General features: G+C 41.6%; 4 protein-coding genes across 7 annotated transcripts in view; 1 reads left to right on the forward strand and 3 right to left on the reverse strand.

The window, feature by feature from the left end:
• Positions 1-4,959: 4,959 nt before the first annotated feature.
• LOC138981283 (ADP-ribosylation factor 1-like 2) lies at positions 4,960-28,491 on the reverse strand. Its single transcript, XM_070354141.1, has 5 exons — positions 28,390-28,491; positions 12,399-12,566; positions 8,864-8,974; positions 7,115-7,239; positions 4,960-6,658 (listed from the first exon to the last, which is right to left on the reverse strand). The coding sequence occupies exons 2-5, from the start codon at positions 12,553-12,555 to the stop codon at positions 6,488-6,490; spliced, it is 564 nt and encodes a 187-aa protein (XP_070210242.1). The 5' UTR covers positions 12,556-12,566; positions 28,390-28,491; the 3' UTR covers positions 4,960-6,487.
• Positions 14,371-28,428, reverse strand: LOC138981285 (ADP-ribosylation factor-like). Of its 2 annotated transcripts, none has more exons than XM_070354142.1 (5): positions 28,291-28,428; positions 21,788-21,957; positions 21,351-21,461; positions 19,671-19,795; positions 14,371-18,661 (listed from the first exon to the last, which is right to left on the reverse strand). In XM_070354142.1, the coding sequence occupies exons 2-5, from the start codon at positions 21,930-21,932 to the stop codon at positions 18,494-18,496; spliced, it is 549 nt and encodes a 182-aa protein (XP_070210243.1). In that variant the 5' UTR covers positions 21,933-21,957; positions 28,291-28,428; the 3' UTR covers positions 14,371-18,493. The 2 variants fall into 2 exon arrangements, with proteins under 2 accessions (XP_070210243.1, XP_070210244.1); XM_070354143.1 differs by lacking the exon at positions 28,291-28,428 and adding an exon at positions 24,094-24,229.
• Positions 28,492-28,534: 43 nt separating the features above from the next.
• LOC138981282 (kelch-like protein 18) lies at positions 28,535-48,193 on the forward strand. The gene is made up of 9 exons (XM_070354140.1): positions 28,535-29,224; positions 31,447-32,020; positions 32,473-32,664; positions 33,877-34,000; positions 35,535-35,716; positions 36,920-37,100; positions 37,520-37,635; positions 41,816-41,925; positions 43,453-48,193. Exons 2-9 carry the CDS (start codon positions 31,475-31,477, stop codon positions 43,685-43,687), a joined length of 1,686 nt encoding a protein of 561 aa, XP_070210241.1. The 5' UTR covers positions 28,535-29,224; positions 31,447-31,474; the 3' UTR covers positions 43,688-48,193.
• A 14,587-nt stretch (positions 48,194-62,780) lies between these two features.
• Positions 62,781-72,089, reverse strand: part of LOC138981290 (RING finger protein nhl-1-like) — an 11,655-nt gene continuing 2,346 nt past the window's right edge. For all 3 annotated transcript variants that reach the window (XM_070354151.1, XM_070354152.1, XM_070354153.1), the window contains 3 exons: positions 70,821-70,958; positions 68,760-70,310; positions 62,781-68,035 (listed from right to left, as the gene is read on the reverse strand). In XM_070354151.1, the coding sequence (XP_070210252.1) occupies positions 66,659-68,035; positions 68,760-70,001 (2,619 nt within the window). In that variant the 5' untranslated portion in view covers positions 70,002-70,310; positions 70,821-70,958 and the 3' untranslated portion in view covers positions 62,781-66,658. The remainder of the gene's footprint in view (positions 68,036-68,759; positions 70,311-70,820; positions 70,959-72,089) is intronic.

Genomic DNA, 72,089 nt, shown 5'->3' on the forward strand with positions numbered 1-72,089 from the left:
CAGTTAAAAACAACAATTATAGTAAAAGCTATGTTACAGCGCGATCAACGTTTGCCCATTTACGAACTCGCGATGAGATTTGTTTCTTCTGGTCACCAAGCCTACCGTTTACAAACGCATGCGCACTAATTGGGATTCCCCCAATTTTCTCGACCTTGACCTCAGAACTCTCGAAGCCACTACTTCGGCGTTCAATTTAGCTCGTGCATACCGAGTAGCTGGCAACTTTGCTTTCGAAGTTCCCACTTCCAATGTCAAGGGCCTCTCGCTTGACATAATTATACGACGATATCGCATCTCAAGGGTCCTTACCCATCCAAAAGAAACCTCCAGCGCATACTACAATTGCAGGACATTCCGTTTTTAAAGGCAGCTCATTGGGAAATTATCTCAGACACAATATCGAAGACGTGAAATGCGTCAATCGAGCAACTGTCGTAACTTGGCTACAATGAGACGGTCTCCTACCTTGCACCATAGACACGGACTGTGACATTCTTGTTTAATTTAGGTGAAATGCTTAAAACAGAGTGACTCAAAAGCGACAGTTCGATCAGTTACTGACCGAAAAAAACGTGCTCGAGTCATTCGGCGAAGGTGGCGAGCTTTCAAACCAGCACGACTGAATAACTCAGAATGCCTTTTTTCATCATGCCTCTTTTCTACACGAGTAACATTGTGCAGTGGTAACGGTTGCGGACTCTCGTTCATTTGCTCCGGGTTCAAGTTCCGCCGGGAGCTATATATTTTTTATTAATCTTTTTCTTTTTAAGCCTCCGCAATTGCATTCCGGCTGCAAAAACCGGGTTTTGCCTCTGTGTTAATTTTATTCATTTGCAAAAGAAACCTTCCTATGCTTTGAAAAAATCATATCATGTCTTGACTTTCAACTGTACGCGCGTGTGTATATGTGTGTCACTACGGTGGGTATGTGTGTGTGTGTATGTGTGTGTGTGGGCCGTGTGTGTGTGTGTCACTGTGTGTGTGTGACGTGTCACTTGTGTCATCATAGTTTCAGTGTGTGTACTGATGAGTGTAGATTGAGAGAGAATGAGAGAAAGTGAGAGAGAGTGAGTGTGTGGTTATTTGTTTGTGACTGTGTGCGTGCGTGTATGGGTGCGTGTGTGTGTGTATATGTGTGCGCGCGAGCGCGCGCGTGTGTGTGTGTGCAGTGTGTCACGGTGGTGTGTGTGTGTGTTTATCAGTGTGTGCCGTCAGTGTCACTTGTGTCATAGTGTCAGTATGTGCATGAGTGTACGTTTGTCTGTGTGTGCGTGTGTCGTAAGAGAGAGAGAGAGAGAGAGAGAGAGAGAGAGAGAGAGAGAGAGAGAGAGAGAGAGAGAGAGAGAGAGCGACACTTCTTTGGCAATTTTGGACCAGACAGCGTCTTTATGTTTAACAGTTAGACTGTTCTGAAATTTGGACAGAATAACCGTTCTTTCGTAAAACACTTCTGTCAAGAGTACAGCAATTTCACCATCTGAAAAAGGCGCAGAACGCCCCTCTGTGTCTACTTTCTTTTTGAGCGGCACACGTGCCTTGCCATTTTCGTTGACTGAAATGTTGATAGAAACGTGCGCATGCGTATTAGTAGGGATTCCCCCAATTTCCCCGACCTTGACCTTAATACTCTCGCTGTCACTACATTGGCGTTCAAGTCAGTTCATGCATTGTGAACAGCTAGAAAGTTGACTTCGGGAGTTCCCACTTCGAAAAGAGGCCTCTACTTCCAGTGTTTCTTACTTCTAGTTCATACCAGCACAGATTGGACTCCACAACGCCTAGGAGCGGAAATCAGAACAAGCATTCCAGGCGTCACCTCCAAACAGAACCAAAGTGACGCCGCTCTGAGAGCCCTGGCGCTGGACGAAATCCACCAACGCTATCCAGCCAGCAAGTGGACTCTTGCCTACACTGATGGCTCAGCAGAGGATGCAACGAGGAATGGAGGTAGCGGAGCATACATCTTGCAGCCCAAGAAGCCCCCAACAACACTGTCAGCTCCAAGCGGAGCCCTCAGCTCCAATTTCAAAGCTGAGGTCAACGCGCTCTCCCTTGCAGCAAGCTTCCTCAACTCAGTGGAAGAAACACCAAAGAACACTGTCTTCCTGACCGACTCAGTCTCTGCACTACAAGCCCTCGAATCCAGCAACACAGACCAGAGCTTGGAAGAGCTGAAGCACCAGATCAGCACCCTCGCCAGGAAGTCCACAGTCGTCCTTCAGTGGATACCAGCACACTGCGGAATCTCTGGTAACGAGAAGGCAGACGAGCTCGCCAAGAATGGCAGCAAGATGGAACAGCCAAACCACTGCCAGTCATATCGAGAGGCAAAGACACAGATGGAAAGAGAAATTTACCAACAAAACATCTGGCTACAAGCCACACCAAGACCCCCTCCATCTCCTAAGCCGTGCTGAGCAGGCTATCATCTTCCGCCTCCGCACTGGACACTGCTGCCTCAAAGCACACCTAAGGAGGATAGGTGTAGCAGAGTCTGCCACATGTGACTGTGGAGAGGGAGATCAGACTCCAGAACATGTTCTCCAAGCATGTCCCCTCCTCGACCAACTGCGGATCCAGACATGGCCTGACCCAACAGATCTGAGGACCAAAATGTGGGGAGCACTGGAGGACCTGGAAAGAACGTCCATGTTCATGGCATCCTCCAGATTCCGAGTCTGACACAACCGTCGTACGAAGAAGAAGAAGACTTCTAGTTCATGCATACGGGCCCAGGTGTCTGCGTGTTTAGGTGTATTCAGCCACCTGCACTTATGGCAGAATGACCAAGGTCTTTTACGTGCCATTGTGATGACACGGGGGTGGGACATGGCTTCCGTCTCTGGGTCTGCACATAAAGTTGACCCGTGTCCGTTCCTGCGCTAATACTGGCTTGTCACTGAATACGATCAGTGAGCCAGGCGCGGGTAATCGGCAACGCTAGTGTCATTGAATGCCGCAATGCGTTCAGTTTTATTCCGTGTGTTTGACAGATTGACTTAATGTTTTAATTTCGTTTCACGCGACTGTTTTTACATTGTCAATACTAACTTTGAATGAATAATTTAACGAGGGCAGACGGCTGGGTGAGGCCGGCTCGTCTCCCGACTGAACGTTTATAAAATGTTCACTCAAAACTGATTAGCTGATTTGTTCGATTTCTTCAAAATCAATATTTGAACCACAAAGGTGACATCATTGTATTCTTCATTCCCTTCTGTATCCGAAAATATATAGGCCTACTTTACGGTTGACAGGGGCGGAGCAGTTAAGCCCGAGGGGGGGGGGGGGGGGGGGGGGGGGGGTCCAGGGGTCGGTAGAGGTGGGGTACCGTGGCAATGCCCCGTTGGGGGGGAAGACTAAAATTTAGCTATCTTATAAACAATTTGTGGCTTATCCTTTATTTTAAACATGATCAAATGGTGTCAGCAGCCACCCATTATTTCTTTTAAAGTTAGTATTAAATAATGGCAATTTATCTTCCATGATATCTGCTCCCGACATCATACAGTATGGTTAGAGGGAAGACAATTCATGTCGCATAGGAGATGCAGTTATGATACTGATTAAACAATTAACTCTTCCCCGGCTTTACAGACAGAAACAACAACATAATTCACATAGTTTTAGCTTTTGTTTTGTTTTGACAGCCATTGGGAGGGGGGTGATTCCGGAACCCTTGTAACCACCTGGTTGGGGTGCGAAATTTGTAGCAATAACTGAGTTTTTTGTAAAGTTTACTTGGGAGATCCAGAGCGCTCATAATGTTAGTGTATAGTAGTTGGGCACGTATCAGTGTGTGTGTGTGTGTGCGCGCGTGCTAGCATGATCGTTTGTTAGCGTGCGTGTGAAGTGTTTGTTTTTGGCTCCGTGCAAAACAAATACTGAAACTGATTCTGTTGTACATCATGACGATAAAAATAGTTAGTGCTTTAATACGTCCATTACCTATCTAAGTGTACCATCTGACTTTGCAAGGCTAAAATTGTATGATGGCTTTAGAGTATTTTTTGTGAGTGCGTGTGCCTGTGACGGACGCCAGGTGAGATTATACAGTGATTATGTTGTCAAATAAAAACAAGAAGGGCAAAGCCCATACGACTCACATGCTTGACCTTGACCTTTAGGGTCAAGGTCAAATAACTAAACCTAGCAATGACATCATACACTAAGAACTGCTTTACACATTTTTCCTACCAAAATACATGTGACCTTGACCCAAGGTCAAGGTCATCCAAGGTCATGCAACACAAAGCTGTTAATTCAAGACATAGGAAGTACAATGGTGCTTATTGGCTCTTTCTACCATGAGATATGGTCACTTTTAGTGGTTCACTACCTTATTTTGGTCACATTTCATAAGGGTCAAAGTGACCTTGACCATATGTGACCAAATGTGTCTCATGATGAAAGCATAACATGTGCCCCACATAATTTTTAAGTTTGAAACAGTTATCTTCCATAGTTCAGGGTCAAGGTCACTTCAAAATATGTATACAATCCAACTTTGAAGAGCTCCTGTGACCTTGACCTTGAAGCAAGGTAAACCAAACTGGTATCAAAAGATGGGGCTTACTTTGCCCTATATATCATATATAGGTGAGGTATTCAATCTCAAAAACTTCAGAGAAAATGGGAAAAATAGCTGTTTTTTAGACAACATTTATGGCCCCTGCGACCTTGACCTTGAAGCAAGGTCAAGATGCTATGTATGTTTTTTGGGGCCTTATCATACACCATCTTGCCAAATTTGGTACTGATAGACTGAATAGTGTCCAAGAAATATCCAACGTTAAAGTTTTCCGGCCGGCCGGCCTAGACTCACTTTTGCTTCGCATGTGAGTCAAAAAGCAAGGGCCACCTTCCGTACTTTGTGCTGGAACAGACTTACAGAAAACCAAATCATACGCATCTCTTTGAACCCAGACCTTTTGCAGTGAGAAACTCAACGCCCAGTTGACAAAATGACATGTTTTATTACAAAGACAAAATCCACATGCCAGTTTCAAGGGAACATCCCCAGCAACATGTCCCGAGTCTGGTGCCCCGAATCTCTCGCACTTCTTTCTCACTCACATGTATCCCCACGCACAGTCCGTGCCCGCAAGGTTAAAGGCAGAGCCACCAGCACGCAGACACGCCACAGGAACAGCCTACTTCATACACCGCTACGGATTGTGCTGACTCAACTGGGACAAGGACACAGGTATAGATAGACCACTCAAGAGAACTTCCTGGACAACAAAAGAGGGATTAAGCCTACCTTCAAAAAAAAGAAAAAGTCTGACCATATTAGCCAGCTTTTGTATATTAATTGTAGAGGGAAAGCAATGCAACTGGATGGAGAGAAGAAATCAAATGAACTACAGCGTAATGTGGAATGTGATTCAATTAAAAAAAAAATACATGTACATTTGTAGGATGTTTTTTTGATCCAACGTGACTGAAAATGTCAGCATATAAAGCTAGGTCTTGTTTTGTCAGTCAAGCTATCTTGACCAATTCTCTCTGGACTACTTGTAACGGTTTTTAATTCACAACTTCAAAACTTCGATCACAGATTTGTAGCACTAAAACACAACTTTGTGACTCGCAACTCAAAACCATTTTCTCTTTCACCTTCATATATTCTTAGGATATTTTCTGTGTACAGATATATTGCAAATGGTGTGAAAAATCATAAACGACTAACTAAAAGAAAAAAAATGATTGTATGAAACTGGAAGTATGATAAATAACATTACGAGACACAGTAACTATAAAATTAAGTGCAACAACAACCATCAAAGGAACCTCATTTATTCTTCCATCATACAGATACATTATACCGTATTCATTCAATCTTTCGCATCAGTCCGCACAAGACAATAAATTCAGGTTGTAAACCATGGACACACAAAAATAAAAAATAAACCACAGTTTATGGAGAACTCAATACTACATCTTAATTTTGTTCACCCATCGTGCCTTACTGAGAAAGACGGATAAAAACATGAAAACATTTCTTTCTGCTTCTTTTCAGTGAATGAAGTGGGTACACTTTGAATCATATGTAACTGAGAAACTGAAAAGCAAAGCATGCATTGAGTATACCAATTTAAAGGTACAAAGTACAGACACCACCATCACAGCCACTCTCACTCTGATTAGAAAAGGAAAAAGCAGTAATCGTTTGAATTCCAGGAATGGAGAAGGAAAAAAAAAAGAGAAAATATTGATAGTGGGAATAATGGCTGTCAGAAAGAGAGAAAATGTGTTTTGAGTGAGGTCTGTAATGGTGGTCCTGACCGAGTGACAGACTGACGCTTGCAGTATATAGCCCCAACCCCTCATCCCTCCCATTCTCCACAAACACCCCTCACAGAATATACAGCATGACCAATGTACAGTCTCCGAGACTCGCGGCTCAGGTGCGTCCTTTTCATCATCCAGCTATTCTGCTATCATCAGATACCCCTATGTATGATACCAGCGGCCGACACCCCTAGCTGCTGCTGGTCTTGTTCTTGAGCGAATTAGAAAGCCAGTCCAGTCCCTCGTACAGGCCATCACCGCTGGTGGCGCAAGTTGACTGGATGAACCAGGTGCGGTTACGCAGGCTGTGAAGTCCTAGCTTGTCCGTTATCTCAGCAGCGTTCATGGCATTGGGTAGATCCTGTACATCAGAGGGACATAACAATCAATGAATCATTCAGTTCCCAGACAAGCGCTTTTTCAAAAGAAAAGAGCTAGCAACTCTGCATTTATGCAAGTACACTGCCAGGCCCAAGCACTCACAGGCATATAATGACATCCAGAAACCAATTCCTGTGCCTGTAAATCTGCCTGTCAATGGCAGAGGTAGCAAGCTGTCATCTACTTCCTTTTAGGTTTAGGTGACCAGGAAAACACAACAGCAACACCCTCCTTGCATTGCTTCATCATTTCAAAGTTACTAGTTTTGAAACTTTTCTATTCTATTTACAATTCCTCCAAATGGATTTTGAATGCCTTACTGGCAGGGACAAAAATCCATACCGAAAAAAAAGCTGCCCATAACATCCCGAGACAAACGGATTTAGCTTTTAGACGCAAATAAAGGCACTAGGACTGTAATTGGGTGAGCACGCACCTGTTTGTTGGCAAAGACTAGAAGAACGGCGTCTCTCAACTCATCCTCGCTCAACATGCGAGTCAGCTCGTCCCTGGCTTCACCGACTCGCTCCCTGTCATTACTGTCCACCACAAAGATCAAACCTGCACACAACAAAACAGGAATGAGTTCACACAGAACGTACAGGTCTCATTGCAAGGATTAGGCCACACATTAAAATAGAGGGGTCACAGTAACCCAACCTACCCTATTTTTCACCTAGCCGACACTACACCTTTTACATTTACAACTTCTTTAATTTTAGTTTATGAATTTATAATTGCAGGAGGTACATTCTCAAATAATTGTTGAACCATAGCTTGAACCAAATGAGAAACAAGTTTCAAGTCAGTTTGTTTCAATTGAACACATTCAAAAGGGCTAACTGCTCAGGTTAAAAGGAAGAAGGTTTAGACAAAAAAAGAAACCTCCAGAGTTATATCCCTTGCCATGCACAATCTTCTGATGCTGCTTTTTACATTTAGTCAAGTTATGACTAAATGTTTTAACATCGAGGGGGGAATCGAGACGAGGGTCATGGTGTATGTGTGTGTGTCTGTGCGTGTGTGTGTGTGTGTGTAGAGCGATTCAGACTAAACTACTGGACCGATCTTTATGAAATTTGACATGAGAGTTCCTGGGTATGAAATCCCCGAACGTTTTTTTCATTTTTTTGATAAATGTCTTTGATGACGTCATATCCGGCTTTTCGTGAAAGTTGAGGCGGCACTGTCACGCCCTCATTTTTCAACCAAATTGATTGAAATTTTGGTCAAGCAATCTTCGACGAAGCCCGGACTTCGGTATTGCATTTCAGCTTGGTGGCTTAAAAATTAATTAATGACTTTGGTCATTAAAAATCTGAAAATTGTAAAAAAAAAATAAAAATTTATAAAACGATCCAAATTTACGTTCATCTTATTCTCCATCATTTTCTGATTCCAAAAACATATAAATATGTTATATTTGGATTAAAAACAAGCTCTGAAAATTAAATATATAAAAATTATTATCAAAATTAAATTGTCGAAATCAATTTAAAAACACTTTCATCTTATTCCTTGTCGGTTCTTGATTCCAAAAACATATAGATATGATATGTTTGGATTAAAAACACGCTCAGAAAGTTAAAACAAAGAGAGGTACAGAAAAGCGTGCTATCCTTCTTAGCGCAACTACTACCCCGCTCTTCTTGTCAATTTCACTGCCTTTGCCATGAGCGGTGGACTGACGATGCTACGAGTATACGGTCTTGCTGAAAAATGGCATTGCGTTCAGTTTCATTCTGTGAGTTCGACAGCTACTTGACTAAATGTTGTATTTTCGCCTTACGCGACTTGTTAATACATCATTTTAAGAGTTAAATTCTCAAATAATTGTTGAATCATAGCTTGAATTAAAAGAGAAATATGTTTCAAGTAAGTTTGTTTCATTTGCTAACTCTCTAAAGGACTCAATGCATCTAAAGCAAAATACTACTGGTTCATAGGTCAGGATCTCTACCAGCGAAGGTCTCTGAATCCCTGGAAGTGGGGTATGTAAAGAAGTGGCTGTCTTGACAATGCCACATTCCCGAGTAAGACATGACATTGGAATTCCGTATATTACGGAAGGAAAATCACCCATGAGCTGTCTTCTGGTGGTCCCTTGGGTGGTTGTATTTGACAATTTTGACTGTATCCAACATATGGGGTAATACAAATGTGAATAAATGTTGAGAAACATTACCTTGCGTATTTTGGAAGTAGTGTCTCCACAGCGGCCGGATCTTGTCCTGACCGCCCACATCCCACACTGTGAAGCTGATGTTCTTGTATTCCACCGTCTCCACGTTGAATCCTGAACACACAAGGTTTCAAGCATCAATACATATTGTTTCCTCACATGGAGAACAACAGATAAATAAACAGTACAAAAGCTAATATGTAACATTTAACAATGGCAACATTATTTTCAATATTTTTTTTTTACCAATTCTTTTGTACACACAATCTTAACCCCTTCACTGCCACAGTACACTCTTCAAAAAAAGTTAAGGATCGGTTGAAAAAACGGATCTAATTATAAAAAACTGCCAAAAAATTAATCATCGACATAATAATTAAAAGATTAATGTGTTTGAATTAACAAATGAACAATGAGTCTTGACCTAGAATTTTGTTTGGCAGGCAGAGTTATTTCCCTTTGTGGGACTTCTCAAAAGCTTCTGCATTTTGGAAGAAAAAGGGTGTTTTTTATAGCCCCATGAAATTTGCGGAACGCATGCCAGGGCAAAAGGTTGTGATGCACGTGCTACAACAGGGTCCTGGCTATGAACATCGCTCACCAGCTTGTGTTTAAAGGTTGACACGCTGACACAATTATGCACAGCAGCAACATGCCCCCACGAAGAAAACTGAGCGATTTGGATAGAGAAAGGGCAATAGGATGGCTACAAGACGGTGTTGCTGCCAGGCAAGTGGCCCAGAGGCTTGCAGTGGCTCCCTCTGTCATCATCAGACTAAAACAGACATTCCACGCAACTGGAAGAGTGCAGGAGCGACAACGTTCTGGTTGGCCCAGAGTCACCACACAAAGAGAGGATCGCTTCATTCAGAGGCAGGCCATGCAACAAAGAATGGCTACGGCAAACAACATAAGGCAACGCCTACAAGCTACCACCTTCCCCTTCTTCTTCTGCGTTTGTGGGCTGAAACTCCCATGTACACTCGTGTTTTTTGCACGAGTGGAATTTTACGTGTATGACCGTTTTTTACCCCGCCATTTAGGCAGCCATACGCTGTTTTCGGAGGAAGCATGCTGGGTATTTTCGTGTTTCTATAACCCACCGAATTTTTTCGTGCGCACTTGGTCTTGTGCTTGCGTGTACACACGGGGGTGTTCGGACACCAAGGAGAGTCTGCACACAAAGTTGACTCTGAGAAATAAATCTCTCGCCGAACGTGGGGACGAACTCACGCTGACAGCGGCCAACTGGATACAAATCCAGCGCGCTACCGACTGAGCTACATCCCCGCCCACAAGCTACCACCAACACTGTTGTTAGTGGTCAGACGATCCGAAACCGCTTACACATCATTGGCTTGCGTGCAAGGCGTCCAGTCCGAGGAACAACCCTGACTGCTAATCACCGAGCAGCTCGCCGAGCCTGGTGCACTCAACATGTGAGGTGGCAACGTCAGCAGTGGGCTCAGGTGTTGTGTACAGATGAGTCCGCTACCAGAATGAGATCCTGCAACTCCTGGTCGTTCCAGCCCTCCAAGCGATCGGCCCTCATGCGATTCTTCAGGATGACAACGCACCTCCCCATCGCTCTGCAGCTGTAAACACCTTCATCCAGCAGGCCAGGTCAACAGGATGCTGTGGCCAGCCAACAGCCCGGACCTGAACCCCATAGAGCACATGTGGGACGAGCTTTGTCATCGGGTACAGCAACATCACCCTCCTCTTGCCAATCTGGGTCAACTGCTGCAATGGCTCCAGCAGGAGTGGAATGGAGTTCCCAGAGCATTCATATGCAACCTGATCCACTCCATGCGCCAACGATGTGTTGAATGCCTGGCACACAACGGAGGGCACACGCGTTATTGACACTGATTCACATTGTTGTGAATTCCATTTTCGAGGGTTGTCACGTTAGACACACTCTAGCTAAATTGTCGCAGCCGCATTTGATCTTTGCTTTGTTTGTCATTATTCCTTGGTTGTTCAATTATATAATTTAAAAAAAAAGAAAGTATTCGGTCTCGTGCTTGTAAAAAAGTGATCCTTAACTTTATTTGAAGAGTGTATAACAGCATTTTGGTATTGCTGTGTGCCAGGGCAAAATTTCGCTTTCTTCAGTAGGTTCACTTATCTGTTCACTGCTCGATCATTTATGGAGATATCTCTTAGATCTTTGGCATGTGTTTTGCTTATAGTTATACCCTTGGCTATTATAGGATGACATGATCATTGGACTTTGTTTGTGATTGTTATAGTAACAAGAAGAGCAAACGCTCGATCGAGTCACTTTCGCAGTTCTGAATATTATATGAGGCATCAGATGGACAGGAAGAAATTGCTATTCACAACACAATGAGTCACGTTCACATAAAATTTGAGCCCGGTCACTTTTATAGTTTCCGAGAAAAGCCCAACGTTAAGTTGTGTGTTGCCGAACAGAAAAGGCTAGTTATCTCCCTTGTTTTTCTGATAACGTTCGTAAAAGGCTACAGATGTAAATACTTTGATGTAAAGAATAATCCTACAAAGTTTCAATCACATCCGATGAACTTTGTCAAAGATATAAAATGTCTAATTTTTCCTTTGACGCTGACCTGTGACCTTGAAAAAGGTCAAAGGTCAACGAAACCATCGTTAAAGTGTAGAGGTCATTGGAGGTCACGACTAAACAAAATATGAGCCCGATCGCTTTGATAGTTTCCGAGAAAAGTCCAACGTTAAGGTGGTGTCTACGGACGGCCGGCCGGCCGGACGGCTGGCCGGCCAGCCGGACAGACTAACACTGACCGATTACATAGAGTCACTTTTTCTCAAGCGACTCAAAAATTGATAAAATGACCATTTTTGTCAAAAATTAGTTTCCGGGCTTACACACACATTGCAGCACATAAAACCACACAAAACACTGCTAAAACTGGTGTCAACCATCAGGTACTCACATTACAGACCATAAAAGTATTCTTCTGTGTTGTAATCCATAAATCACTTCTTGAAGAGCTTCCAGAACACTGTATCACTTGAAAACAGGTCTACGAGTTGAGGTCCGACTTTCGGCCGCCATTTTGAATCCTATAGATTGGTTCTACACTTCTAACAAAGTTTTCACCACGTGGTACTAACTTATCCGAACGGTCAATGGGAAAGAACTGTGTTTAGAACCCCTACAAGTACTTGGACAGTGGTTACCTCCCATTTAGTTTTCAGAAATGTCCTGAAATGTTGCCGATGTAAATGCCACGTACCTCGTACGAGCTGGGCAGTAAAGGGGCTAAATTTCATATTCCTTAATCTAAATAGTAGACAGTGTTTGTAGCTTTCAGCAAGTTTTTCTTCTGTAACACTGTATGGACATGAGTTAACAGCTTTTTTACCAACCTTAAAAGTCTGTCCAAATCAACATTTCAGTTCAGTTTCAACTTTTTGCTGTCTTTCTATAGATGTATCATGTCGACTTATTGCCGTCTTCCTGAAAGTCAAGTTTCTTGAAACAAATGCAGATTTGAAAGCTGGGTATATAAACAAATACATATATGCTTACCGATGGTTGGGATTGTTGTGACAATTTCGCCTAGTTTGAGTTTGTAGAGGATTGTTGTTTTACCAGCAGCATCCAAACCCACCATCAATATCCTCATCTCCTTCTTTCCAAATAACGCAGAGAGATCTCTCATGATTCTGGTGAATGCTCCACCCATCTTGATTTAGTCTGAAACACAACAAGAAATTTCTCTGTGTTAAGAAAACATCAAGTACAAAGAAATAAGTTGACTACACCCAACAACCAAACAAGATCATGGCTGTGTAACATTCACTTGTGTTGCAGGTGCACAGGGTTCCTGCAACAACAAAATCATACAGGGGGTAACATTAATTTCGAGTGAGCAGGTTTCGGTGAGCAAGTTCCCGTGGGAAGTAAGGTGAACACACCTGGAACTTGAAAACTGGGCCGAGGTGCCAGAAGAGTACCTGGTGCCACTCAAATGGTTGGTACGCAGCCGCGGGGTAATTGAGATTTATAATCATTTCAACCCATCAGACCCCACCTAGTTGGGTGGCAACCGGTTTCGCTTGGTGCACCTCTGCCCTGGTGTGCTCACCTTACTTCCCACAACACATGACAAATTTAAGTTTTATGCCCTCACGGCAAAGCCATTAGGGGCATGTTCCTGGGTTTTAACCCGACTTTAGATGAGATACACAAGTGTATGCGTGTTTAGGTGGTATCAGCCATTGATGGCAGAATGACCGAGGTCTTTTACATGCCACTGTAGTGACACGGGGGTGGGAGATGGATACCGTCTCTGGGTCTGCACATAAAGTTGACCCGTGTCAGTCCCAACACGGATTCGAACCAGCGACCTTTCGATTCCAAGTCCAGTGCTCTACCACGTGAGCTAACCACCCCCCCACACACACAACACATAGTGAGTTAGTATTTAAGTAATCACCAGTGAAAGCTGACACACATAAAAGCATGTTGTGCCTTTTTACACCTAAATCCATTTACCTCACCTCAAATGTACCTTGATGCCTTTGTCTGAAGATTTATTCTGTGAAATGTACATACCCAACAATCCCATGTACAAGAAACTTTTGGGGGCGCATCACTTGCAGTATTCACCTTCTGTTAAAGTAAAACTTATGGCCTAACCTGAAGCCCAATCTATTTAATCACCACTTTTAAGCGTGTTGCAGTCTGCACTAACCATGAGTACCATCACAAGCACTTCTGTCAGTGTGACACTATCTGAACTGTCAAATTTCCTTACGCTAGCTGTTGAAACAGAGTAAAATAAATGTCTAAAAATAATTTTTTTTGCAATTGTCGACTCCAAAATAATTGCAGTAGAGATTGACAGCACTAGCAAGTTACTGCTCCCTATGCAAAAATAGGCAGCTGATTTTCTTCTATAAATAGTGATAATTTTAACATGTGTCCAAGCCTTGTAAAGTATAGATCTGTGAAAGTGAACCAATAATTAAATAAAGGAAATTTTGCTCGTTTGGGTCAATATCTGGTCCTCCATTTCTTCGTCAGAACCAATTTAAAAGCTTGCAATCTACCTCCAGGTATTCTCATGTTCTCAGCCAATGTCTCTCTCAACATGCAATAGGATCATTCTCACGCGTCCAAAATACACACAAGATAACCCAAGATATAAACAACAAGATAAAAAATGTATTTACAAAAAAGCACAAAAAGTTAAACCATTTTACTAAGCATATGTATATTATACGCACACACAAAATAATAACAATCATAATAATAACAATCACAAAGATTGATTCCAATCCATAATCAGGGTAGCGTACTGTGGTCTATTGCAAATAATCTGCAACAAACAATAACATAACTCATAATATCAAGGATGTGATCAACAATCCAAGTTCATGTGAATCCATAGTAAAATCCTAGGCTGCTTGTTACCATAGGGGATCCATCCTGTTGGTGCCAAAATAAGACCGTTTTGTTTTTATGTCATGCTATTTTTTTTAATTCTTAAGTCGTAAAATATGCAGCAACACTTGACAGTGTCATAAAATAAGGCTTTAAAACAAACTAGCACAGGTTGTTTCTATTTTTTTCTCTTGTTCATCCAAAACTTTAATGAACAACTTATGTTTAACCTCACGTTTGATTCGATCCCACTGTATTTTTCTCAATGTCCCAAGTACTAATTGTTACCGCAGGACTGAAAATACAACCTCAATTGAGGACAGCAGATAAATATGTAAACCGTGCAAAAGAAACTTCTCAACCACTTCATCTATATGTTCTCCTATCAAATGTTCTGACTGCACACGCTTGCTCCAAATGGTGAGCTCCTTATTTGCTGACAGTAAAACAGACTCCATGGGAAGAACTAATACATATCCTACTCACTTGTTTGTTTATTTGTTGCTTAACGTCCAGCCGACTACGCAGAGCCATATCAGGACGAGGAAGGGGGGGATGAAGGGGGCCACTTGTCAAGCGATTCCTGTTTACAAATGCACTAACCCATTACTTGTGTCCCAGCAGGCTTTAGTAAAACTAAATTAATACCTACTGGAAGATTACCAGTTTCCAGTATGTTAAAATAGGCTTAACCTATCTACTGCTGGACTTACATCAGAACACTAACAGATTAAACTATACATGAATCGCGAGACAAGCGGCAAGAGAAGAGATTTTTGGAAAAAATACAGGTGAATGAGCAAGAAGGCAGAAAAAAGAAAAGAATTCATGAAGAAAAAGAGAGCATGACAGGAAAGACGAACCAAAAATCTACCTAACAGCAAACTAGAAAGCTCCTGCGGTTCCAAAAACAGGAGGGGCCTTTAATTTCATAACCGCAGTGCCCCACTGCGGGAGATCCTACTCACTTTTCGCAAGAAAAGTATGGGTACTTGTTTCAACTTGATACCAATACAAGGTTCCAAAGAAGATATTATCTATGCTCATAAAAGGATCATCTGCCATTCAAGTAATCAAAACTATTTGTTGAACACAAGGAGGAATTCTTCTAAAGCTGCAATTCCAGAATGAATTCACTAGCACCAACTTTGTTGTCTGAATAGCACAAGGTGTTCTTCTGACTACTGTTAAATTCATGAAAGATTCAAAATATAAAGCTTTAAAAAAAAAATGCCAGACTTGGTCTTGCTTACAACCAAACATAAGTATGAGAACACATATTGACAAAAAAAAGCATTTTCAACACAAGAAGAGTACCATTATTTGGTTTTTAAAAAGACATCACAGAATAAACTCTCCATACTGCCCACACTAGAGTGTGAGGGAAACAAGCCTTCCGATTCTCACAGCACAATTCCAGGTAGGAATGCAGTTAACAATAACAAAAAACACTCATGATTAAAATCTAGTGAACAAGTACTTACCAAGCGCCTTATAGTACCGAATATATGATAAGAAAACATTGACCGCTCATGAAATTCCCGGAAAATGGTAGTTGGTAAATTCAAATTAGAATAACTTTTGATTATCATCTTGACAAGATATTAATGTTTACATGCTTCAGCTAGCTGAATGGAAATGTTTTAACATACAAGACAATGATTATCATTAATTTAACTTGACAAACCCACACATACATCCACTCCGATTAAAGTAATTGCAACACACCAACTCTTTTGCAAATCATCTTATGAAAGTGAAACACAATCAGAACTAAAGCAAACCAAAGATAGTATTGTAATTAAAGCTCAGAGAATTATTGAAAACAGGAAATATGCTCAAAATTTAAATGAGCCATCTATTTTCAGGGTTCTTTTTTAATTTGAATTTCCTTCTTGTATTTGTGGAAATTGCGGAAATTATCTTTCTTCCTCGCTCCTGGGTTTCTGATGGAAACTTGTAACCCTGATTAAAAATGTACTTTTACACTATTTCATCTTCGTATCACTTCAGAGATTGTTGCCTTCTCCTCTACGAAAAAAGGTTAAACAATGGAAAAATTATATCACTAGTATGATTTGCCACCAAGTTAGTTATGAGAGGTTCCCTCATACAGTTAGAAAAAAAATGATCATCTGAAAGACAGCCAAGATCAGACTGACAAGGTCCAGTATGATCAGGTAACATCACATTAAATTTAATCTCATTACAATCAGGTACAGACAGTAAAACTAAATATTAATGAAAAAGGTAAAGTGGCATGCAACTTATGAACAAAAAATTGCACAAAAAAAATCATTTTGGTATGCATTCATTTGACTAATTCTGTCCACCAATTATGTCCTTTTTGAGTTTGACCAATACATTTTTTTTTTTACAAAATCTCAGATGAACAAATGAACTTACCACAGAGAGATAAAAATACAAGTTCTATTCAGCCCAAGGAATGTATGCCCTCTGAACGAGATTCTTGCACATAGCAGCTGTGCAATCGAGAGGAAAAATATACAAAACGGAATTCATTAAGTTCTGGTTTCTGATATTCACAGAAATGAACACATCCTCAAAATTTAAATAACTGGTGCCCGTAAATATTAAAATCGGGACACATGGTTCAGATCAAAATTTTTATCTTATATTCAAACAGAAGACAGACATCGACTATTGTAATGATGAAATTAGTCAGCTCGAGGGTGATAATGTTCTGTTGCATTTCTTCTGTTTAACCCAATGCCCCCTGAACCGCCCGGCATGGCCCGCTGGAAGTGCCCTATGAAATCCCTGAAACGCCCGGCATGGCCCGCTAAACACTAGGTCACCTACTTTCACTTTCGCTTTGAGCCTTACCCATAAGGCCTTGCGACCGGATGTGATTAATGCACTTCCTTCCGGCTGCTTCATTCTAGCGTTTGCAGAGTTCGAATCAATGCGATAGTGTGTTAGCTGTGAATTTTCAAAGTTTGAGATTTTTTGGGCTGACATAATGGCGTTGAACGAAGGTTTGGAAGTATGGTGTTCGATCATGGGGAACTCAGATGACGATTCTGACACGCCTTTCGAAGGTTTTCTACTTGAAGAGGTGAAAGGGGATGAGTCTGACATCGATCTGGGTGTTGTTATTCGACAACAGGACTTTCGTGAGGATTTTTCTGGGAGTTTCAACATATATTGGTGTAAATGAGGACTGAAGGCTGACACGGACGTTTTTGAAGAACACTTGCTGGATTGTTTTTTTTAAACAACATTTATTACATCGGAAGTGGACAGAACATACTTGCATATGAAACTATAGTCTATTCTCGAGTTATTCTGCCATCTTCTATATAAATGTGAGTACTCTATGATTTTATATGAATTGTTTTGTTTTGTATGTGTGCATGTTGTGCGGAGTAGTTTCCCTTTGCTCAGGATTAAGAAGGCTGCCTGCCATTTTTTTGTCAGGGGGCATTGGGTTAAAAGATCACACTAGTATCATACAACAAAACAACAGAATACACACGCACAAGAATATCCTAAAATTGAAAAAAATCGAGTCAGCATCATAATGCAACAGAACACAGGAAACCATCAGCTGTGAGTTTGACAGACCTGCCAACCCTTGTGAATCCTCAAGAGTAGCAATTTGGATTTTTTTGGAATTTTCAACGTAGCAAATAGTGTTTGAGAGTAGCATTTTCTAAAATATATTCCCACATCCGCATTTATGCTATTTTGCACAAGAATAGACATTTTTAATAAAGTTTCATGATAATGCAGGAACATAAAATGCCTTTTAGAGAGTATCTGCAGGACCACCTTTCAGTATAGACTATGTTTTATGACCTATTTTATGACCGCCACACGGAGTGGAAGGCAGAAATGAGTACCAGGACTCTCAAAAAAAGAGGGAACTGTTAGCATGCTTCTGATTATTTGTTTAAGTATAGCAATCCTTAGTTCGGCGTTGCAGCGTAGCAATTGCACTTAAAGTTCAAATGTAGCATGCTACGCCAAAAGCGTAGCAGTTGGCAGCTATGGTTTGATCAGTACTGCACAGAGATCAGGGTAAGGAAGACAGACTTCAGCCAAAATAAAGAATTCAGCAAAAAATATCAAAACTATCATAATTTTTTAAAGGTAAAGTACCACTTCACAAAACCACTTCTGCTACTATTGACTTTGTTCACAGTGATCATACAAGCCGGAGAGTGACATTTTTGACAATGACATAGTTTAGGTGCTAGTTCAAAACAGTCTTATTTTTTGGACTTATGCTTGAGTGAGGTGGAGAGCCAGTCTAGCCCTTCATAAAGACCATCACCGCTGGTGGCACATGTGGCCTGAATGTACCAGTCGCGTGCTCGCAGAGCATGAAGGTTCAGTTTGTCCGTGATCTCACCGGGGTTCATGGCATTTGGCAGATCCTGAACAAAGACACACAATCATTTGTGAAAAATGTTAAGGTAACAGGACTACAAATACAATGGGACAAAAGACTACAGTGTGACACAATAAAGGTAAAAATACTAACAACGGTACAAAATAAAGGTAACAAGACTACAATGGGACAAATGCCTCAAAGCTCTGCCAATCAATCACGTACTTGTCACCTATCTTTGGTCTCATAACGCATGGTCTGCGATTTATATGCTTCGTTATAATGCTGAAGTCAAAGGTGAAGTCAGTAAACTTGAACAGAAATTGTATACATGCAATACCGACCATGAAATGACAAAAGCTGTGTACTACAGTGCTAATGAATAAACTATTCACAGACAAAGGAAGCACGATTTTTGATCAGCCAAAATATTCAAGCAGAACATGGTCTTGATGTGTAAGCAAAGTGGAGCACATTATTTGAGCACATTTTTCCTTAGATTAACCTTTTAACTACCATACCGCCCGATACCGCCCGTCTTCCGCCATTGCCGCTATTCCCATACCGACCGATACCGCCCCTCGCCGGTGTAGCGTCTGTTTCGGTTGTTGTGCGCGAGCAGTAGTAATAAGACGGTTGCAAATGCATTGTGGGATTGTCTCACTTCCGCCAAGTTGTGTTTGGAAGTGCTTTCGACTTCAGTGCGAGTTTCAATCGATCTTTTTTCACGGGATTTTTTTGTGCGTGTCTCCGACATGGATTCCGAGGACAGCGATCCAGAGTTCACTGCTCTGCTGGATAATCTCATCGAAAATCGACATGAATTGGAAGATTCTGGCTCCGACATCAGCGTTAGTTCAGTGAACACCGCTGATTTGACTGACTTCGATCATTTATCAATCTGACTACTAGAAGCTGAGTAATAATAATTTAAACAAACATACTCGTTTTTGACTGTCTTTGCTCAAAATAACTTGGGAGCTGAGGGATTCTACAGTAAAAAAAAATCGGTAGTTAAAAGGTTAAGGAGATGGACATTTTCCTAATTCACGCACCTGTTTGTTTGCCAAGACTAGTAGCTTTGCATCTCGCAGCTCATCTTCATTCACCATTCTCTGTAACTCATCTCGAGCCTCTCCCACACGTTCACGGTCGTTACTATCAACCACAAAGATCAGTCCTGTGGGAAAAGAGAACAAAACAAGCTAGCCAGGCTCTTCTGAAATAATTCTGTACTTGGCATTGCCACTATCGTATTACACTACTGTCAGATCCAAACCCAAATGATGTTTGAGCATGGAAACGAGTTCCCTAATTCAGTAATTGATTGCTTATGATTATATGAATCATTAACAAACGGGATAACTCGATTTTTGTTCTTTACCAAACTGTATGCAAACAACTACAAGGAGTGTATAACTATAATATAAGGCCAAAAAAAAAAAAAAAAGGGTCTGTTTACGGTAACCCGACCGACCCTAGTTTTTAGGCCCGACCCTAATCTTTTTTTTGGATCGTCTGGAAAAAAAAAACGCATCCAAAATAGAGCTGTTTGCGCTCAAACAGCAGACGACAGAAGGGAGGTAAGCTCAAAGTACTGTTTATAGTTATGTTGGGCAAAAACAGGGATTGATGAGAAGAAATGAACTGTGAAACATCATAGAGAGGGGAGGAAAAAAAAAAAAAAAAAAAATGGAAAAAAAAAAATAAAAACAAGAAGGGCAAAGCCCATACGACTCACATGCTTGACCTCGACCTTTAGGGTAACTAAACCTAGCAATGACATCATACACTAAGAACTGCTTTACACATTTTTCCTACCAAAATACATGTGACCTTGACCCAAGGTCAAGGTCATCCAAGGTCATGCAACACAAAGCTGTTAATTCAAGACATAGGAAGTACAATGGTGCTTATTGGCTCTTTCTACCATGAGATATGGTCACTTTTAGTGGTTCACTACCTTATTTTGGTCACATTTCATAAGGGTCAAAGTGACCTTGACCTTGATCATATGTGACCAAATGTGTCTCATGATGAAAGCATAACATGTGCCCCACATAATTTTTAAGTTTGAAACAGTTATCTTCCATAGTTCAGGGTCAAGGTCACTTCAAAATATGTATACAATCCAACTTTGAAGAGCTCCTGTGACCTTGACCTTGAAGCAAGGTAAACCAAACTGGTATCAAAAGATGGGGCTTACTTTGCCCTATATATCATATGTAGGTGAGGTATTCAATCCCAAAAACTTCAGAGAAAATGTGAAAAATAGCTGTTTTTTAGGCAACATTTATGGCCCCTGCGACCTTGACCTTGAAGCAAGGTCAAGATGCTATGTATGTTTTTTGGGGCCTTGTCATCATACACCATCTTGCCAAATTTGGTACTGATAGACTGAATAGTGTCCAAGAAATATCCAACGTTAAAGTTTTCCGGACGGACGGACGACTCGGGTGAGTACATAGACTCACTTTTGCTTCGCATGTGAGTCAAAAAGCCGACCTACCGACCCTATTTTTTCACCCTATGTTACCGTAAACAGACCTCTTTTTTTTGGCCTAAGTACCACATATGCACAACATCTGATCTGACTAAATTGACCTGAATTATACTTTGCTTTCATTTGTAACGTAATATCCTTAGCTAGTCTCTGGCATCTATTTAGAAAAGAATAACTGGCTAGGGATACCTTCGCATGTCTGATGGACATCCAATGAACAAACCAAACCAACCTTGCGTATTCTGGAAGTAGTGCCTCCACAACGGTCGAATTTTGTCTTGACCACCAACATCCCAAACTGTGAAGCTGATGTTTTTGTATTCTACTGTTTCCACGTTGAAACCTGTGGAAACCACAAAAAACATGTTGAAATTCACAGCACAAGATGCAAGGCACTTCCAACAAATCATTTACATATTTTGAATTTAAACACACACACACACACACTGTATAAAAGAATAAGATTTGGTTGCCTTTTTACTTTTTCAGTTGTGTAACAAACAGCCTTATCTGATCTCTTTTTTTTACTGAGCCTGAGATGTGCTCCAAATTTGGCTCTGAATTTTAAATTATTCAAGTGAGCGCAAAGAACAGGAACATGCCATGCACAAGAATCGAAGTTTGACAGATGTGCCAAGAGTAAGAAACAGTATACAAACAAGTCCATACCGATTGTAGGTATTGTCGTGACAATTTCACCCAACTTGAGCTTGTAGAGGATTGTTGTTTTACCAGCAGCATCCAGCCCTACCATGAGAATTCTCATGTCTTGTTTTGAAAACAAGCTTCTGAACAAGCTAGCAATCCCTCCCATTTTGATGTTTTCTCACAGATGGTACCTGAAAACAAAACAAAACGGACATACCATCAGCATGATACCTTAGCCAAGCTTATGATGACATAATAAGTACCTATAGTATTTCACAAAAATAAACCAAATTATGTATACATTTCAAATGTTCAAATCTAATAACTGACATAACTTGCACACAGTATTAAGTGTCACCTTTAATTATCCTAACAATTAACAATTACACAATTTAGTATTTAAAAAAAGAAGGAAATGATCATAAATGGATAATAATTAATATGAAACATAAGCAAGAAGATGGGGTCGCTGTAGATGTTGGGGTTACAGTATATTTGTCAGGAGGGGAAAAAGCATACATTGCAAAACATGCCACAAAATAACCGAGCAGGAAGCAAATCATTTCATTGGAATAAAAAAAATGTTAAGTAGAATATTAAATGCCAGATTCAAAGATCAAAATGTTTAAGAACATGTAAATTACGAAAAAAAATCTAAATTTAGTAATAAAACAAACTAAACAACAGAACACACACACTCTCTCTCTCTCTCTTTCTCTCACACACACACACATCCTATTCCTACTCATTTGCTTGCATGGAACATGACCCCCAATGAGGCTGAACAAAAACTGAAAATAGCAAAGCAGGTCTTTGGAAAATGATAAAACTTGCACATAAGCAAAAGATGCAGTTAGTAATCCATGCTGTAGACAATGGCTATAAATAGTATGATAAATACAGGGCAGTGCAAATTGTTGATTTAAATCAAATTATTCTTTTACACATGATCAGTTACTTTTAATTTAAAGTCTAACCATAAGATTTCCGCCCCCAAAAATTATGTCATTACTTCTCTTGATTTTATATTTCCACATTACTTCTTTTAGTTTTGTGGTTTTTGTTTTGTTTTTTTACTAGAAATACCTGAGACATGACTGGCATTATCAAGCTGCAATTCACTAAAACGTATGGATCAATGCTGCTGACTCCAGCGATTCTCAACTTCTGCTGATGTCAAAGTTGAAAGCAACCAGAGTTTTACAGGTGTACACAAAGTAATGCACCAGGGCTTCAAAACGCAAACCAATATGGCAGGGCGGTAATGTTGAACTTTGCTCTTAAGCGTTGTAAATTCAGAGCTAGGCAGTGTTGACATATTTTTGGTGCAAGTCACTTTTATCAAAGCAAAGAATATTACTTGTGAAATTAATTGACAGATTGACCACCAAAATTAAGCATTATTAAATAATTTGGCCATTTGAAATTTTGATCGGAAAATTGGCTGCCATGGCAGTCTCTATTAGCAGAAAATGCATATGTAAGATCAACACTGTTGTATCCCTTCCTTTATCAAAACGACTGTGCTAATGTTTTCCTTCCAAACCCAATGTAAATGAAAGGCATCTGTACAGTTTACTCCGTTAGGGCGTAACTTGAATGGTAACTAAAATGTCTTTTGAACTGTCATGCTGCCAAGCAACTTCCCAAAGGGCAACCAATTAAACTAAAGGTCCTGTAAGCAAAAATGTACACCACCACAGATCTGTCCACGCTTTTACAGGTATGGGATAACAGCATTCCATCCACTTTAAGTTGAATACATATATTGAAAACATAGTGCCTGTCTGCTTTCTGTGCAGTCTAGATTGTACATTGTATTTCTTTTCTGAATTAATTTCTTGTCTAACACTTATGTCAATGTGCAAAATTCAGCCAGGCTGTTGATTTTTGGTATGTATCCAAGTGGAAGAATGTTCCCATCATATGTACAACCTGGACAGGTCTGTGGTAACTAACTGACAATGACTGTTTCCAGGGAAAGACGGTACAGTCTAACAAAACTACATTTGCCAGACAGAACTTTCGACTGTTTAGACGAGTGGACCTAGCCAGCCCTGCAGGGAAGCATTACCTTCATACTCCACATAAATTCTCAAAGGTCAAGGAACAAAACATCCGGGCTAGCACTAGCAACAGCCAAAGAAAAAAAAAGAAAAACAAAATTTGTCAGTTCCATAAAGTTTGTCAGTTCAAGCAATCATTATCATGCCCTTACGCAAAGACACAAACACACAAAGATACTTCATGCCAAAAAATATTCTTAATACTTAAGTTAAGAGTAGAGAGATAACTATTTTTTTCTTAAAATTTGTGAAAAAAATTACCTGTGAAGAAAGGTCTCCAAAGCTCAAGTCAAACTGCCATAACAACCTATGGCATTACGAAAGCTTGACGCAAAGTTCACAAAAGCCCATCAAATGGTCATAGGACAAGCCGAAATCCTCTGATACCATCGTCAAGATTCCGAACCTCTGTAATTGACAACTGACAATGTTCAGTCATGAAACAGGCACTCTAGTTACCCACTGACAAACCCCAGATTCAATCCTCACCCATGGTTATGATACATGTATGTTAGTAAAACAAGAAAACAGGAGCTTGTGGACAAAGATGACAATACATTGTGTTTATAAACAGTACTTAAAGCATTATTGTTTATACACATTCACTGCTTCTGTTTTGGCTGCAAGTTTGAAGTTTATGTACTGTACATGTGGTACGTATGAAATAGAAGTGCTTGTAAATGTAATCTGTACAGTAGAACCTGCAATCAAAAAAGAAAAGATGCACGAGAAAGCAGACAAACATGCTGCCTTTAATAACGTTCTTTGTTGAAATGTGGTTCTGACAAGTGACAGTGACAACAAATTACTGTACAACTGATGATGATGGCAGTTCTTACTGCATGCAAAACTAGGAATCACATGTGATGTGGTAACGAGTATATATTTTTCAAAGTCTTTGTAGCAATATTACAATGCGAATACTCAATATTCCTGTCCCTTCCTTTCCAATGGACGATTTTTTTTAAATTAACTCAGTCAGGTTTGTTTTGTCTTTTGGTTGTGAATGTGAAACAGAAAGAGTGAATACCCTTGCTTTTGCCCTTAACAAGTCTCTTCACACGTACTCCTGTCCACATGTTTCAGACACAGCGACACCCCTTGCTAGTGATTGGACCTGCTAATGTTTGTCAGAGTAAAAATCAAGGGTATTCACTTTTCCACAACCCATACAAACCCGACAGTTATTTTCGGAATTTGCCTATTGCATTTGTAAGTCCTGCGGCTGCCCACTCAGCATTGCAAAGTCAAATTCTTCGCTAACAGGTTGGTGCTAATAAATAATGACAACATGCTTATTTCTATGGTTTATTACTTGAACTTGAACTATCGATACGTTTCTAATGATCTGTTAAGTGTTATTTCATCTTCATTCTTTTCTCCTGTCTTTTGGCTATTTTGATATGATATACTCATCTGTCATCATCATCATCAAATTTATCAATATCGACACAGACTTTCACACACAAGTCACATGCTTGAACTTGGAAATTTAAATTAATTTAAAACTCATACTGTACTACTACTAGTCAGACTAAAAGACATACTAGAATTAAACATATGAATGATTGACGGATGATTGAATCATAATTATTTCTTGTTTCCATGATTGAGATCTCATAAAATTCTGCTGGACGTGTAAATTTGTTGGTCAATATATATCTCCTGCTATACAATGCTGTCACTGTGACAATTGAACTGTCAAAAGCCCACAGCCCACTGTGTCACTGATACTGTAATCATTCATGATGACGAAGAAAGGGTTTGCCATTACATGTACTAATTTTATTTATAGGCAAATCAATTAAAAGAGCAGTCAAAGAAGTGTTACTTCCAAGTCATGCATGAACAAGAAGGGCAAAGCCCATACGACTCACATGCTTGACCTCGACCTTTAGGGTAACTAAACCTAGCAATGACATCATACACTAAGAACTGCTTTACACATTTTTCCTACCAAAATACATGTGACCTTGACCCAAGGTCAAGGTCATCCAAGGTCATGCAACACAAAGCTGTTAATTCAAGACATAGGAAGTACAATGGTGCTTATTGGCTCTTTCTACCATGAGATATGGTCACTTTTAGTGGTTCACTACCTTATTTTGGTCACATTTCATAAGGGTCAAAGTGACCTTGACCTTGATCATATGTGACCAAATGTGTCTCATGATGAAAGCATAACATGTGCCCCACATAATTTTTAAGTTTGAAACAGTTATCTTCCATAGTTCAGGGTCAAGGTCACTTCAAAATATGTATACAATCCAACTTTGAAGAGCTCCTGTGACCTTGACCTTGAAGCAAGGTAAACCAAACTGGTATCAAAAGATGGGGCTTACTTTGCCCTATATATCATATATAGGTGAGGTATTGAATCTCAAAAACTTCAGAGAAAATGGGAAAAATGGGAAAAATAGCTGTTTTTTAGGCAACATTTATGGCCCCTGCGACCTTGACCTTGAAGCAAGGTCAAGATGCTATGTATGTTTTTTGGGGCCTTGTCATCATACACCATCTTGCCAAATTTGGTACTGATAGACTGAATAGTGTCCAAGAAATATCCAACGTTAAAGTTTTCCGGACGGACGGACGGACGGACGGACGGACGGACGGACGGACGGACGGACGGACGGACGGACGGACGGACGACTCGGGTGAGTACATAGACTCACTTCGCATGTGCATAGACTCACTTCGCATGTGAGTCAAAAACCAGTATCATATGAAACAGGTAATTTTATGTTGTGGGAATCAGGCACAAGAAATTATGTGAATGGCGACCAATGTCCGGTACTACTTTTCTTTGAAAACTTCATTATAAATAAGACAAATCCGTCCTTAGTTAGATCATGTTTTATTGACATATTTGATTGAAATCATAACATTAAATCTGCAACTTTCATCGTTCATGGCTTTGTTTTCGTGTTGGTGTGAGGATTTACGTAGGACTAGGAGCAGAATTAATTGAGAAAACGCACTGGCTATACGCACTCGGAGTGTATACAGGGGTCAGGATCTTGTCTACACTCCAGCTTAAACTTGCAGTCGCGAAGCGAATTTGCCATTCCGCATTCGACAGCACTTTGCAATAGGAACGCAGAGCAGTTGATTATAAGAGTACAAAGAAACAACAACAATCTGATGCTGCATGGCCTTTGCTGTAACGTAATGACATTTTTCAACACTGAACCGAATCAACACTCGGAGCGTCATTCGACGCCATTTTGCAAAGGTACGCTTCACCTTCGATTCATGGTATCAAAGTACGCTGGGAACAAACACAGACAAAAACAAACACACACACGAAACCGATGCTTCATGGCAGTTTATTGTGGGAGTTTGGAACACACTTGGAGTGTGTATCGACCTAGAAACGGTTGTATACTAATTACTATGTGAATGTACATTATTTGCCAACCCTGGACACTCCGAAAGTCCATACGTCAGACTGATTTTTCATTGGCTACTTCCTAACGACTTGTTAGGAGGCATTTCATTGGCTACAGATTTGTAACAGAGCTTTTCATTGCCAGAGTGTATACAGACTCATCAATCCTGTATACACTCAGAGTGCGTATATCTTTTGCCTTAAGAAAAAAATGAAAACAAACGATGTGAGCGTCATTGTTGTTTTCAATTTCATTTATGATTTGAACATGGGTTTTCGACAAAAAAGAGAGAATATTTTATTTTATGACTGATGAAATTGAAAGTTATCCATTTTTGTACGCGAGCTTATACGTATCCATGTGTATGTCGTCAACAATACTTGTGTGCTTTGTTGATAACAAGAGTTACCTCCTTAGCATTGAAATTTGTTGAAAATTCGGCTCTTAACACAAAAATAAGGGTGAATGTAGCATGAATCAGCAATGAATTCTCACAGGCATGTGCAAAACGTCACTTTGAAGATAGATTTAGTTATTTTAGATGGAGTTTTCTGACAAAATAAGTACCCCCAATATCCGGGTAAGACGCCGGTATTATCGGGTATAATCATACTGTCATGAATTATACAAAATAAACATCTAATTTGTGGGTAACAATAAACTACACTCATATATACATGCTGTTCGTCAAAAAGACATTGATAATACTAAAAGCCGAGTGATTCTGCATCATATACTTGGAAGCGAATCCAGAATGCTACATACTTTGTTCCGAAACTGGGCGTGACACATTGACAGTCTGACACGATCGCCAGTCAATGTGCAGACGACATAAGCCCAGAAACCTCTAACAAAACCTGTGTGCCACTAAACATGACACACAGCTTTATCATCGCTGATCATACTTCCATATTTCATTATATTTTCTGCGATAACTACAGACCACGTGCGACCAACTCTACTTTGACTAGCTTCTGCCTGATTCCCAGTTTCATTTTATCAACTATGAGCAAAGGAGCTCTTTCAACTGTTTGATCAACAAATCCTCTTTTTACTGCCAACTTACAATGCTGGTTATGTGCTATGGTGGCTGTACACTGTGTCCGCTCCTCGAATAAGGTCCACACTACTGAAAATATACCCTAAATACGAAATAAGAACTTACTTCGCTTGACAATCCAAACAAAATGGCGGACGTGGCGATTACTTCGTTGCACATGCCACGTCAATATCCCGGCATTTGGGGTCTCCAACATTTCATTCGGCCTATCCCTGTCATGTGACTTGTTCAAAATGGCGGATCGCATGCAATGACCGGACCGAGGGAGGTTGCTACGGCCTAGATTTGTTTTTGTTTTACCTAAGTAGGGTTTTTCTCTCATATTACAAGCCACAACCATAATAATGAAGCTCTTGATCTTGATGGTTACGCTGCTGGGTACCAGAAGACTGGCATAAATGCAGCGGGGGAGAGTGCGGCAGCCTAATGGTGGTGAACGGCTGCTAGCTTGGCTTTAAATGCCAATGCTTTTGGAGGTTACAATATTGTCCTCAAGTAGATTCCAGTCTTGTGCCATCTTCACAAAAAAGGAGTTCCTAAACTGATCAGTGCGACCTTGGGGCACTGAATAGGGTCTAGAATTGTTTCTTGAATACTGTGAGACGATGTTGGATGTGTGATGGTCAGAGTGTCTTACTGGCCTGATTTTACGGCCCTGCTTCTGTTCAGTTAAGAACTGGTGTGATGGTAGTGCCGGTACCAGCCCCTCAACCACCCTATAGAAGAACGTCAGACGGAGTTGTTGACGTCGCTGTTGCAGAGGTTGGAGTCCAGTTTTCTCTAGGAGTCTGTTGACGCTGCCGGGGGTCGATGACCTGAAGTCGCCTGTGATAAACCTCGAGGCTTTGCGTTGTACGCGTTCGATGCAGTCAATGTCTTTCTTCAGGTAGGGGTCCCAGACAACCGCCCCATACTCCAGGAGGGGACGCACAAGGGAGAGGTAGGCCTGCTGACGGCAACGAGGCTTATAATACTCTTAGTCTTTACACACCTGTAAATGTGCCTGGCAACGAAAATGAAAGGGTTACAAGCTGGCAGCATGTTGCATAAGAATTAAAGATGATAACTTGTACTTGTTGTAGCTGTACACTTCAAGTTAAAGCGTTTAATCCGATGATCTATAGTGTGTACGACTTGTGCATGAAATATGCGTGGTGGTGACTAAAGTATAGCCTCAACAAAATTAGACGGGTTGACAAAGTAGTTTTACGGGATAGAGTTAATGATAAGTAATATTTAAACTTCAGTGTGTGTTGATTTTCTAAATTGATTTTTGGTCTCGGCTACGCATTAGCACCATGACTTGACGGTCGTGGCGGAAGAAGAAAAAGAAGCGTGCAGAACCAGGCTCTTGCTCATTCAGTTGACTGTCTAGAACCTAAGAAAGATCTGCATTCATGGCCTAACAGAAGTGCATTTAAACATTAACTGGGAAAAACAGAAATACAGTTTAGAGTTATGTTACAAAAATTGGACTTACATCTTCTTCTTTTTCTTCTTCTGCGTTCATCCTGCACTTCACAGGTTGAAACTCCCAGTCCCACTTAAAGTGCATCTGTTACATGTCAATGTCATGCAGACCTCAATCTAGTGAACTGCACGATCTATTAGGAGGACAAAAGTCAAATCAAGCCGGCATCTGCATGATTCTGGATACAGAGGAAACCCCCTTTTAAGACCCGCCGGTTAAGACCCCCTCCCTTTTAAGACCATGTTTTCTTAGACTCTGTTCATAAGCTCTGTAAATTTACCCCTGTTTTAAGACCCCTCCTATTTAAGACCTGATTTTTGGAGGTCTTAAAAGGGGGGTTCCACTGTATAACATTGCAGTTGGCGGTATATTTGTTGGCGTCATGTAACACTAGAGAATGTTTCAGCTAGCCTAGGTGTAATATTTATGCAATTGGCCTGGTATCAAAAAAGTAAATAAATTAAGTATTGCATGCAGAAAGTTTGGCAAGATAGTTTTTAAACAAGTTTCTCAAAGTACGGTAATTAGAAAGTATATATATATATATTGTAAAGCAGAAAGGGTTTGATTTAATTATTGTTGCAAGAATTGATGACCGATTATTTTCTTCTTTTGTTTACAAGTTTTTATGGCATAGTCCTTCCCATGTGAACAGTTAGGCTCACCATACCCCCCCCCCCCCCCCCCACCCTAATCTCAGATCTGGCTATGCAGGCACTTAGTTTTTACATTGGATCAGACCATAGATCCCTCCACTTTAGCACATAAAAAAAAATCAACAGCCTGGTGTCTGTGCAAAAGGGGAACTTTTTATGAATTGGTTTCTTTATTTAAATGCCCCTGTTGGCCAAAATTAAATCATCAGAAAATGCCAACTCAGGTTGAGGGAGGTACCTGTTTTTAATGTGTGCTTTAAAAAAAATCTTTAAAAAAGCTGTTGGTTTAAACAAGTTTATTCAGTAAATTTCATTGGAATATTGCCGCATACATGAAATAAGGAACATGGAGCACAACAAGCTAGGCTTATGAGCGTACTCTTAAAAGCAAATGAAATTTGGCGGACGATTTTAATATAACAAGTTTGAAATAATGTCAAAATAATAATGGTGAATTATGGTAGACAAACATGTAACAATAAAAGGAACAAAAAACACAATGCTAAACTAACAACAGTACTCACACGCGCTCGCACACTCACTCGCACACTCACTCGCACACACACGCACACAATGACTTCTACATGGTAGAAAATAGAATACTACCAGAACAAGAAAATGTAAACAGCACTGCACATGGTCGTTTCAAACATGGATGAGATAAATGCATTCATTATTCAAAACGTTTGCTTAATAAGATAAACCTGAATAACTGGTCAAATATCAATGCATTTTTGCTGTCTGACTTGTCTCTATTGCCATACAGAAAACCTGTTGCAACGTATTTATTTCCTCCAGAGTTTACGTTTTTTAAATCAAATTTTGAATACCAAATTCTTTCTTCATGGGTGGGATTCTTCTGGAATATAATTATATATGCCGGAAATCCGGATTTGATTATGGCCTTCTTTTTTTTTCTCTTTTTTTTGGGGGGGGTGGGGGGGGGGGGGGGGGGGGTTGGTTGAGGTTCAGGATTCATTACATATTTTAGTCCCACCCATGTTTCTTTGATTATGCTTTTTATCCCTCTTACAGTTAATTTGGACCGACACTTGACGTGAAGATGGAAAGAGAAGGAGAAGTGTTGTTCAGCAGGCTGGTAGCACAGATGCACACCCTGTGGAAGCAAGAGCTGCTGTGTGATATTCACCTTCATGTCCAGGACAGGGTGATAGCTGCCCACCGGGTGGTGCTTGCAGCCCTCAGTCCCTATTTCCGTGCCATGTTCTGCTCTCAGCTCAACGAAAGCCACCAGCCCACTGTGACAATTCAGGGTTTCAGCTATCCCGTCATTTACATGATCGTCGAATACGCCTACACTGCAGACATACCCCTTAATGAGGACAATGTGCAGAACATTCTTCATGTCGCGTCTGTGATGCAGATTGAGTCCCTAGAACACTTGTGTACGCAGTTTCTTGCAGAGCGTTTGAACCCATCAAACTGTTTAGGTATTCGCGAGCTAGCACAGTCTTTTGGCTGTTATGATCTTCAAACCAAAGCGGACAGTTTTTGCGAAGACAATTTCAGTAAAGTTTCCCAAAACGAAGAATTCCTGAAGTTGTCTGCAAATCAGGTGATAAATCTTGTGGCTCGAGATGCCTTGAAGGTAAGTGGAGCTGTGTAATATTGTGAAGCTGTGTAATATTGTGAAGCTGTGTAATATTGTGAAGCTGTGTAATATTGTGAAGCTGTGTAATATTGTGAAGCTGTGTAATATTGTGAAGCTGTGTATTATTGTGAAGATGGCGCTAATTTCTACTTTTATAATATCGTTTTGAAGATTCTTATTTATCTTCCAATTGCACATTGTACTTGACATCTTTGCTTAGCTCCTATTCAACTATGCAAGCAATCAACGATTGCGATACAGTCAGCAATTCAGGCAATGGATTTTCTTTGATGTAAGCTATGAGAAATACCCTAGAAAATGGGGTGGAGTGTGAGCATTGGTATGAGAGAAAGAAAGTGAAAGATTAATTGAAGGGGTATTTTTAGATTGATCCTGTAAATATCTAGGTACAGAACTGTGTCTGAGTGTACACATCCAGATGTTGACAGGTTCGAACAGAAGAGGAAGTGTACACGGCAGTGATTGGCTGGTTGGAATACGCTGCTGAGGAGCGAGCAGAGGACATGGTGAAGATAATGGAGAAAGTGCGTCTGCCTCTCGTCCGCTGGGAATTTTTGATGGGCAAAGTCAGAAATCACAAATTGTTCACCAACAACGATCAGTGTCGGCAATATTTACAGGTTTGTGATTTTGGTTGTATTTGTCAGATATGATGGAACTTTATTTGAAGTATTCCATTTGGATTTCCATTGGAATCTATAAACAAGTCGCGTAAGGCGAAAATACAACATTTAGTCAAGCTGTCAAACTCACAGAATGAAACTGAACGCAATGCAATTTTTTAGCAAGACCGTATACTCGTAGCATCGTCAGTCCACCGCTCGTGGCAAAGGCAGTGAAATTGACAAGAAGAGCGGGGTAGTAGTTGCGCTGAGAAGGATAGCACGCTTTTCTGTACCTCTCTTCGTTTTAACTTTCTGAGCGTTTTTTTAATCCAAACATATCATATCTATATGTTTTTGGAATCAGGAACCGACAAGGAATAAGATGAAAGTGTTTTTAAGTTGATTTCGAAAATTTAATTTTGATCATAATTTTTATATTTTTCATTTTCAGAGCTTGTTTTTAATCCAAATATAACATATTTATATGTTTTTGGAATCAGAAAATGATGAAGAATAAGATGAACGTAAATTTGGATCGTTTTATAAAAACTTTTTTTTTTTACAATTTTCAGATTTTTAATGACCAAAGTCATTAATTAATTTTTAAGCCACCAAGCTGAAATGCAATACCTAAGTCCGGCCTTCGTCGAAGATTGCTTGGTCAAAATTTCAATCAATTTGATTGAAAAATGAGGGTGTGACAGTGCCGCCTCAACTTATACAAAAAGCCAGATATGACGTCATCAAAGGTATTTATCGAAAAAAAGAAAAAAACATTCGGGTTTATCATTCCCAGGAACTCTCATGTCAAATTTCATAAAGATCGCTCTACACACACACACGCACAGACAGACACACACACACACATACACCACGACCCTCGTCTCGATTCCCCCTCTATGTTAAAACATTTAGTCAAAACTTGACTAAATGTAAAAAAAAGTAGGAATCACAAGCTGGCAAAGCGAACAGGCAGCTTATTGGGTAAGTTTAACTTAAGCTTGTTTCATTATTCATCATTCATACTTATAACAGAGGAAGACATTTCACTTCAGATTGTTCAGTATTCTTAGAGTTGTATTGCTTGCTTGCATGAACGATGCAAGTAAGCGAGTCTCAAAATTATTTGAAAAGTATTTTGTACCTGTATGTACATGTATACAGACAGACAGTTTAGTAACTTAAGATGGAATGTTTATAATCTTGTTCTTTATACTTGATGAACAGCAAGCGCGTGCATTCCAAGCCAGCAGCTACCATCCAGATCTGAACAACTTTGCCTTCAATGAGGCAGTGCTGCTTGCTCAGCCCCGGATTGGCTATGGGGCCACTGACTTCTTGTATGCAGTGGGTGAGTGCTGCTTTACTATGAGTTATTTCTAATATGCTGACTGTTACCAAATGATAACAGACATGTCGAGAAAAAAGATATCAAGCATGAGCCTTTATCATTTGCTAAGAGTCAGCATATTAAAAATAACGGTTTTATTACCGTTTAATTCGACCAAAAGAAATTTCGAAGCGACCCCACGAATTACACAGAACAGCCGCAATGGGAACTTGAGCGCTCCTACCTGATTATGCCTGTCAGTCAAAGAATTCTCGTGACCTGGGTCAGCCAATCAGAGTAACACACCTGACGTGATGAATATTCACAGGTCAAATGCGTTTGACACACAACAATCTCACAAGATAAACCGGCCATGTTGAACATGCGTTTCGGTTGCTTCGCTTTTTCTTGTTGAACAGAGAGCGACAGATTTAGAACCAACTCCAGACGGATGGGAAATGACGTGAAGATGCATTTGATGTAAAGCGAGTGACGCAATTTCACTTGATTTTTCCGAACTTTGATAATTTAGATTTCAAGTGAGCGGGTCGGCATTGCACACTCAGAAGATGGGCGGTGCAAATTGCTGTTCCGTAAAGCACCCACCGACAAAACTCGCTTCGGTATTTTTTAGATAAAGAAAGTATTATCTGACAGCATTTGAAGTGTCATTCTGAAGAGTAAATCATTGTGGATTTAAATTTTTACTTTGTCTTGTTAATTTTTAGCGTGATAAACAAAAAGGGTCCCTGCCTGAACGTTATAACATTTAGAGGGTCACCTAGAATCCGTACTGATTGGTCAAAAAGCCAGATGGGGCATTGAATTGGTATAAAATATGAGGAAGTACAAGGCACCAGATTCGTGGACTTTATTTGCATAATGTGTGAGTTTGATGGTTTCATGTTTTGGTTTATACCCTCAGGAGTACACTACATTGGGGTGTGCACGTTAAAGATCTCACGATTGACAAAAGGGTCTTTCCTGGCAAAATTGTATAGGCATAGATAAAAATGTCCACCAAAATACCCGTGTGACTTGGAATGATAGGCCGTGAAAAGTAGAATATGCGCCGTAATGGCTGTGATCTGCTGGCCGATGTGAATGCGTGACGTATTGTGTAAAAAAAAGTCCATCTCACACGGCATAAATCCCTGCGCCTTAAATATGTGCGCAATATAAAATTGCATAAAAAAAATAAAAAAAATAAAAAAATCCCTGTGCTTAGAACTGTACCCACGGAATACGCGCGATATAAGCCTCATATTGATTGATTGAGGAGTTCCTTGCGTGATGGTTTTGTTCCCTTTTTTCTAATACTTGTATAGTGTTGACTTTCCTTGAACGAGTTAGTTTCTGAAATCCGCTCTTACAAAGTGGTTTTATCTTTATACACTTGATGAGAACACCAACAAGAATAATGGTGTTTGTATGCATGAGGCTTGGATTGGGAGCTTTTTTCGCTTTTGTCTATTTGTTTGTTGTTGTCTTATCCAGGTTTTTTCTTCACTGCATCAATACTCTGTTGACTGTTGTGTTCATTTATTTGCTGCAGGTGGTGAGACAACGAACCGAGAACTGATAACTATGGTGGAGGGATACAACCCTGTCAGCAACAAGAGCACAGAGTTGTCTGCCATGCCAACTGCCCGTCGCAGCCTGGGCATTCTAATAGTGGACAACATGATATTCGCTGTGGGAGGGTCTGACAAAGGTGCAGCTGTCAGCACTGTCGAGGTAACTGGGAGGTTAAAATGGTCAGGGAAATTATTTTTTTCAAGGTTGCACAAGACACTTAAAGGCATACTAACGCGCTCCCGTGTTTACGATGTGTAGTTTGCCCACAATCGATGTCAAATGCATCATAAGGCCATATAATGACGATATGTCGCAATGCGCGGACCATATACATGCATTACAGCTTGTTCTAGCCTCTGAAAAAGTGAGGATGTCAACAAAGACGCGGAGTTATTTCCCTTGCATAAACGTTACATGTGTTGCCAAATCTATAAATAGGACCATCTAGATCAAAATAAAAATTCAAATATCTCAACATTTAAGGGGTCCTAGACCACAATATTTTGCAGGGAACTTAATTTAGCATGTCTCCAGCTGTTGGTAAAGCAATTAGCGTGTATAGTCATCAAGTACATATGCCTTTAAGGGTCTCCTTGTATGCTCTTGGGAACCTTTGCGTACCCACAGCAGTTTTTGTAGGGCTAAGAAATGAGCTCTAAACTCTCAATCCTGTTTGAATGGCTTTGCCTCCAAATGTGATTGTTGTGCTTTGGGCACTATGTTACAAGTAGATGGTTTTACCAGCTGACTGAAGTGTTGAATTAACTTGATGTTTAACTCGCCATCTTGACATTTCTTTAGTCTGCTCAGTCATCCACAAACCCCATTCAAGCCTGCTTAACGCTGTTTTAAACATGTTTTTCAAACACATTTCTATGATAAGTCATGCATAAAGATGTCAGAGTATGCATTGATTACACGTTTTACAGTATAGTGTATCCCTCAGTTGCATACTTTGAATGTCAAAAGAAATAGCTATCGAAGCCACAGATGAAACATTGTTAAACATATTTATGGGGCAGCCTTGGGGCAAGGATTTTTAGGTTGGATTTATGTGTGCTTTTTTCATTGTTGGTTGTCTTCTTCTTTCATAATATGCCAGTCATGATGATTTTTGTGGTCCAAACTGTTCATCCTGACAAATCTATCTGGAGAAATTTGAAAATGAGGCACACTAGCACTGGAAGCATTTTGAATATTGAGAACATTGACTCATGCATTCTTCTTTTGTTTTATTGAGGCGTTCATTACTTCACACTTATGACACTGAGAAGGATAAGACTAAGACAAAAATATTAACATGTTTCAGGGTTTTGACACTGAGCAAGGTAAGACTAAGAAAGATATATTTACATGTTTCAGGTTTTTGACATTGAGACGGGTGTTTGGAAGACCAGGGCTTCACTTTGTCGGCCGAGGACGAGCGTGGCAGCTGCTGTTCTTGAAGGACAAGTGTTTGCTGTGGGAGGGCACGATGGTCAAAGGGCGCTGTCCTCAGCAGAAATGTACGATTCAGACACTGACTGTTGGAACCAAACAGCAGGTGAGTGTCTCTGGCATCTTGATTCCTCTCTCATGCAGCTTGGAACTTTTACTCTCAGGTCAGCTACGAAGAACTAGCCGGGAAGAGTGGACACGTCAGCCCAGTAGGGCAGCTATTCTTGGGGAGGCAAGAACAACAACCGTCGAAGACGGAAGACAGCAGCCAACTTGGCATTTGAAGAAAATCAACTGCCTTTGCATTCTCCGATAACATGGTGAACATTTGTTCAGTCACCAAAAAGAATTTGATATCACCATCATATTTTTTCTTCTTCAAGATAGTCTACTATCGCTTCTTTTTTTTCAAAGCCCTGAATGCTTACGCTTGATATTAATAAGTACTTTTTTTCTCTCAAGTTTTCAAACATTCCCATGTCAGATGTATTCACAGGAACTGTTGCACTCTAACCTTTGTTTCAGAACTTCAGACACCTCGCAGTATGGCATCCTCTGTGTGTTTAAAGAATCGTCTGTATGTACTGGGTGGCTATGACGGAGAGATGGATCTGCGGTCAGCGGAGAAGCTGGACAGCAGGGTGAGAGTTGCGACACAGATGTTCTCAGTAATTGATGGAGAGGAACCCCTTTTAAGGCCCCTTAATAAAAAATGAAGAGAGAAATGTAAGCTTTACGTCCTCACGGCAAAGCCATTAGGGGCATGTGAGATGGAAAAACCCGGCTTTGTATAAAAAAGGAAAATAAAAATGCAAGGGTTGCAGACAGCCGTCCGCTAGAGGAGACCTGAAGTGGGCTAGGGACCAGGCTGGGCCATCTTGGGTCAGTGCTGTAATGGTTACTTTGTGGGCTGTTGGCCGATCGGACACAGGGGCTTAATATTTTTGCATGCATGTATTCTTGTTTCCAAGGCCTGAGACTTTCGCTGTGACCCTGGGATCTTTATCGTGCGCATGCATGCACACGGGGGTGTTCGGACACTGAGGAGAGCCCCTTAAATTTAAGACTCCCTCCTTTTTAAGACCTTGTTTTCTCAGACTTTCTGTTCATAACCTCTGTAAAATGACCCCCATTTTAAGACTCCCTCCTTTGTGAGACCTGATTTTCTCAGATTTGTGGTGGTCTTAAAATGGGGGTTCCACTGCATTGTATGCATGCAGACATCTTTTTGTATTTAGTCAAGTTTTGACTAAATATTTTAACATCGAGGGGGAATCGAAACGAGGGCCGTGGTGTATGTGCGTGTGTGTGTGTGTGTGTGTGTGTCTGTGTGTCTGTGTGTGTGTGTGTGTGTGTGTAGAGCGATTCAGACTAAACTACTGGACCGATCTTTATGAAATTTGACATGAGAGTTCCTGGGTATGAAATCCCCGAACGTTTTTTTCATTTTTTTGATAAATGTCTTTGATGACGTCATATCCGGCTTTTCGTGAAAGTTGAGGCGGCACTGTCACGCCCTCATTTTTCAACCAAATTGGTTGAAATTTTGGTCAAGTAATCTTCGACGAAGCCCGGACTTCGGTATTGCATTTCAGCTTGGTGGCTTAAAAATTAATTAATGACTTTGGTCATTAAAAATCTGAAAATTGTAAACAAAAATAAAAATTTATAAAACGATCCAAATTTACGTTTATCTTATTCTCCATCATTTGCTGATTCCAAAAACATATAAATATGTTATATTTGGATTAAAAACAAGCTCTGAAAATTAAAAATATAAAAATTATGATCAAAATTAAATTTTTCAAATCAATTTAAAAACACTTTCATCTTATTCCTTGTCGGTTCCTGATTCCAAAAACATATAGATATGATATGTTTGGATTAAAAACACGCTCAGAAAGTTAAAACAAAGAGAGGTACAGAAAAGCGTGCTATCCTTCTTAGCGCAACTACTACCCCGCTCTTCTTGTCAATTTCACTGCCTTTGCCATGAGCGGTGGACTGACGATGCTACGAGTACACGGTCTTGCTGAAAAATGGCATTGCGTTCAGTTTCATTCTGTGAGTTCGACAGCTACTTGACTAAATATTGTATTTTCGCCTTACGCGACTTGTTTGTTTTTGGTGTGTGTGTTTGTGTGTGTGTTTGTGATTGTGGTGTGTGTGTGTGTTTGTGATTGTGGTGTGTGTGTGTGCGTGTGTGATTTGTGGTGTGTGTGTGTGTGTGTGCATGTGTGATTTGTGGTGTGTGTGTGTGTGATTTGATTGTGGTGTGTGTGTGTGTGTGTTTGTGATTGTGGTGTGTGTGTGCGTGTGTGATTTGTGGTGTGTGTGTGCATGTGTGATTTGTGGTGTGTGTGTGATTTGTGATTTGTGGTGTGTGTGTGATTTGTGGTGTGTGTGTGTGTGATTTGTGGTGTGTTTGTGATTTGTGGTGTGTGTGTGTGTGTGTGTGTGTGTGTGTGTGGTTTGTGGTGTGTGTGTGATTTGTGGTGTGTGTGGTTTGTGGTGTGTGTGTGTGTGTGTGTGTGTGTGATTTGTGGTGTGTGTGTGATTTGTGGTGTGTGTGGTTTGTGGTGTGTGTGGTTTGTGGTGTGTGTGTGTGTGTGTGTGTGTGTGTGTGTGTGTGTGCATGTGTATGCATGTGTATGTGACAAAGTGATTTGGTATCACTCAGAAAGAGATCAGTTGTTTGAATGGAGGGCATACAGTGATACTGGTTAATAGGGCATCTGTGACTCATCTGCTGTGGTAAAAGGATGTAAGTTTTTCTTCCTTGCTGTGTTTGGGCAGGGGAGAGAGTTATTGTGTGATTTTTACACAGGTTTCAACAATTCTGGTTTGGTTGTCTCCCTTGGTGCATGCTGTGTTTCCCCCACTTTCCTCTCTCGCTCTCTCTATCTCTCTCTCTCGGTCGCTCTCTCTCGTTCTCTCTCTCTCTCTCTCTCTCTCTCTCTCTCTCTCTCTCTCTTGCTCGCTCGTTCGTGATTTCTTTTTGTTTTCCTTACTTTTCCATTTCAATTGGTTTTTCCCTCAGCCCATTCAATCCTCTTCACTCTGTGTCTGAATTTTTTCGTTTCTCTATCCTTTTCTTTCATTTTCACCCTCTCTGCTCTTTCGATACTGTGGTCCATGTGCCTGTGATGAAAGGACACCCTCTGGACCACCCCAATGCGTTCCTACCTTGTAGATAGCCTGTCATGACAGGTTTACCTAAGTAACGGTAATCGATAAAGGTCCAACAGAAGATGCCCTTTATTGGGAGGTGCCCTGTCATCAGAGGCGCCTCAGATTGCAAGTACATTTGTACAGTCAAACCTGTCTTAACCACCTCTCAGTAGCATCCACCTGTCTATACAACCATCCCAAATCATCCCATATGAGTTTTTCTTCTGTATAATTCAAGTTACCATAGCGGCCCTCTGTCAAAAACAACCGCGGTCGGTCCCTTAAAGACATGATAAATTGATAATGAGGAACCAAGACGTCTCTTTTTGACCATCTCTTTAGAAGTGAAATCTCTGACGTCAAAGTTTGAAATGATGTTATAACATGAATAATGGCGTCATTCACGGACACATTCTGTGTCGCCCAAGGAAATAACATTGAATTTAGAGACCGAAGTTTGTCTCGGTGACTTAAAAATATTAGCAGTAGAAAATCTATCGTAAGGTCACCGCCAGACTGTGCATGTATCGCTATCGTGTATCATTAAGTGGTCTTTATAGGCAGGTTCAATTGTACAGTGGAACCCCCTTTTAAGACCCCCCAATTGAAGACTCCCTCCATTTTTACATTTAGTCAAGTTTTGACTAAATGTTTTAACATAGAGGGGGAATCGAGACGAGGGTCGTGGTGTATGTGTGTCTGTGTGTGTCTGTCTGTCTGTCTGTGCGTGTGTGTGTGTGTGTGTGTGTGTATGTGTATCTGTGTGTGTATCTGTCTGTCTGTCTGTCTGTCTGTCTGTGCGTGTGTGTGTGTAGAGCGATTCAGACTAAACTACTGGACCGATCTTTATGAAATTTGACATGAGAGTTCCTGTGAATGATATGCACGGACGTTTTTTTTCATTTTTTCGATAAATACCTTTGATGACGTCATATCCGGCTTTTTGTAAAAGTTGAGGCGGCACTGTCACTCACTCATTTTTCAATTAAATTGATTGACATTTTGGCAAAGCAATCTTCGACGAAGGCCGGACTTTGGTATTGCATTTCAGCTTGGTGGCTTAAAAACTAATGAATGAGTTTGGTCATTAAAAATCGGAAACTTGTCATTAAGATTATTTTTTTATTAAACAATGTCATCTTATTCCTTGTTGGTCCCTGATTCCAAAAACATATAGATAAGATATGTTTGGATTAAAAACAAACCACCGTACCACTGAACCAATGTACCAATGTACCACTGTACCAATGTACCACCGTACCACTGAACCATTGTACCAATGTACCAATGTACCACTGTACCACTGTACCACTGTACCACTGTACCACTGTACCAATGTACCACTGTACCACTGTATCACTGTACCACTGTACCACTGTACCACTGTATCACTGTATCACTGTATCACTGTACCACTGTACCACTGTATCACTGTACCACTGTATCACTGTACCACTGTATCACTGTATCACTGTACCACTGTACCACCTACAGTACTAGCATTATTGCCTGACATGTGTGTCTTTGTCGTGCAGCTAGTTGAGTGGCTGCCTATTGCCAGCATGCATGATTCCAGGTCGTATACATGTGTGAGCTCCATCCTGGATGACAAGATTGTTGTTGCCTGACATGTGTGTCTTTGCCGTGCAGCTAGCGGAGTGGCTGCCTATAGCCAGCATGCATGATTCCAGGTCGATGTGTGGGGCAGCCGTCTTGGATGACAAGATCCTTGTTGCCGGGGGAAGCAGCGGGGCACAGTGGTGAGTCATGTTACAGTGGAACTCCCTTTTAAGACCCCGAGTTTAAGACTTCCTCCCTTTTAAGACCCTGTTTTCTCAGACTTTTTGTTGATAACCTCTGTGAATTTACCCGCATTTTAAGACTCCCTCCTTTTTGAGACCTAATTTTCTCAGATTTTTGGAGGAAAGGGGGTTCCATTGTATCAGTTTAAAGTTATGTTGTCATTTAAAAATACATTATTTTTTCTCTGTGAGTGGGGGGGGGGGGTGGTTTGCATTAACCATAAGTAGTTAATAGAAGTTTAGTTATTTTTGCGAAGCTTAGACGATTTTCAGGAGTAGATTTGGAAACAGAAAAGTTGATAGCTAATTATTTTGCAGACTTGCTTTCTTTATTTGGTGTTTAACGTCGTTTTCAACCATTCAAGGTTATATCGCGACGGATTTGCAGACTTGTCTGTGTATGTAGACTTGACTTGTGCAGAATGATTGGCTGTGTTAGTGCAAGTTAAGTTGATCTTTAAGGTTAATATTCAGTAGTTCAGACGGTACCTTTAATTTAGCAACTTAAACAAATGTGAAAGAAATTCAGAGAGAGGGATCGAGTCTTTGACATGTTGAAGAGAAGGTCTGAAAAAATCAGGTCCGAGCGAAGAGGTATGTTTTATATGGAGGGTCTGAAGGTTACCTGACTTCTCACATCCAGGTGCACAGACCCCCTTGAGCTTTCAGTCATGTCTCAGGCATCTATTAACACTTTCTACCCCACCTTTGTTGACCAAGTTTTTTTTAGCCGAGACCAGCTGTGCTGCACCAGATCACTCAGAATTGAAGTAACTGTGTAGGAACTGTGTATCAACACGCTGGAATGCAGGCGTTAGATCGACGTTACAGGAAGCGACTGAAGCTAACAGTCTGAGTGGATATGTCCGTACCAGGTCAGATAGAGCCATATGAGTGGGTACGGATATATCCGTACCTGGGAGTCAATGAGTTAATGGATTTCTTGCCAGGAGTTGATAACTGCAACTTTTTTACGATATTATTTTTTATAATTGTATCGGCATTACAGCTTTAGGCGGAAAATGCTCAACTAAATAAGGCAGAAATACTCGATCAGGCCCCTCAAGTGAACTAATTACATCAATGGAAAGCCTAAATAGAAGTCTATTAGTCTCGATGAGAGGTTAGAGACTATTTCGGGTAGTTTACGTCAAGACAATACATGTATGTGTTTGATTACATCAGAAAATTTTAAAACATGGAATTTGATTTCATTTTGGCATGCTGCACGCAGCCTTTAGCCCCAGAACGTGATCACGGGAAAATGTTAATTGCATTTAAGCGGGAGATACAAACTGCATACATTGTATGTGCATGTGGCTGGCAACAGTAAAGGTATGTGTGCAGTCAATTGTGGGATAGTTGTGTAAATGTTTTGACTGTTTATATCCTTATCTGTGACAAAGGACAAATCGTTGCTTCAAAAATGATCTGAGCAGTTTCGCATCTTCATTTTGTGTTTCATTGAATTTCTTTGTCCTCCAGTTTGTCCAGTGTGGAAATGTACAACCCCAGCAGTGACCAGTGGACAGTATTGCAGCCACTGACCAGTCCTCGTCGTGGCCTTGGCCTTGCCGTCATAGGGGGCGCTGTGTATGCTGCAGGAGGGCATGATGGGAAAAAGTACTTGAACTCTGTGGAAAAATTCAACATGTATGATCAAGGATGGACTGTGGTTGGATATTTGGCAGAGTGTCGTGGAAGATTTGGTTTTGCTTAGAACATTACAAAATAACAATTTTAATTTTTTTATTTTTTTTTAAAGATTTGAACACCTTATCTGTTATTACAGGGAAAGTAGAGGTGCCAAGTAAATGTTCACACAATTAAGTTAGGAGAGATGCACTTTTTTTGTCTGTCACCCAAGGGCATTAACTCATTTTTGTTTGACTGATGGCAATTTAAGAAGAAGTGGAACAATCTTAATCTAGTCAACTGATCAGATTTACGGGTTCATGCTATCTTTTTAATTGCAGCCAAAGACAGAGCGATCACGTTGTACTTAATCTGGTTGCAATAATTGAAAGTCTAGCTTGTGTAGTATTATGTCCAGCTGCAAGACTGGGTTGTAAATCATATGAGCAACTAAGCTGTCTTGTTTGCTTTCAATATGTGTTCAAATCAGTGTACAGTGTTCATTTAGTTACAAACACTGGTTTTGCATCTGATGCATTTACATAGGTTTATCACCAGTGAAATAAGTTATTTTATGTCATTGTGTGTTAAGACCTTTGCTCATTTCTAAACATCGCACGCTGAAGAAGAAGATTGCTCATTTCTAATGTGAGCATGTGGAACTATAAATTCCTGAATTAGATAGTCAAACCTGCCCTTAAGACCACCTGTCTAAGGAGACCACCTGTCTAAGACCACCTGTCTAAGGAGACCACCTGTCCAAGGAGACCACCCCAAAGTATCCCCAAGGGTTTTTACTATATAAATGACCTGTGTAAAGAGACTACCTGCCTGTCGAGACCAAAGACCACCCAATTTCGGTCCCAAAACACGGTTTCGACCTGTCGTGGGAGACCACCCGACGTCTTTTCCAAAACAAACCCACTTGACATTACAGGGCAGAACATGAGGTCAAGTATGGTCCATGACAGTTGTATGGTCTGACCTGATCTCATTGAGGCTTGACAGTCACCCACCCTTTTCCAAACATCCCGGCCACACGTAAGGCCCTGGGCTTCTAGACCGCTAATTGCAATCGCTCGTCTGTGACGAGAGCAACGTTCAAGTGTTTCTGGGAAGATGGGAGTTTGCCAAATGCCGAACCTGTCTAAAAAGACCACCTGTCAAAAGAGACCACCTGTCTAAAAAGACCACCTGTCAAAAGAGACCACCTGTCTAAAAAGACCACCTGTCAGAAGAGACCACTTTTTCTCAGTCCCTTGGGTGGTCTCTTTAGACAGGTTCGACTGTACTGAAAGGGGCAACTTGTACTGAAGGTAGTCACATAAAGCAACACTCTGTCAATATATGACATGCTGCTGCAAGGTTAAACTTTATTTTAAGGATTGCTTGATATGCGTTTAGGTTATGCTCAGAGAGGTGTGTGTGTGTGTGTATGTATATTTGTGTGTTAGTGTGTGTGTAATTGTGTGTGTGTGTGTGTGTGTGTGTGTAATATGTATATGTTATTTGTATTTTTGACCAAAATATGACATATATATGTTACATTGACCGAGACAGTCATTGTTCTCTGTGACTATGCTAGCAGTGGAGGTGAACAATGACTGTCAAGATCTGTGTCAAATGTAATTTCATATTTTGTTAAAAACATTCAAATAACATTTATGAATCAATCCATTATTTTTGGAATTCCTTTTTATGTTTTACGATAGAACACATGCTAACATGCACTCTTGTGTAGTTTCAGCCAGCCGCCTAAATATTTTCAATCAGTACATTGTGTTTTAAACTTGGGTATGATTTTAGAACTAAACTAAAAGTTTACTCTGTTACATTGTTTTACATTGTGATTTTGTTTCCACTTGGAAAAATGTATTCTCCTTTCCAATTTACACTCCTCTGGTTTTAGTTTTTGGTAAGTGTAAAAAGAATTCTTGAAATGTATTGTGAAATATTGTGCTTGTGGTATTCATTCTGTTTTGATGCAGGTGTTGTGGGTAGTAATGAAGAGAACATCTTTTTCTTCTAGGTTTTTGTGTGGCTCTTCTTCTTTTTTTTTTTTACCGTTTAAAAAAAAACAACTTTTCCTTGAAACACTTTAAGCTCACTACACTGGAGTGTTTTCTTCAGTACAGAAGAATATGCATTAAGTGCAGTCTTCTTCTTCAGCGTTCGAGAATTGTCTGGTTACGTGTGAGCTCGTTTGCCCATTTGGGTTCCCCACTCTATACTCTGAGAGCATAGTCAGCTTCACTCGACTTTCGTTGAGTAGGCATGCTGGGTATTTTCATGTTTCCATAACCCACCGAACTCTGACATGGATTACAGGATCATTTCCGTGCGCACTTGGTCTTGTGCTTGCGTGTACACACGAAGGGGGTTAAGTCACTAGCAGGTCTGCACATAAGTTGACCTGGGAGATCGGAAAAATCTCCACTTTTAACCCACCAGGGATTCGAACTCATGACCTCCCGATTAGGAGGCCGACGTCTTACCACCATGCCACTGCGCCCGTCATTAAGTGCAGCATTTGCATGTTATACTGCACATCAAATATAGCTCCAATGAAATTTAATTTTTATCATTTGTTTGCTGGCATAATTTACATGACCGGTGCCAATTTCATTTGACTTTTCATATTTTTATGGCATATCATTTGCGTACTTATGCAATGCCATTTCACAGTTCATGTTTGATTTTATATGATATATATGTCAGGCCTGGGAATGATACGCCTTTCGTTGTAAATACGACGAAGTCCTTTTTTAATTGTGCAAGAAAAGAGCCTCTGTGTGCCCTTAAAAATGCTTAAAACGCAACATTTTCCCGTCAGTACGCCCAAACCACTTTTACTCATTCCCAGGCCTGATATGTGTTCTTTTTTTGGGTTCCTGTGTGTGTGTGTGTGTGTGTGTGTGTGTGTGTGTGTGTGTGTGTGTGTGTGTTTTGTTTGTATTTATGTATTGTTGCTGTGTTTGTTTGTGTTTCGAGTCAGTTAATATTGACATGCTTTTTCACCCCTGTCTGAATCTCAAAGGACGAGTGTTAGCTGAGTGTAGAACGAACCAGAGAGAATTTTAATTTATTTTTTGGGTGTGTTATCTTGTGCATATACAGCATTTGAGTGTCTTCTTTATGTTTTAATGTGAAAGTGTGAGACAACGTGGACTGTATCGGTTATGTATGGTGAAAGGATTTACTCATCATGATTTTACATTTTTAATGTATCCTTGTGATCTGATTTTAAAGATTTTTTTCTACGAAAATGCTTTTTTTTGTCATATATTTATATACAAATAAATAAAGGGTTACTTTTGTAAAGAACCATGTGTCATTGTTTAACAGAGTAATTACTGATCTTTTTCATTGGTAGCCTTTATAAAAACCATTTTGTGGCATTTCTTTGAAGATATGGCGTCTGATTGGGTTCACTGTTGTTGCATGGGCAGACAGTGACCAGTGAACTTTCTTATTCATTTCAGAACCATCTAGATATTTAAAGGCACATTTCTTCCTGTGTAAATGATTGGGTACATTTTCCATGTGCCTGTACTCAGTGTTGCACAATCTTTACTTTTTTGACAAAACTAAAGGCACAGTCCTTTCCATGAAAATAGCTGTTACTCACCATTTATCTCAGATCTGGCCAGGCGTTTACTTGGGACAAGACCAGCCCCACTTGACACATACCAAACCTCAAGCTCCTGGCTGCTGCCTGTGCAGAGACAGATTTTTAGAATGAAGAATGATTTAGTGTCATTTTAATGAATTAATATCTGATCTTTTTAAGATATTAATTCATCAAAAAACCAATGCAAAACCAAGACACTGTGCACAGAAAACAGTCAGGCTATAGACCAGTCAGGCTATAGACCAGTCAGGCTATAGACCAGTCAGGCTATAGACCAGTCAGGCTATAGACCAGTCAGGCTATAGACCAGTCAGGCTATAGACCAGTCAGGCTATAGACCAGTCAGGCTATAGTCCTTTTCGGTATCTGAGGAGCTCTCGCGAGACACGCTCTTTGTTATGCTTTGAACATCGCGAGAACTTGGAACCTTGGCTTGTGCAGCTCGCATGAGATCACTGTACCGCATGCTTTGCTATGCTCTGAAGTTTGCGAGAGATCACGAGAGCTTGGAATACCGATAGGGTCTATTGAGCTGGTTTTGGTATCATTCCAAATGGAGGGATGGTCTTATCCCATGTTAAAGCCTTGCCAGCTCTGGCTGAGATGTGAGCTACATTGTTCACACGAGAAGGGCTGAGCCTTTAATTATACTGCCAGAACCGATGCCTTAAAGGCACAGTAAGCCTCCAGTAAACCATCACAGATACTGTCAGGCTTTTACACACAGTACAAACACCCTTTCATTTAAACACTCACCGCTTGAGAACATCCTATAGGTGCCCTCCGTAAAGAGCGAGCAATTTTCAAAGAATTTATTTTTGCGTGGTTTACCCCTCAGCCATTGTGAACCCGTGTGATCCAGTTTCCTTTTTTCACAAACTGATGCATTTAATGTTGCTCAGTCTTCGTCGTCACAATAGCGGTGCCGAAACACACACACACGCGCGCGCCCGCTCGCTCTCACACACACACATTCCTTCCTAACCCCAAAAGTGGGTTCACAGCCGATACTGCCTTTGTAGTGCACTTGGACTACAACGGCACTGCGCGCGGTGCCTTTCTAGTGCGCTTGCACTACAACCGCACTGCGCTCAGTATCCGCTCCGGCATGGACGAATTTTACACTAAAAAAGGCAGAAAATTTGACCTATTTCGTAGCCTATAGGGGACGGAATTTTGACGGAAAGAATGTCATCATCTTGAATATGGCATTCTTTCCGTTAAAAAAAGTGTTTCCGAGATATTTGTGGAGTGACATTTTGGGGTCATTTCCCGCTGTTTGCACCATGGAAAAAAAGTGGGTTTATGAAAATGAACCCACTTTTTTTCATGAACCCATTTGTGTCGAGTGTTTACAACAAAAAGAACCCATTTGTCACTTTTGGACTACACACGCACGCACACACCCACGCACACACACACACACACACACACACACACAAACAAACACACACACACACACACACACACACACACGTACATTAGCCAAGAGTGGATCACTGTGAGATGCATTACCACCGGATGTAATCAGTTCATCCAAGAAACTTGTACCTTTCCAAACCGTGCCGCTGCAAACTGACACGGTTGTGACAGGTCGAACTGGTCTCGGCGAAGCCTCATAATTATGCGAGCTTAAAACCTTAATTGTGAAAATGGATTTTCTTTAAATTCGGAGCACATTTTCAAAGTAAACATAACATATCAGAATATGTTTAGATTCAGAAAAGTATAAAGAATACAATGCAACAATTTTCAAATCTGTATGATCAATTGCATTTTCTCCCGGTGAAGCTGGATGGTATCCCATGTACAATACTGACTTTGACTTAGCACATGTTCTTGCCGGGATACATAATAAGGAAACTTTGCAATTTCCGTTGCCAAACTGTGGCTACAGTTTGAGAAACACACTAACTGACACCGTGGGTGTCGACCATCTCTTCGATTTTTGATCCAATGCTACCCACGGCCGGGGTGTACCAGCCCAGATTCCATAATCTCTTTCATTTGCGCTACCAACAAGGTTTCGGCCCCAGTTAATACCAACACAGTTTGTCATCAATCTTCGGGGGAATTCAAGCCCAACTCTGTGACAGTTTCCTCTAATAAAAGACAAACTTTACCCCAAATTCAGGGATTTTGCTGTAATCAGCGATAATGCTATGTCAGCTACCGCGGGGCCAAACAATTTATCTGTGTATATCCGGCTGTGAACTCCAACCGTGTCTTCTCCATCTGATCTCCACTAACGGTCCATTTTCGTGTCGGACCGCACTCAGCTGCTGCATTCTTGACCTCAGTGTTGGGCTGAGAGAGGGGGTAACCAAAGATCTTGTAGCATACAAGATCTTTGGGGTAACTGAACTACATTCTTGACCTCAGTGTCGACCAGAGAGAGGCCCGGGGTAACTGAACTACATTCTTGACCTCAGTGTTGGCCTGATAGAGGGGGTAACTGAACTACATTCTTGACCTCAGTGTCGACCAGAGAGAGGGGGTAACTGAACTACATTCTTGACCTCAGTGTTGGCCTGAGAGAGGGGGTAACTGAACTACATTCTTGACCTCAGTGTTGGCCAGAGAGAGGGGGTAACTGAACTACATTCTTGACCTCAGTGTTGGCCAGAGAGAGGGGGTAACTGAACTACATTCTTGACCTCAGTGTTGGCCTGAGAGAGGGGGTAACTGAACTACATTCTTGACCTCAGTGTTGGCCTGATAGAGGGGGTAACTGAACTACATTCTTGACCTCAGTGTTGGCCTGAGAGAGGGGGTAACTGAACTACATTCTTGACCTCAGTGTTGGCCTGAGAGAGGGGGTAACTGAACTACATTCTTGACCTCAGTGTTGGCCAGATAGAGGGGGTAACTGAACTACATTCTTGACCTCAGTGTTGGCCTGAGAGAGGGGGTAACTGAACTACATTCTTGACCTCAGTGTTGGCCTGATAGAGGGGGTAACTGAACTACATTCTTGACCTCAGTGTTGGCCTGAGAGAGGGGGTAACTGAACTACATTCTTGACCTCAGTGTTGGCCTGATAGTGGGGGTAACTGAACTACATTCGTGACCTCAGTGTTGGCCTGAGAGAGGGGGTAACTGAACTACATTCTTGACCTCAGTGTTGGCCTGATTGAGGGGGTAACTGAACTACATTCTTGACCTCAGTGTTGGGCTGAGAGAGGGGGTAACTGAACTACATTCTTGACCTCAGTGTTGGCCTGAGAGAGGGGGTAACTGAACTACATACTTGAGTTTTTTTTCCGGCTGACAGAACGTAACGTCATATATTATTACCGCGATTGAAGCATTATAGGGTTACACAAATCTACAGACACTATATCCCTGTCAGAACATTGTTGCTCACGTAGTAGGCTATGATTAGCGGCGTGGCTGTCCATGGCATAAAAAGGGTACAGGCAAAATTACAACAGCCTGGCTGTCGTTCTGTGTGCCGCTGAGTGGGATTTTTGTTTAACGAATTGATTTTGTAGGCCTACTTTAATTCATAAAAAAAGGCCAATTCCTCATAAGAGAAGGGTGCTGTTATTTGTTATGTGTCCAAGTGAAGGCCGGATGGTCTTATCCCATGTACAATATAAAAAAAAGCCTGGCCAGATCTGACTGAGATGGTGACTGGGATGATGACAGATGGTGACTGGGATGATGACAGATGGTGACTGGGATGATGACAGATGGTGACTGGGATAATGACAGATGGTGACTGAGATGGTGACTGGGATGATGACAGATGGTGACTGGGATGATGACAGATGGTGACTGGGATAATGACAGATGGTGACTGAGATGGTGACTGGGATGATGACAGATGGTGACTGGGATGATGACAGATGGTGACTGGGATGATGACAGATGATGACTGGGATGATGACAGATGGTGACTGGGATGATGACTGAGATGGTGACTGGGATGATGACTGAGATGGTGACTGGGATGATGACTGAGATGGTGACTGGGATGATGACTGAGATGATGACTGAGATGATGACAGATGGTGACTGGGATGATGACAGATAGTGACTGGGATGATGACTGAGATGGTGACTGGGATGATGACTGAGATGGTGACTGGGATGATGACAGATGGTGACTGGGATGATGACAGATGGTGACTGGGATGATGACTCAGATGGTGACTGGGATGATGACTGGGATGATGACTGAGATGGTGACTGGGATGATGACAGTTAGTGACTGGGATGATGACTGAGATGGTGACTGAGATGGTGACTGAGGTGATGACTGGGATGATGACTGAGATGGTGACGGAGATGGTGACTGAGATGGTGACTGAGATGGTGACAGGGATGATGACTGAGATGGTGACTGAGATGGTGACTGAGATGATGACTGAGATGATGACTGAGGTGATGACTGAGATGATGACTGAGATGGTGACGGAGATGGTGACTGAGATGGTGACTGAGATGGTGACTGAGATGGTGACTGAAATGGTGACTGAGCGGTCGATCTGCTTCTCACAGGAAGGACTGTGCATTTACCCATGCCACATAATGTTATCCCGGACAGAAGACAGTGTAATGTATCAGTAACGTGACAGAAGCAATATTGCCCCCCCCCCCCCCCCCCTCACAGGCGGTTACCGTGGAACGGTTCCCCTTTTTAGACCCCCGCTCAGAAAAAATCAATTCTGCGTTCTTGATAACTGTTTCGTCCAGACTGGACTCCAGCTTTTGCTTTTCTTATTTTTCTCTATCGTCCAAGCCCATAAAATCGAACAAGGCGGATTGCGTTTGGATTTCCCTCTTTCAGATGACTGAGATTGCCCCCCTTGAATCGATCGGTCTCAAGGCCAGTTACACGGTACTGGCCGCGTGTTCAAGATGTGGTGGAGGGTCACATTAGTCAAGCTCAGTGTCGAACTCACGGCCGAATGAAAGTGAACGCACTATCTCTACTTAATTAAGGTTAAGGGCCTGTGAGGACATAAAACCCAAATAGTTATAGTCAGCTCTGTAAAAAAAAAAAAAAAAACTCTAAAAAACAACATGGACAAGAACGACTGTGGTGGTGTTCCTCATCGATTACTCGCGAAAGAAAGTGACTTTAAATATTAGGCAATAACTTAGTTTATCGTACAATGGTCCATTAGTAGGGCTTTATTGATGCCTAAGTGGTAATGTTCCGTCTTCCTCTTGCCTTGTTATTGTTCCCGAAGTTTGTTTTGCTTGATGTTATTTCGTCTTTGTTTTGCAGCTGGTTTACCATTGTATACATCATGTGGAATGCGTTCTACGCCCATTGACGTTGTACGCCGTCATTCTTCCCTCTGTTTACGTTGTGACCGACATCACGGCTGTCTGTCGTACTTTGTACCTCTTACCTCTGTATAGATCATTTGAGATACCTTGGTACCTGTTTTTTATTGTTTTTTATTCGTGTCTGTTTTCCAAAAGTGTTGTTCTGGGGCTTGGATTTTGTCGATAAATCGCTTTTTAATGAGTGGACCACTCATTAACCTTTTTTTTTCAAATGAAGTAATTTCTCGCGAAGGCATGTTAATTAGATCTTCAGAAAGACTATTCATTTTCGTATCAAACAACTGGTGTGTGTGTGTGTGTGTGTGTGTGTGTGTGAGCGTGTGTGTGTGCAGTTTGTGTGTGTGTGTGAGCGTGCGCGAGTGTGTGTGTGTGTGTGTCAGTGCCTGCGTGTGGGTGTAAGTGAGTGTGTGTACGCAGTTCGGCGAGCACTCTGTTTGGTTGTTGTGTTGGAATGTATTATGTGTTGAATGTACTCAAGCCAAGCAACATTCCTGTGTCCTGCACGTGGTTGTAATACAATCTTATGTCTTATGTCTTCACGCGAAATTCAGGAGACACCCGTCGTTTGCACGTACTTTTGCAAAAAAAGAAAAAGCTGGATGTGAGTGTAACTCTGCTTTTTGTTGGTAGTCACTGTGAAGAACTTGAATAACTAGCAGTAGCATCCAGCCGCACAGAACTTGAATATTTCACTCGCAAAATCATAGTGGTCTGATCATCTTGAATCGATTTTGAGCGAAATACAGAGCAAACATCGCACAGATGTTGTTGTTGTTTTTTTAATAAAAGGATTATTGAAGTACCAGAGGGTTTGAAATGAGCTACACGTACAGCTCTCTTTTGTGGCACCAAAATATGTTTTGTCGACATGACTGACGGCAACTGCGACTTTAGTTCAGGCTTAGCCTGGTATGTTTGCCGTGTGAAAAGTTCATCACGAACGCTCTCTCTCAGTCTCTGCACCCCCATCCCCATCTTTCTCTGGCAGCCTCCCTAATGACCGAGCTTCTATTTTGATCAGAAACTGATCCTCTTACAAAAAGTCCGCGCCTGTGAGTATGTGTGTGTGTGTGTGTGTGTGCCGTGTGTGTGTGTGTGTGTGTGTGTGTGAGGAGGCCGGAGGCGGGTGGGGTCAATAACGAACCTTACAAAACCAATCAACCAACACACAAAACAGTTTAAACAAAGAAACACTTTAAAACATGTGCATAAAAGAAATGTGTGTGTAAGGTGAGAGGGGGGGGGGGGATACTTCGGAGAACAAGCCAATAATAGGTTAAAAGAAACCCAAAGAGAGAGAGAGAGAGAGAGAGAGAATTTAATCAGTCGGTCATAAATCGCAGTCCCGGGTGAGCGATTTTCTAGCTGAATGGAACAGTTTCACCTACTTTTCTACTTTTTATTATTTTATTTTTGGCCTTGCAGTTTCAAAACAAGATCACGTGAAGCCTTGGCAGTCATTCAGCTGGAGGAAAGCCACGTGTTTGACTAGAGGGATCTTCCTCCCAACCGGATTATTAAAACACACACTCCTTAGTGCTGCAGTGACTGGCATCGTCACATGGTACGGATAACCGTCTTAAAATAAGCTGTGTGTGTAGTGTGTGTGTGTGTGTGCGTAGTGTGTGTGTGCGTAGTGTATGTGTGTGTGTGTGTGTGTGTGTGCGTAGTGTGTGTATGTGCGTAGTGTGTGTGTGTGTGCGCGCGCTTCAGTTGTGTGTGTGTGTGTGATGGAGTGCAAGAACAGGTATGTGCCATAATGCGTGTGTTTGAGAGAGAGAGAGAGACTGAGAGAGAGAGACTGAGAGAGAGAGACACTGAGAGAGAGAGAGACTGAGAGAGAGAGACTGGGAGAGACTCAGAGAGAGACAGAGACTGAGAGAGAGACAGAGAGAGAGCCTAGAGACTGAGAGGGAGAGAGACTGAGAGCCTAGACTGAGAGAGAGAGACTGAGAGAGACTGAGAGAGAGACAGAGAGAGAGAGAGAGCTGCTACGGAGTATGTCATGTACCCAAAATAAACTCTGCACAAACCGGATGGATATATCTGAAAAACTGTTAGGTGGGTGTTTTTTTGTATAGGTCTGCTGGTCTTTGCTTTGTTGTGACGACTGACGGTTAAAGGAGGAGAAAAAAATAGCAACAAGAACAGAAGGATGATGAAGTAAATAAACGCAGTTAGGTCTTTGCAAGAGGAACAAAACCCATAGGCACAACACAAAGGCTTTTTTGGGGGAAAGAAAATAAATGAAGAATAAAAAAAAGCAATGAGTGCAATCCAAAAACAAATAGACTGCCAACGTTCCAAAATTCAGAATAAAAAACAAGTCGCGTAAGGCGAAAATACAACATTTAGTCAAGTAGCTGTCGAACTCACAGAATGAAACTGAACGCAATGCCATTTTTCAGCAAGACCGTATACTCGTAGCATCGTCAGTCCACCGCTCATGGCAAAGGCAGTGAAATTGACAAGAAGAGCGGGGTAGTAGTTGCGCTAAGAAGGATAGCACGCTTTTCTGTACCTCTCTTTGTTTTAACTTTCTGGGCGTGTTTTTAATCCAAACATATCATATCTATATGTTTTTGGAATCAGGAACCGACAAGGAATAAGATGAAAGTGTTTTTAAATTGATTTCGACAATTTAAATTTGATAATAATTTTTATATATTTAATTTTCAGAGCTTGTTTTTAATCCAAATATAACATATTTATATGTTTTTGGAATCAGAATATGATGGAGAATAAGATGAACGTAAATTTGGATCGTTTTATAAAAAACATTTAATTTTTTTACAATTTTCAGATTTTTAATGACCAAAGTCATTAATTAATTTTTAAGCCACCAAGCTGAAATGCAATACCGAAGTCCGGGCTTCGTCGAAGATTACTTGACCAAAATTTCTACCAATTTGGTTGAAAAATGAGGGCGTGACAGTGCCGCCTCAACTTTCACGAAAAGCCGGATATGACGTCATCAAAGACATTTATCAAAAAAATGAAAAAAACGTTCGGGGATTTCATACCCAGGAACTCTCATGTCAAATTTCATAAAGATCGGTCCAGTAGTTTAGTCTGAATCGCTCTACACACACACACACACACACACAGACACACGCACATACACCACGACCCTCGTCTCGATTCCCCCCTCGATGTTAAAACATTTAGTCATAACTTGACTAAATGTAAAAACACAAGATAGATAATAGTATGGCTGATGGGGTCTATGTCGACCAAAAGAGTAGGATTCTCTGTAGGTCGAGTTCCTGTAGGTGGATTCCCTGTATACCTAAGACTTTAACATTGGCAATCTAGTATACAGGGAATCCCACAGGGTGCAGTTTTTCAATAAAACTTGCAAACCATACTCGAATTTCTAAGAAATATCAAAAAAAGATCGAAAAACATCAAATTCTAACGATGTCGCTAAGCATCACGTGACTTTCATTGATATTAGCAAAACGCTACAGGAACTACACCCTGTGGTATTCCCTGTATACGGGGTGTTGCAGGTAGCTCTGTCTCCTCCTTGGGGATGAAGCTACCAGGGGAAGGGATTGTGTTGGAGGTGCGGGTAGAGGGGTAGCCCTCCCGGTGCTCCCCCTTGGACCTCCCTAGTCTAGGACCCTGGGTCTTCGCGAGGTGGCCTTTGTGGCGTAATCCCTCCGGACTAGCATAACGTTTCCCTATCCCAAGACCGACCGTGCGTGGTCTATGACCACATCCTCTACGAGGTGACCCTATCAACTAGGCAGCGCAAGCCCCTAGGCGAAACACGGCGGATCTAGAGGAGAGAACCTCGATAAAAAAAAAATTGAGCTGCCATGAAGACGGAGCATGTTGGCTGAGGACAGCGGGCAGACCTCCTGTGCCGACACCCATCTACAGGAGAAAACCAGGCATGCACGCATCAAACCGTGCCAACATGGCCATACAGAACCCGGGAACGCAGAAGAAGAAGAAATTCCCTGTATACAAGATTGCCAATTTTAAAGTCTTAGGTATACAGAGAATCCACCTACAGGAACTCGACCTACAGTGAATCCCATTCTTTTGGTCGACATAGACCCCAACAGCAATAGTATGTTATTGCCAGCAACGTTTCATTTGTTACAAAACGAAACGTCACGTTCACTGATCTTCGGTCTTTGAAGTTGACAGACCAAAAAAACAATTGAAATGTCCCCGGCCATAACATTAACAGCTACAATATTGTGTTTTCAGCGTAGCAATAGGGTCCGATATTTAGACGAGACTAAGTATAGTGCCGACGAGTCGAAGACGAGTCGCATTATACTTGTTCGAGTCTAAATATCGGACCCTATTGCTACGCTGAAAACACAATAGCGATTATAGAGCTGTTCTGACCTTGATTTGTTGTTCCAAACTTACAAAATGACAGTTTTTTCGTCGATGCGTTGATCTCAGGTTATGATAGCAGACGCCGTTTCTTATGCGCATTAGTTTTGCGCAGGCGCCACACTAACTTTGGAAAAAAAACTCGATTTGACAACACAGCTGTTAAACAGCTTTTTATTAGTTCATTCGTATATACAACAAAAAGAAGTTTGAGGTTTTTTAAAGTTTTGAACACGACTACTTATGAAGAAAACCAAAACATAACATCAACGGAAAACTAGAAGCAACTGAAGAACTAGGATGCAACACGGGGAGGAGAAGAGAACAGCCTGCTAATCCGTACAACGCGAACAGACGGCAGCGAATTTTTCAGTTTGGTGAATGGCATTTATACTTGTCTCGTCATTAAGCGAATTTTTCCACCTCAGTTATAAACGACTACATGAATGTTAGTGTCATGGGTTGAACATCAATACTTCAGAGGGGAATTGGGGTATTTAGTGTGGAGTTACGAGATAACTGAGAAAAGTCGAATGCGAAAGTTTGTGTCGGTCGGCAACTTAGCTCACACAGGTACACAAAAACGGCTGTTCCGTTTTACTCCCCTGTTTGTACTACATCTTTCGACTTTGGGCATTTTGTGGTGTTTAGGGACAGAAAATAATTGGTTTAGTCTTGTTTCATCAGGAAGTTAGCAGAAAAGGGTATGCTATCGACATTTGTAAAGCTGAAAAACATTTCCGAGAAGAATTTCAAGTTGTCAGTGTGTGCTGTTGTCGATTGAAACATCGTGTTGTACAGATGGGTAAACCGGAACCATGCGTCTTTGTTATTGTCAATATGCTTTTGGATATTGGCAAAAATGGCCGACTTCCGCAGCATTATGCTTTGATGATCGGAAGAGACCATCCAATCACAGCCCCCGAACTTAATTCCCCCACGTGTCCATCAGAATAGCTGTATATCTTCCTTTTGATAATAAAAGTTATAGTTATTAGAACATTTAATTTTTGACAAAAAAAGACATTCACTGACAAGAACATCGACCCAACGGTGTTTATAGTGAACAGACAGACAAAGAATTGTGAAGCAAAGGAAACAAACTAAAAACTATTAAACATATAATTAGATTAGAAAATAAATTGATAAAAAAGCAACAAGAGGAAATATGAAATTGTACCAGTTAGAAAGCCTTTATAAACAAAAAGGTTCAGTTGTATTAAACATGCCCCCTTCCATCCTTCCCTGCTCGATAGGTTGGGTTGTCAAATCAGTCATCGGGGTAGAGCCTCTCGTCTGGACACTTCCTTTGAATCCCGCAGTGGGGCACTGCGGTTATGAAATTAAAGGCCCCTCCTGTTTTTGGAACCGCAGGAGCTTTCTAGTTTGCTGTTAGGTAGATTTTTGGTTCCTCTTTCCTGTCATGCTCTCTTTTTCTTCATGAATTCTTTTCCTTTTTCTGCCTTCTTGCTCATTCACCTGTATTTTTTCCAAAAATCTCTTCTCTTGCCGCTTGTCTCGCGATTCATGTATAGTTTAATCTGTTAGTGTTCTGATGTAAGTCCAGCAGTAGATAGGTTAAGCCTATTTTAACATACTGGAAACTGGTAATCTTCCAGTAGGTATTAATTTAGTTTTACTAAAGCCTGCTGGGACACAAGTAATGGGTTAGTGCATTTGTAAACAGGAATCGCTTGACAAGTGGCCCCCTTCATCCCCCCCTTCCTCGTCCTGATATGGCTCTGCGTAGTCGGCTGGACGTTAAGCAAACAAACAAACAAACAAACAAACAAACAAACTTCCTTTGAAGACGTACCTGCAGTTCCAATCAGTTTTTGTCTTAAAAGCCCCCCCCAACTCCCCCCCCCCCTCTTTCTCTCTCTCTCTCCGCTTCATAATTACATAATCCTGGAGTCGCAGCTCACATTATCATGACTATTTCTTGTTTAACCTTTCGTCTCTAGAGTCTGATGTTGTTGGTGTTTTTTGTGTTTTATTGCTGCTACAAAATCTACCAATGTGCTTCTTTCCGCTTTTGTGATGTCTTCTCTTCAGTTGGATTCGCTGAATTCGTCCCACAGGCATCATCACTTTCCTCGGATACGAAGATTTCAGCTTGAGTCTGATAGCTTCCCATGCCAGAAAAATAAAACAAAATGTGGATGTAAATAGAGAGATATTTTTGTGTGTAGGAATATTCTATACCACATTCAAAACACAGACATATACACGAAGTCTGAGAAGGTCGAAAGGGCAAAACGGTTGAAAAGAAAATGTGTTAAAACAAAATCAATAAAACGAAGGGAAAAAGGAATGAACAATGTAAAAAGAACTAGAAAAAAAGAGTACTGTGTAATGATTATTGTGGAACCCTCAGATTTCAAGTCAAACGTCATTTGCCCCGCCCCTTTGGAACCTTGAAACCTTAACCCCCCAACCCCCCAATCACGCACACAATTATATGAATAGCTCTATCTCTCAACAAAATGAACAAATACAATTTAATTAAACAAACAGATGGAGAAAAAAAAGAGAAAAAAGTAGCAAGGCAACAATAATTGTGAACACTCCCTCCTGACTCATTCTAGGTATTCCCTTGCCAACAATTCACCGACTCGCTTACTTGCTTGTGTGTCTGCTGATTCGTGTCAGCCTCTCTTGCCTTTCGCGTCATGAACACCCACAAGTACTAGTGTCAAGGTGGAAGTTTCTAACATCGGAAAGAACCGAGCAAACAAAATATGCTGTGTGTGTGTGTGTGTACGTGTGTGTGTGTGTGTTAGTTTGAACTCCGTATGGAGTTTGAAAACCTGAAGAAATTGACACTTTAGTTGTAACGTCCCTTGCAATAGCCCAGTTTAGTTTAAAAAGGTGTACAGAATAAATTGAGGATGGTCAGTGAACTAGGTCGTTTTGGTAATGACTTTGCGATGACCCAAGGAGTTTGATAGAGCTCCAACTATCAGGAATTCATTAACCAAGCAATTTATTCATGGACTAATTATATGATTCAACATAGCCAGACCAGATGTACGACTTCAAATCGTTATAACGAATTATTTATCGTCCCGCTCCAAGAAATGGACGGGAAACCAGGCCGGGCTTGGGGACTTTCTGGCTCCTCATTGACCTGCCCCTGCCCCCACACCGGTCCTGAAAAATACCGAACATTGGTTACGGTAACTTGAGGTAATGAGTAGTACAGACATATAACAATAAGGGCGGATCAGTTAGTTTGTAAGGGGGGATGCACTTAGAATTCAATTGGCAAAATCGAGGGCGCGCAGCAATTAGCCCGAGACTGCTTGAGGGGTCCGGTGCATGCCTCTCCCCCCCCCCCCCCCCCCAACTTGTTTTTGTCCGACTGAAGAAGCAAAATGGTGCTATATATGGTGCCATCTGTGTTTAGAAATTCCCACGGAATCATCTTACCAAATTCCCAAGTAAAAAACATGTCTCTTTTGTTGTGCTGGAGGGGGAGCACGTGCACCCTGTGCACACACCCCTCCTTGGGTCTACCCCTGTGATCGAAAAGTCCTAGCCGAAAAAGGAAGCGACGGTTTTGGCTGAAATGGCGTAACATCTGTAAGCTGACTGCAGGTGTAACGGCGGTTAGCAAAACGCTTCTCTCATGGCAATACGATGCCAGTGTTTCCCATTCTGTGGCTTGTGATGACGTAAGACGTACAGATGTTTTACTTACACAGAAAACAACCCCCTGCTATGCCAGGATCATTACAGTAGCGGCTTGCCGAGGGGCCCGAAAGATGTAGCTCCTTTTGTCTCATGACGTCATCTCACAGCCTTGTGAGTTCTGTGTCAATTTGCCGTCTGTATATTCAGCAAATGCTAATTTTATTCCATTATTCTCTGTGGGTGGGCCGATAAAAATAAATACAAATTGCTGGGTGTTTTTTTTTATATATATTTGGGGAGGAAGGGGACGTTGCAAATAACTTGGCAAATGGCGATTTTACAAACGATTCGATTCAATAAAACAACACACACACACACACACACGCACGTACGCGCGCATCAAAAGAATACTACTGGGGCCGGGCTACGAGATGACGTAATGACACGAAAGGAGCTACATCTTTCAGAGCCCGGATCATTACACTAGTCTTGCAAATAGCTCATACGTCAGCGGCTCCAGGAATGTCTATAAATAACTCCCCTTCTCAGTGCAACAGACAGCCTTCATATTATCAGTTCCCACACTACAGGCGCCAGATATTGTTCAGTATACTACTGATTGAGCACCAACAACTCGCATACCTTCCCCCCTACCTCCCCCCCCCCCCCCCCCCCCCCCATTTCGTGCATGTCACCTTTTCCACACACTCATCTTACAAGTATAGTCCTTCCCATGACAAAAGCGTGACTTACCACCTCCAATGATCTGGCTTGGGTTTTTCATGCTATAAGATTAAGACCATACCCCCACTTGGACATATACTAAAACGCAGTGGCTACACTTACGCCGCCCGTAATTTTTCCCTTCTTTGCTTTGATTACGCCACAAAGCATTTCCCCACCAGGGCCGCGCTCTACTACCGGTTTGATCCGGTTTGGGCGGCCATTTTAAAGCGTGGGTCGAGTGAGGACAGACGTGTTCAACAGTTCATTACTCATTAGTAGTGGTTGTGCGTTTCTACCCGAATGCAGGCCGGTTTACTTTAGTCATGGATAGCGGACTTCACAGCGAAGCAGTTTTGACAGTAGGAAGTACGTTCGAGTCCTTCGACAGGTTGCAAAAAGTTATCCCTGACTTTGAAACGAACGCGTTCGTCCAGCTCCATGTTCGGTCGTCGCGAACCTTGCAGGTGCAGCGCAAACGAGCCCCCAGAAAGACTTTCAACGAAGCATTGCAGTTTGGCGAGTTGGATTATACCTGCATCAATGGAGGACGAAACCATCTGATGCAAACAAACAACCACTACATTTTCCCTCCAATTAACCTGTACGCATAGTACACATACCGGAACAATATAACCCATAGTACATTCAGTACAGTACATCCTAGTACACACCATGGAGGAAATTCCACCACAAATCATACACAAATGATTCCTTGTTTGGAGAAACAAAATAACGGGATGGGTTGAACAAACAACTACTTCACTCCCCACATTCACCTGTACCATTAGTACAGATAAAAATACGGAATGAACCCGTTAAAGGAACAGTGAAATCTATAATCACTGAGCCTCATATAAGCCTCAATCACTGAGAGGATATCTGGAAAATCTACCACCAGTACATACAAGCATGTCCTAACAAGGGACGTGAATAATAGTGAGCGTGTTGCGACAGTAAAATGGCGTCATGTCGTAACTAGAGAATGTCCGGGTAGGATCACGCCGCGCCGTAATCAAAGTCTGGCCGAGTGACTCTACGACTCGTGGAAAAGGTGTAACCGAAGCCTGCAGTGAGCGAGTTACGACAGTAAAATGACGTCATGCCGTAACTATAGAATTTCTGAGTCGAATTACGTCTTGAAAAAGGCGTAACAGTAGCCCCTACCATACTAAAAAGCAACATCCTGAATTCTTCCTGTACAGTGTATATGGGAATTTCCTGATGAATTAATTTCAGAGATTGACACCCGTGTCATTTGAGAAATCAGTTCAACAAATTCTCCCTCTGCACAGAAAGGTCCCAGGCATGTGATGTTTGGTATGTGTCTAAGTGGAGGGCTGGTCTTATCCCAAGTAATACATACCGGGCCAGATTGGATACTGTGTACCAAATCCTTCACATAGGAAGGACTAAGCCTTTCATAAACGGCATTAGCAGCAGGTATAGGAGAGATAGTAGCCAGCAGCAGCAGCAGCACCACCACCACCAACATTAACAACACATAATCTGGTAAAAGACAATCTTATATATGTTCACTGGTTTATTTTGGCTAGGGGGAAACGGCACACAAACATGTATTGACAAATGCGCCACACTTTATGCTTTATTTACAATGTTGTTCAACCAAGTACATGTTGTATAAACTTCTCACTTTGTCGAGTCATACAATTGTTAAAATAATGGAACACGTTACAATAGGTTTTTCTGCAAGCTTGTGAAATTTTTTCTCTGTAGTAAGTACGCTCTTTGTTGTAACACAACCTACACTAAGGCAAAATACCGTAAACACTAAATGAAAGCAACACCCCCACCCCATCCCAAATACTACAAACCCTTACAAATTCATTTTGCTTCGCGGCAACAATTCCGAGAAAAGTCACATTGTCCTGCAGTAATCTTTAACTTTTGTGCATCTTTTTTGTCCACTTTAAAGGCTATATATATATGGGTCAAAGTGCTCATTTTTAACTCAGAGATAAGTTACAGTTTCATGCACCAATCATCAATTTTTGCCTGTTGTGCATCTTTTTTGTCACTTTAAACGCTAATATATATCTGTGAATATATGGGTCGAAGTGCTCATTTTTAACTCAGAGATAAGTCAAGGTATCAGTAATCATCAATTTTTGCCTGTTGTGTATCTTGTTTGTCCACTTTCAAAGACCGATGATCAAAGTTCCTGTGAATGTTTCATTTTGGCTACAATTGAATGTTCCATAAACTTAGCCTCTCTTGGTTTTTTAATTCAAAAAGCTCTTTGATAACAGAATCGTGATTCCTTTCCTTAAATTGTTTCTTCATGGTTCTCGTCATAAACAAATCAAGGACAACATTAAAGGCATATGTACGCGCTCCCGTGTTTACAAAGTGTAGTTTGCCCATAATCGATGTCAAACGCACCATAAGACCATGTAATGACGATATGTCGCCATGCGCAGACCATATACATGCATTACAGCTTGTTTTAGAGTCTCAAAAACTTTGGATGTAAACAAAGACGCGGAGTTATTTCCCTTGCGTCAACGCTACCTCTGTTGGCAAATCTATAAATAGGACGATCCAGATCAAAATGAAAATTAACATATCTCAACATTGAAGGGGTCCTAGACCACAATATTTTGCAGGGAACTTAATTTAGCATGTCTCCAGCTGTTGGTAAAGCAATTGGCGTGTATAGTCATCGAGTACATATGGCTTTAAATGCTGGTTTTTTTTGCTGAGCAAAGCAAATTTCAAATTGTCATGTACACAAAGGACACCTTCTTTTGTCCCATTGCCTGCATGTTATCAAGACCAAAATATACCTCTTCTGAGAGGCCACCTGCAATGTCAGGACACTTTGGTTGTCCCAAGGGTGTTCATCACAGGTAGCACTGTTCCATAACTGAACAGCATGATTGGATGCCATTATATTTAACTTCACTAATTTCAATGATTTTTGACAGCAGCGGAACCTTTTTGCATATTCAATGGCATACAAGTGCACTTGTTGAAACCTGAGTATAAAATGTAAAGGGAGAACACATAGACCAGAGCCAAACTTACATGAGGCATATCACAGTAGCTTGAATCAAATAGGAAAACCAAATCACACAGCTTGCACCAAAAATCTTTTTTCTATTCTATAATATCATGAAACACTGTATAACTTTCAATTGATGAAGCCATAAAAATCAACAAACTTAATCAGTTTTGGCAAATACATTCAATGGTAAAAATAATAAAACGAACACAAAAATCAGTCCGTTGTTTCATTAGTTTTAGCATTTGGGGAAAAAGCTCTCTTTCTTAAACACTATTTTCTTTTGGCAGTTGAAAATTGTACAAACACATAAAGGCATAGACTACATTATTTTATTCACCAACAATATTTCATTTCCTTCTTGCTTAGTCGGATTTGAAAACTCGAAACTACAATGACAACAAAAAGAAGACACCCATTAAATTTAGCTATCTGAGGTTAGTAGAGGTTTGTATATATAAAAATGAAGATGGACGGATACATTTCTTTGGACGAGATTAAAATTAAAGTATAAATTACATTTATAACTATGGGTTTAAGTATGTAATACTGATGATAAACTATAAATACTGTCAAGACAAACACATTATGCAAAAATGTTCATATATAATTTATAATCCATGGCAGACAGCTATGACAGAGAGACGCATACAGTCGAACCCACCTAAAACAAACACGCTAGTTACGAATTTTGACTTATAACGTATTAGTTTTAAGTTCCCAACTGAATACCTCTTTGTTCATGCTTAAAAAAATGCTTGAAACGAATTCTTTGTAACGAATTTATGCTTATGACGAGCACTTTTTGGATTCCCAAGCATGCATAATGTCTGTAATTTACTCACGCTTATGACAAAATCTTTAAACTCGTCCCGAGATTGACATAGCGGGGATATAGCTCAGTTGGTAGCGCGCTGGATTTGTATTCAGTTGGCCGCTGTCAGCGTGAGTTCGATCCCAGGTTCGGCGGAAATTTATTTCAGAGTCAACTTTGTGTGCAGACTCTCTTCGGTGTCCGAAGCCTCCCCCCGTGTACACTACATTGGGTGTGCACGTTAAAGATCCCACGATTGACAAAAGGGTCTTTCCTGGCAAAATTGCTTAGGCACAGTTAATAATTGTCTACCTATACCCGTGTGACTTGGAATAATAGGCCGTGAAAGGTAAATATGCGCCGAAATGGCTGCAATCTACTGGCCGTATAAAATTTCATCTCACACGGCATCACTGCAGAGCGCCTAGAACTGTACCCACGGAATATGCGCGATATAAGCGTCATTGATTGATTGATTTGCGTAACGAACCCCTCTTTTAACAAACACGTTTTCATCGCCCCAGAGCCGCTTTGTCTCTAAAAGTCACAAGGCTACAAGGATCTGCTGTGAGGCGAGATCAAAGGCAGGTCCATTGTGATGGCTGGGTGGCCTTCTTTATAGACACTGACCTTCTTCCCAGGGGTCATTGACCCAGTTTTAGCTATGAGAGGTGGTTCCCCTTTCATATGAGAGAGGAAACACTTCATGCACCCGGGTCAGTGACCGAGTTTAACCTATGGGGAGTTTAACCTATGGGGCGGTCTCTTTGATGTCTTGAGAGGAAACTTGGCCAGAGTAGTACATGCACCAGAACTGGTGGACACCATGAAATCGGAGATTGATCAGAATGTACATGTACATGCTTTTACACGACTTTTTAAATTTTACTTCTAAATTTGTGACAGTAAAAAAATCAATCAATTCTCTTAATGCGAATTTCAGTTAAGACGAACTTATTTCCCGATCCCAAGTGATTCGTCTTAAGTGAGTTCGACTGTACATGCACACTGTGTTCTATATTATGCAAACACATGGGCATATATATATACCAATGGCTTTTATGCTATATGGCGGATTAAGTTCTTGTTCTTGTTCATACCCTAACCACAGACACAACTCTTCCACAATCAACAAACTTTCAAAGACATCTATCTCTTCCGTAATCAATGCACTTTGAAAGACATAAATGCACACAGGAGGAATAATCACAGAGGGAAACAAATAAAACGAAATGACAAATGTGGAGGAATGAAAAGAGATAACTCAAACAAAAACAAAACAATCCGAGAATGTCTTGAACTAGAAAACCTGAAGGATACAAAACAAAACCGCCAAAATAAACAATTCTGACTTGAACTCAGAATAACTATATATCCCATGACTATAAACACAGGGTAATCAAAGAGTTTTGTTGAAGTAATACTGAGACTGCTGGCTACAGTCCAAAATCCATCAAAAACTCTGGATGCGGTTGTTTTTCCCTGTCACAGGGTAATCAAAGAGTTTTGTTGAAGTAAAAAATAAATAGTAATACTATGACTGTTGGCTAGAGGGTAAAGTTCATCAGAAAATCTGGATACGGTGGTTTTCCCTGTCACTGACAACCACATTTCCGTTGGAAAGAATAGCCAGTCCTTCGATCCCTTTGAACTGACCGTTTTCACTGCCCCAGGCGCCGAACATGGAGTAGTAGCGACCGTCAGCACGAAATATTTGCACCCTGTTGTTGCCACTATCCGCCACCACCACAAAGCCCTGGTTGTCAATGGCGATACCACGGGGAAACTTCATCTGGCCCCTGAGGGTGCCAGAAATGCCGAAAGAGAAGAGAAAGTCGCCGTAAATACTGAAAACCTGTATCCGGTGGTTGCTGCTGTCGCTGACATACACTTTATTGTCGGAGCTCACCGCCACGTAGTGAGGATTGTCAAAGTGGCCTGCGGCGTTACCGTTACCTAGGCGACCAAATTTCCTGACGAAGGTGCCGTTTGACTGGAACACTTGGATTCGATGGTTCTCCTTGTCACAGACGTAAATAAACCCCATGTTATCGCACGCCACTCCCCATGGGTAGTTCAACTGCCCGTCATCGGTACCCTCCGACCCAAAAGCTCTCTGAAAATTGCCTCCCCTGTCGAAGATCTGAATGCGGTGGTTGTAGCGGTCAGAGATGATGATCTGACCCAGACCGTTGACGGTGATACCAGCCAGGCAGTCAAACTCGCCGTCACCTTGACCGTAGCAGCCGAAGGACCTGATATACACACCTGTGTTGTCAAACACCTGAACACGATGGTTGCTGCTGTCGGAAACAAAAATAAAGTCATCCAGGGGAGACACGGCAACTCCTCTTGGCCAGGTGAACTGACGCTCGCCATTCCCGCGCTCTCCAAAGCGAATCATGGCCTGTCCCTTCTGGTTGTACTTGTTGCGCGGTGTCGTCACGTACATGCTGGGGGAGTTGTCTGCTCGCACGTGCACCTGCGCTCCACCGCGGCTTCTCCTCGGCCCTTCCTCATCTTCCTCAGGCTCAGGTGAGTTGAGGGACACGTCAAAGCGTATAGGGGTACGTACAGGGCGACGAGGGGGGTATGTCAAGGAGGGTGCCATGCCGATACCTACAGACTCTTCGTCAGAATCAGGTAGCGTGAACATTCTAGTGCGTCTGCGATCGGGAATTTCCCGCTCCGGTGAGGATTCCGTCTGATCTGAGTTTTCATTGGAGGATGGGAGGGCCCCCAAACTGCGATGTCGTCTTATGCGATTCTGTCTCCTCTGCCGGCTGATGGCGTTGGAGTTGTCACTGCCCCCGCCTCCTCCCATCAAGCCTGCGATGCGTGAATCCGAGCTTGTCTGGCGGTGAGCGCGTCTGAGTGGATGTGAGCGTGGTGGCGAGTCTTCTTCATCCTCCTCGTAAAGGTCTTCGTCAGCAAAGTTCACCTGCAATCACAATTGAAAACAGGGATACTATTTTGCAGAAAGATATTCCAGCAAGTACAATGATAGAGAATGCATAAAAAGGAAGCAGCATTCTGAACAAATAGACAAACCTAACTACGTTGGCATGAAGCCAAGTTGTGCGTGGCTGAGAGAGGATTAGGGAACTAATCATATAATAATCATAGCATTCACACACAACCACACAAACGGTTCCAAGTCACACACCCACTCTATATTTTAATAGTGTACCATGGTTGAAAAGCATTAAGGCCTACAAAAAAAATAGGTGTGGTTACGGTAACCCGACCTACCCTATTTTTATTACATTTGTCAACAAACAAAAAAACCAAAAAAACCAAAAAACCAGTGCAGAAAACGCAATGAAAGCAAAAGCGCTCTAGTCGCACACTTATTTCCCTGTCAAGTAGGTTTAATTTGTACACATTGGAAAAAAAAGTAAAAAAAAAATAAATGATTGCCTACCTTCCTACCCTATTTTTTGGGGCTATGTTACCTTAACCACACCTATTTTTTTGGGGGGGCTAATTAATTCTGCCAGCCTCTGCTTTCTCAATTTTTATTAAAAAAAAAAAATCCAGACTGGCGATCCAAAAAACTGCATGACTCAAGTCTAACTCAATACGGAGCGAACGACGAAGAAGAAGAAGAACTCAGTATTTTCAGTGAAAACGCAAAACTTCCACACAAACGTTAAAATGCATACCTGTGCTGAGCGGGCATTCCTGGGCTGAAGTTCGCCGCCTCGTCTAGCGATGCCAGGTGACAGGGAGGAGGAGCGAGAGCTCAGAACAGACAGGGCGTAGTCCGTGGCGGTTTCAGGGGCCCGCATTGTGGTCCGGCGCTGTGGCACACCCAGCATGTTGCTGGTTCGAGTCCCAGCCATGTCACTGGCCTGGAGGGCACTGGAGCCGGACGTGATGATGAGGTCGCCGAAGTTGCTGATGGTGGAGGTGAGGAACTGGCTCTCTGCCGACAGCTGGATGTTGCGTGGCACTGGGGGTCGCAGCGTTCCGTTCTCGTAGTCGCGCAGCGTGGCCATGTTCTCCACGCACTGTCGTTTGAGCTCCACGAGGTCCCCGTCGGTCAGGTGGCGTGTACGACTGAGAGTGGACTCAGCGGAGTCGCAGAAACTCGCCATGCTGGCCAGCTCCACCTCAAGATTTTCCTGGTGTGTGCGCAGACCTCTCAGCTCACCCAGCACAAAGCTGTCGATGTCCTCGGCCAGCAGACGTTCACGAGTTTTCAAATCTCGGATGTGTTTCTCAATGATTTCCGCAACTTCGCTCTTCAGGCTCTCACACCTGTTCTGGAGCTGCGCACCTTTGCGGCCAACTGTGTTGATCTGCTCGGTGACCTGCGGCAGGACGCGCCTGACCTGGCTGACCAGACGATTGACGTCCGTACGCACCATGTCCATGTGGGCACGCTTGCATGACTCACACAGCAGTTGATCGCAGTGACTGCAACGCGCCAGGCGACCTTCAGTCCTGCATGCAGCACACCCCCCTCCCCCTCCCCCCCCTTCACCAGCATCCCTGCCCCCGATACCTAGCCCCGGGCCTCTGTTGGTTGGCCGCCCTGCTGCCTGGGATCGGTAGGAGGAGCGTGTTGATGAGACATTCTGAGCCGCAGCCCTGGATTCCACGACCGCTTCCACGTTCGGCCTTTCCCCGTTTAACGGGGGGAGCTCCAGAAAGCTGATGATGGTCAGATTGTTGGGAAAATGGGAGGGTCCACCGCGAGGCACGATGTGGTCAGCGCGGCATTCCGGACAGCGCAGGATGCGAGTCAAGCGGTCAACCAGGCCCTCAATGCACGGGCTGAGACAGAAGGTGTGTTGGCACGGCAACAGCTTGGGCTGCTTGAAGCGATCCAGACACACGGAGCATCGGAGCAGTTGTTGAACATGCTCCGCGGAGTACGTCATGTTCTCCGAGTCTGACATGGTGAACGGTACAACTGGAGGCTACGATTAATGGGTGATGGTTACTTGCGTGTAGTGCGAAGAGGCAAGAACTTATTCCAGCTGAATCCTTCTAAACAGCGTAGTTAAGCATTTTCAAGCTCAAATATTGTAATGCCGATCCTGGTGGAATCAATGCTGTTGATGTAACGAATATCACACTTCTGTCAAGATCACGACATAGTTGGTATCAGGGAAAGAAGCAAGCACATGTATCACACAGTTCAAGGCCAGGGACCTGGGGGGTTCTGTTTCAGTGTCTTTATGCAGAAAAGAAGAGCCTTCCTTGACCTGGAACAGAGGAAAAGATTTGTTTCAGTTCAGGCACTGTGTTCAGATCTTCAACACCGATGTCATTCATACTATTGTAGTGACAGGTTAATGGTATTTCATGAATGTAGATCTATGATTACAGTTTATGGTACGGACACTTTTCTACATCTAAGCCATGGAGTCTCTTGTCGGTGCAACGAATGAGTGACACTACTACCTAACTTACAGCACTATTACTACTATACTGGTAAATAACAAAAGACAAATTGACAGGTAGGCAGACACACGGGGATACACACACACTCTCTCCCTCCCTCTTGTACCTGCAAACTGTGCCATAACAGTCATCATTATGACACTTGGATCCAAGTGTAAAGGCGAACGACAAGAAGAAGATCATCACGCACGTACACACACACATGCTCACACACACACACATGCTCACACACACACACATGCTCACAAACACACATGCTCACTCACACACACACACAGACACACAAACACACTCGCTTTAAATATATGTACCTGCAAAATCTGCTAAGACAGCCCCTCCGATTGACACAGGCTTTCCAGGTTACTTCCTTCATCTTGCGTCAAGAACACACATGGTTGCATGCCTCCATCCAAGGCCATGGCAGTGGATGTGTACCATGCAAAGGTCAGCTGCAACAAACACATCCCGCATCACACACAGGCTGCAAGAAGAAATCAAAGGTTGGGGAAAAATGCTGGGAACTAGGAAGACATATGGCGTGCAGTAAAATGTCAGTGCCTGATAATCAAAGCTGCACCCAGCCTTCGGTTCCAGAATGATGGAAGTAAACATGTAAAAAAAAAAAAAAAAAAAAAAAAAAAAAAAAAATCAAACTAAAACAAAAGCGAGTTAAATAGCATGCAGAAGGAAGAACACCTGATAACCTACAAAACATTCTGCAGTTGTTTTTAATAACAAAGAAAGGTTCCAGATGAGAAAGATGAAACTAAACACATGAATTTTACCTAGTCTGCCCCCCCCCCCCCCAAAAAAAAAAAGGAAAGAAAAAAGATAATGAATCTGACGAGTCCAAGAGAATGCAAAAACACCTGATATTGATAAGTTTCGCAGTACATATAACCATACTTCTCATGACTGTAGAACAAAGCAAAATTCCCCAAAGATTGTGAGAGACTGCTGTTGCAACCAACAGCATCAGCACACACTGACAATCACACAACTAAACACATTCCAGAAGAAAAACGAAATAAGAAAACAATTATAAAAAAAAATAGATGAAACAAAACCAAACAAAGCATACAGTAAAAGCAATAAAATAAAAACCACAAGTGAAAGACGCAAAAGGGAAGAGGCACATGAGAAGAAAAACTGTGCAGTCCCTGTGTCTGCAGCTGTGCAGACTAGACTATAGAGCTCTGTGAGTTTCACACTGTCAATATCACAGCAGCAGAAGTGAATAATGCCTGTGGTAGAAGTGAGGCAAGTTAAACTGGGACTCTGGAGTGTTTAGGCAAAAAAAAAAAATTGTCTGTTTCTGGTAACATGGCTAAAAAAAATAGGGTCGGTAGGTAGGGATTTTTTTAATTTTTTTTAAATTTTTTTTTTTTTACCCCAAATGTAGACCAATAAAACTAACTTTAAAAATCGCGCAAAGAGACTGGATTCACTATACATAGAGACAAGACACTCAACACATTTACAAATCGTCAGCGGACTTTCGTTTTCACACGTTTTTGTTGTTCATTTTCTCACCCTGTCCTTTACCACCAAAAAAAAAAAATTTTTTTTTGAGTTTGGAA

Source organism: Littorina saxatilis, linkage group LG12 (genome assembly GCF_037325665.1).
Source record: "Littorina saxatilis isolate snail1 linkage group LG12, US_GU_Lsax_2.0, whole genome shotgun sequence".
NCBI classification, from domain to species: domain Eukaryota; kingdom Metazoa; phylum Mollusca; class Gastropoda; order Littorinimorpha; family Littorinidae; genus Littorina; species Littorina saxatilis.

Bases quoted from the DNA above. Each gene is read 5' to 3' on its own strand.
- LOC138981283 (XM_070354141.1), bottom strand. From the start codon at position 12,555: ATGGGTGGAGCATTCACCAGAATCATGAGAGATCTCTCTGCGTTATTT. The intron at 8,975-12,398 runs GTAAGCATATAT...TTGTGTGTTCAG, and splicing joins CACAACAATCCCAACCATCG to GATTCAACGTGGAGACGGTG. The intron at 7,240-8,863 runs GTAATGTTTCTC...TGTTGTGTGCAG, and splicing joins CTACTTCCAAAATACGCAAG to GTTTGATCTTTGTGGTGGAC.
- LOC138981285 (XM_070354142.1), bottom strand. From the start codon at position 21,932: ATGGGAGGGATTGCTAGCTTGTTCAGAAGCTTGTTTTCAAAACAAGAC. The intron at 21,462-21,787 runs GTATGGACTTGT...TGGTTTCCACAG, and splicing joins CACGACAATACCTACAATCG to GTTTCAACGTGGAAACAGTA. The intron at 18,662-19,670 runs GTGCGTGAATTA...GTCTTTGTTCAG, and splicing joins TAGTCTTGGCAAACAAACAG to GATCTGCCAAATGCCATGAA.
- LOC138981282 (XM_070354140.1), top strand. From the start codon at position 31,475: ATGGAAAGAGAAGGAGAAGTGTTGTTCAGCAGGCTGGTAGCACAGATG. The intron at 34,001-35,534 runs GTGAGTGCTGCT...TATTTGCTGCAG, and splicing joins TGACTTCTTGTATGCAGTGG to GTGGTGAGACAACGAACCGA. The intron at 35,717-36,919 runs GTAACTGGGAGG...TACATGTTTCAG, and splicing joins CAGCTGTCAGCACTGTCGAG to GTTTTTGACATTGAGACGGG.